Source organism: Lygodium microphyllum, chromosome 5, assembly GCF_053477565.2.
Source record: "Lygodium microphyllum isolate KBCC chromosome 5, Lygodium_microphyllum_v1.1.10, whole genome shotgun sequence".
NCBI classification, from domain to species: Eukaryota; Viridiplantae; Streptophyta; class Polypodiopsida; order Schizaeales; family Lygodiaceae; genus Lygodium; species Lygodium microphyllum.
In genome coordinates, this window is record NC_141139.1 from 123,757,079 (window position 1) to 123,829,167 (window position 72,089).

At 42.2% G+C, this 72,089-nt stretch overlaps 1 protein-coding gene across 6 annotated transcripts; it reads left to right on the plus strand.

The window, feature by feature from the left end:
- Positions 1-1,483: 1,483 nt before the first annotated feature.
- NOL (NYC1-like protein) lies at positions 1,484-55,508 on the plus strand. Of its 6 annotated transcripts, none has more exons than XM_087678350.1 (14): positions 1,487-1,861; positions 14,104-14,172; positions 14,355-14,443; positions 15,205-15,249; positions 15,472-15,558; positions 24,370-24,437; positions 24,639-24,687; positions 24,782-24,867; positions 28,998-29,055; positions 29,163-29,225; positions 53,446-53,496; positions 54,738-54,779; positions 54,870-54,980; positions 55,099-55,508. In XM_087678350.1, exons 1-14 carry the CDS (start codon positions 1,594-1,596, stop codon positions 55,144-55,146), a joined length of 1,134 nt encoding a protein of 377 aa, XP_087534476.1. In that variant the 5' UTR covers positions 1,487-1,593; the 3' UTR covers positions 55,147-55,508. The 6 variants fall into 6 exon arrangements, 5 of the variants coding, with proteins under 5 accessions (XP_087534476.1, XP_087534479.1, XP_087534478.1 ...); XM_087678352.1 differs by having other exon boundaries at positions 1,490-1,861; positions 29,175-29,225; XR_015690933.1 differs by lacking the exon at positions 55,099-55,508 and having other exon boundaries at positions 1,484-1,861; positions 28,991-29,055; positions 29,175-29,225; positions 54,870-54,965.
- The last annotated feature ends 16,581 nt before the right edge of the window (positions 55,509-72,089 follow it).

Consider the following 72,089-nt stretch of genomic DNA (forward strand, 5'->3'; position numbering starts at 1 on the left):
ATTCAAAGATTATACATTACGTATATAAGTTAAAGAAGACATTGCATGGGTTGAAGCAAGCACCTAGAACTTAATGTGATAGGATTAGCATGTTTTTATATAGCACAAGGTATGGTTGATAAGTCTTTTTATGCTAGACATTTTTGTGATGGTATAGTGATTATGGTTATATATGTTGATGATCTTATCATACTAGGTACTCTTGAGAAAGAGATTATAGAAGTAAAGCATGGCTTATATAAGGATTTTAACATATAGATATTAGATTATTGAGATACTTATTGGGTATTGGAGTGATAGACACACGACACACCATATGGAATTTGGTTGGTGTAGAGGCAATACACTTTAGAGATGTTGGAAAAGTATGGAATGACTACATATAAGCCACTTGATACACCTTTGAATCAAAATGTGAAGATGAATAGTGTGTTGAAAACATCACTATGTTTAGAAAGATGGTTAGCAATTTGATTTGTGTGACCATAACAAGGTCAAGCTTTAGTTGTGCAATTTGTGTAATTAACCAATTTGTGCAAACGACATGCAAATCACGCTTGGATGCAATAAGAAGAGTGTTGAGATATGTAAAGAAGATAATGAGTTATGGCTTGTAAAGGAATCAAGGCTATCTTGTTTGGATATATAGATGTAGATTGAGCAAAAAATATTATGGATAGAAGATTTACTAGTAGGTATGCTTTTTCATTTGGTTCATCAATGACGAGTTAGATTAGAGTAGCAAGAAACAACCTACATCAGCATTATTAAGGACGAAAGCAAAGTATAGTGGAGTAGCATTGGTAGATTATGGGTAAACATGGCTGAGACTACTTCCATGTGACATAGGAATCGAGATAGATGGTGGAGTTATCATGTATAGTGATAACATTAGTAGCATTATGCTTGCAAAGAATCTAGTCTATCATGCAAGAGTAAAACATATTGAAGTGTACTACCACTTTATCAGAGAGGAAGTGTTGGGTGGAGAGAGAGACTTGGTAGATATCAAAACAAATGATCAAGTAGTTAACATCTTTACCAACGCATTAGGTCAAGATTAGTCTAAGTATTTTAGGAGTGCACTTGGAGTATTATATTTACAAGCTTATTCTAAGCTTGAGGGGGAGTATTGAGAAATATCTCATATGCTATAGTTATCACGTAAAACTTACATTTAATATCCAAGAATTTGTGTCATAGCTTCAAGAACTTTAAAAAATGACATCATTATGTGAGTGCAAATCACGATGTATGTTCAAAATTTTGTGGGAAAAGGGAAGCAACTATGTGAAAAATGTAAAACTCTAGAAGTTACCGTTGTAAAATAGGTTCACAAGGTTCTCAATGCTATTGACAATGCTATTCCTAAAAAATTCAAAGTGTACTAGTTATTTGAAATGCAAGGTGATTATTCTTTTTGTAAAGATGTAGGTTGGGATTACCTTGAAAACTCAAACCAAACGAGTTACGATTCCATTGCAACGATCCCATTCGCAACAACAGATAATTTAGATTTAGAAGATTTAGAAATAGATATAGATAACAGGTTGTAAGGACGGCTACGCGAGAGAGAGAGAGAGACCGAGAGAGATGGGAAGCATTGCATGGGAGCGGAGGTTACTGTCGAATGTAAGCCTGACCGAGTCCTCTCTTGCTCATGCACGGGTGAGCCAGCCGCTTTCGCGTAGGACCCAACTCTCGTTTAGCTCCTCCTCCTCCTGCCGCTCCTGCAGGCAAGACTTGCCCCTTGTCGCTTCGCTGAGAGCCCAGCTCCAGACAACCCCATCCCTTGCATCCTCCCCTACTTCCCAGGCCAAAGCCCCTCCTTTCAATGTCCTCATCACTGGCTCATCCAAAGGTTAGTTCCAGTACCAGCTCACTTTAAATATCTAATCTGACTGTGGCACATGATAATGCTTGACGCGCAAATTCGTTTATGAGAGGCTTCACATTCTAGGTGCATGGAGAAGTTCTTTGTGATAAATATCAAAGTGGTTGAGAGAGAGAGAGAGAGAGAGAGAGAGAGAGAGAGAGAGAGAGAGAGAGCTCCACTAGAAGCGAATATGACCCATGTGGGTCATAAGACCAAGATGATGAGTACAACTAACCCATGTCTCATCACGGGTAAACAGAAAAATATTATAGAACAAAAATTAATGCCACTAATGTGTACAAGAGCTCTTGGTTCTCCTGCAATCCTACAAGACACATCATATAGAGGGCTTTGACAGAGTTGGCTGATGTTAACCTCTCGGGGAATGCACGGCTTTCTGCTGGTATGATCCTCAGATAGGTGGCTGCTCCATGGATGGATATCATCTGCACCATCCTGATTGTGCTCACTTTGTGATTCCTTTCTCTTGTCATTGTAGCCCTTTGTAAAACAAAGAAACAATAAGTACATCATATATTTGTATAGCCGTTTGGTTCCATCTGTTACTCTCTACGTATCTTTGAGGTTGCAATCTACCTAGTGTTTGGTGGTTATGAACACAGTCCATTCAAGGTTTCGGACTTAGATAATTATGTAGGATGTATGTTGACACTTTCTTGTGATGGAGTCCTGTTGAAACTGATCCCTTAGGGGTGGCAGGTCTGTTGCACCGAATGAAGTTGCTTCTTGATACTGCTTGTGGTTGGATTTGCAGTCTTTACATTATGCCAAACCAGGGGTTTTTATTGGGAAATTTAATGCATGTGAATTCTCAGCCCAAACAAATATTCCACATTCATTTATGGCTGGACTAGAGAGATAAGTGTGAGATGCCTTTACTAATGTACCATGAATGCATTATTTACAGTCTTGGTGGCATCGAGATGATCAGGGCTTTATTTTTCAGTCTCAGCAGCATCAGGGCACTTGGGCTAGTCCATATATTATGTACATATCCTAGCATGGTTTGTTCTTATCATAAGTGCTTCAGTAAATGTGCTAAGGCAATGGGTCCTTCCTGATCACCACCCTTTGATGTTGAGTTATTGCATCACCCAACAGATGTTTACAGAACTAACTACATAAGCCACCCCTTCAATGCAATGTGCCTTTTCTTCATAATGATGTTCTTCAGCAGTATATGCAGCAAAATTATGATACATATTTGTAATGTTGCTTTTGATTGGGGAGTTCAAGTTAATGGGGTCTCTAAGCAAAGTGTATAGGAACTTACTCATCAATATGGGATTTATAATGTGCCTTTTTAGATACCAATTGCGATTTTTGCTATCGTTGTTTCTTGGAGTGCGTAACGCGAGTCAATTGGGGTGTGCATTGCTTGAGTTAGATATTCCAATTAGCTTGTTTGACCAAACACATAGTTGCCATTGAAGATATCTAGCATGTTCTCAATGTAAACCATTTGCTAAATTTGAAGCTCTTATAATCACAGCCATCAGCATCATGAGTTTTATGCTTTGCTGTAGCAAAAGTATGCTTGGGAAGGTATGGAGTTTCCCATGATGCAATGGTTTTAGTTTGAAGGAGATTGGGTTGTGTATGGATCTCTCCCTAGGGGTCTCCTTGTTCCTATGGAAGTGTTATTACATGATGCCATGATGGCTTGACAATGTTTGTTTGATTTGGTGTGCAATTAGGTCTCGAGTGATTGGGTTTCTAGGTTGGACTTTGATATTAATTGGGGAGAGATGGAGGCCTTTCTAGTGCACCTTCCAAAGTATACAAGTCTTGGTTGGGAAGGTATCTCCAATGCGTTTTTCACCAAATATATAGATGAATTGAAGGCCCAAGAAGTACAGATTGGCTGTACGTCGGATGATTGTGAAATTTTGATTATTTGTCTTTTGCCTAAGTTTCCATCCCCTATTGATTTTGTGAGATAGAGATATGCAATGAAAGCAAAATAGATCGACAATTGTACATACAATGAATGGGGCAAAAAGACTAGAATTGATAAACTCAATAATAGAGAAATCGGGAAATGGAATCCATACACCAAATCTTGAGAGTGTCTACAAACCTCAAGAGTTAGAACAACCAATAGAGTGCTCCAAGTCTCCCTCTCTCCAATAGAATGCAATGTGCAATCAGATGATACCATGGAGGAGATGGAGCACATGTGTAGGCAAAGATGAGGTGCATAGGTGCAACAGTTTGGTCTAAAGTGGAAATGCCATAAATACCAGTTGGTTAGGGACTATAACATTTTGCTCATAACCTAATGCAAAACATAAATGAAAGCATACGACAAAGCATAAACTCAGCAGAACACAATTAGTGCAAGGGTAGTAACTCAAAGACAATGAATACAATGGAAATCTGAATGAATGACTAAATATTGAATATCTGAATGAATGACTAAATAATGCTCATGCAGCAAACAAACCGTGTAGGAATGAAAACTGTACCCCGAACTCTCATGTCTTGAGGACCGATGCAGAGGTGCTAAGCGAGAGTGTGTTGTACTTTTGATGGATCTCGAAATGGAGCAAGGCAGCCTTCGGATGTTGAACAACAGCCAACGCAGTAGTGAGTGGTGTCGGATCAGTGTTAGGGATATGCAAATGAGAGAGAAAACAATGAATGTAGATGTTGATAGTGTGGACTGCCAGGCAATAGCAAAAGCTGGTCAAACGCAGTACCAATGATGGCATGGATTGAAGGGCGACAAATGCATCAGAGGAGTCCACATCTTGCTTCGTCTTCTTCTCCTCCTTCTTCTTGGAGGCTGCTAACTCTTTGCAATCCTTCCGCAAATGATCTTTCTTTTCACAATGGTAACACTGGGTCTTTGACTTCTTCTTCTTCAAAACCATCTCTGAAGCTGCAAGAGCCTTACTAGAACTGAATGAAAGTCTCCCTTAAAACCGCAATGATGCCTCATGCTCAAGTAGCATCAAAGTCATATGTGTAAAATTGACAGGAGTTGATAATGTTTGCACCCTCAATGCATTCGCCACTCCATCAAACATTGGAGGGAGTTTGAAGAGTACGAGTCCAATAAGATGAGCCTCTGGAAGGGCAAACTGCATTTGCTAAAGTTGGTCCTTGATTTGGGTCACACAAAGTAGAAAAGGCTGGATAGTATCTTTGGTCTCGAACAGGATTTGTTGGAGCTGTTCATAAAGCGTAATTGCCCTCATGGTGGAAGGTGTTGCGTACATTAGCTGCAACTTCGTCCATATTTCTGAAGATGTCTTGCAAGAGGTAACCACCGGTAGGACTTCTTTGGAAATACCCCAAAGCAAGGCTGAGTAAGCATGGGCATCATTCGAATCCCATGTAAGCACCACTTCCTCATGGTTGTCTTCATCAAAATTAGCTAGAATAGGAGAAGATTGTTGAGGACGTTCAATAGCTCCGCAAACCACATACCATAACTGCTTTTATATAAACCAAGCCTTCATCATAGCACTCCATGTAAGATAATCAGGTCCATGTAACTTATCATCAGTGGACTTGCGCAGAGGAGCCATGTGGAGAGGATTTAGAAGAGAAATAGAGAAAAGAAGGGATTTTAGTGAGGAAACATAGCCAAACCACAAGTGCAGACTACAGGAAATGAGAGTTCACATGCAGGTATTCACCAAAATTTGACCTAAACAAGAAGAAATCTGCTGCGAAGAGTAAAAGAATTAGTCAAAAACTGCTTGAAACAACAAAAACGGCGCGATAATGCAATCATCCAACTAGGAGGAGATGTAGAAACACCAATTGCAAGCTGGAACTGACAGGCAGGTAGGAGAGGGGTTGACGTAGGCGGTACATATGTTGACGTTAACAAAAACACAAGAAAAATAGGTTGCTTGGTTGGAGCAGCAGTCGCTTGATCAATATTGGTCAAAACAGTACTGAAATGAGCAAAGAAAACACAGCAAGAGGACAAAACGTGAAATTTGATAACATGTCAGAAGTGGAGTAGCAATGGAAGTGCGAACATATGCTGTAATAAACTGCTGAAACATAAGACAAAAGAGAAAGGAAAAGAAAGAACATTGAAGAACACAATACAGATGAGAACTTAGATGTATGCTCGGGAAACGAAATCCATATATCCAATAGGAGATAGTCGCATAGAATAGTGAGTCATTGGGTGCGTGGGCATTGGCACTGGCTCCTCTCTCCATGGAGTCTCCACACGTGATGGCAAATGAGTGACTGAGTAAGGAGGAGGAGCTTGAATATATAGGACAAAAATATGTCCTCTATATGATTAGGTCAGCCAATGTTTAATGCTGGTCGGCCAGCAATAAATGCTAAATATGACCAAAATGAAGACCATAAAAAATGCCTAAAATATCCTAAGTAATGTGACCGGGCTCTGCATGCACAGACTCACACATGAGTTGACATATTTGCTAGCAGTGTAAACTCCGAACCAAATATTAGTTTTGGTATTGGTGTTTTGAGTAGGTTCTCAAACAAACTACGAGAAAGTCATTGAAAAGCTGGAACGTGGGTGCTCAAATACTTGAAAGGAACTCTTGACTATGTTATCACATACAGTTTTGGAACTGCTTCTGTAGGGAACCGTGACTTAGATTGAATAGGTGACAATGATGCTAGGAGATCAGTTTCCGGACTTTGTTTCTCTTTAGGTTTAGGAGTTGATAATGTGTGCGCCCTCAATGCATTCGCCACTCCATTAAACACTGGAGGGAGTTTGAAGAGTATGAGTCCAACAAGATGAGCCTCTGGAAGGGCAAACTGCATTTGCCAAAGTTGGTCCTTGATTTGGGTCACACAAAGTAGAAAAGGCTGGATGGTATCTTTGGTCTCGAACGGGATTTGTTGGAGCTGTCCATAAAGAGTAACTGCCCTCATGGTGGAAGGTGTCGCGTACATTAGTTGCAACTTTGTCCATACTTTTGAAGATGTCTTGTAGGAGGTAACCGCCGGTAGGACTTCTTTGGAAATACACCAAAGCAAGGCCGAGTAAGCATGTGAATCGCCCGAATCCCATGTAAGCACCACTTTCTCATGGTTGTCTTCATCAAAATTAGCTAGAACAGGAGAAGGCTGATGAGGACATTCAATAGCTCCGCAAACCACGTACCATAACTGCTTTTGTATAAACCAAGCCTTCATCATAGCACTCCATGTAAGATAATCAGGTCCATGTAACTTATCATCAGTGGGCCTGCATAGGGGAGCCATATGGAGAGGATTTAGAAGAGAAATAGAGAAAAGAAGGGATTTTAGTGAGGAAACACAGCCAAACCACAAGTGCAGACTACAGAAAATGAGAGTTCACATGCAGTATTCACCAAAATTTGACCAAAACAAGAAGAAATCTGTTGCGAAAAGTAAAAGAATTAGTCAAAAATTGCTTGAAACAACAAAAACGGTGTGATAATGCAATCATCCAACCAGGAGGAGATGTAGAAACACCAATCGTAGGTTGGGACTGACATGCAGGTAGGAGCGGGGTTGACGCAGGTGATACATATGTTGACGTTAACAAAAACACAAGAAAACAAGGTCGCTTGGTTGGAGCAGCAGCCGCTTGATCAATATTGGTCAAAACAGTCCTGAAACGAGTAAAGAAAACACAGCAAGAGGACAGAACGTGAAATTTGATAACATGTCAGAAGTGGAGCAGCAATGGAAGCGCGAACATATGCTGTAATAAACTGCTGAAACACAAGACAAAAGAGAAAGGAAAAGAAAGAACATTGAAGAACACAATACAGATGAGAACTTAGATGTATGCTCGGGAAACGAAATCCATATATCCAATAGGAGACAGTCGCATAGAATAGTGAGTCATTGGGTGTGTGGGCATTGGCACTGGCTCCTCTCTCCATGGAGTCTCCACACATGATGGAAAATGAGTGACTGATTAAAGAGGAGGAGCTTGAATATATAGGACAAAAATATGTCCTCAATATGATTAGGTTGGCCAACGTTTAGTGCTGGTCAGCCAGTAATAAATGCTAAATATGACCAAAATGACCATAAAAAATGCCTAAAATATCCTGTGACTAGGCTCTGCATGTACAGACTCACACATGAGTTGACATATTTGCTAGCAGTGTAAACTCCGAACCAAATATTAGTTTTGCTATTGGTGTTTTGAGTAGGTTCTTAAACAAACTACGAGAAAGTCATTGAAAAGCTGGAACGTGGGTGCTCAAATACTTGAAAGGAACTCTTGACTATATTATCACATATAGTTCCGGAAGTGCTTCTCTAGGGAACCGTGACTCAGATTGAATAGGTGACAATGATGCTAGGAGATTAGTTTCTGGACTTTGTTTCTCTTTAGGTTTAGGAGTTGATAATGTGTGCGCCCTCAATGCATTTGCCACTCCATCAAACACTGGAGGGATTTTGGAGAGTACACTCACTCCCTCACACTCTCACACACTCTTTCTCAAGCACAAGCTCAAGCAAGCAACAACAAGAATAAAAAGAAGAAGAAGAGCCACTTTTGGCCACACACAAGAATGAGCTTCTCATTCACTTTTCAACTTTATATACAAAGCCCTAAATCCCTTTTGGACGGTCATCCCCTTATCCCTTTTTTTACATGGCCGGTCATGGCCTAGGCCCTTTTTCCCATTGTCCTCCTATCTTCCTAGCTTCTTTCCTACCGTCCATCTACTTTTACAATTTACACAGTGAGAGCCCAGTGCTCTTAAAATAAATCATGGTGCACCTTGCACTCTTTTACAAAAGTATTGACTTGCGCTTTTTCTTGTGTGCCTTTCTCCTTGATTTAGGACTTTCTAGCACTTGTGTTTCCATATTTTTCTTGGCGCACCTTCGTCTTCCGTTTCACTTTGCCTTGGCCTTGTCTTCCGCTTTAGATTTTCTAGGTTTTTCACATTGTTCATCTGAGGGTTAATAGAGGGGCTCGAAAAATAATGCTCAGATGAGGGATGTCGGCCCTAGCCCACTAGTTAATGTCCATCATGCAACCTGGTCACTGCTGGGAGAAAAGTGCCAGTCCACCTTTTTCCATCCATTGGGAGATGTGGTCTGCCACTTGGCTCTTCACCTCCTCCTCTATCTGCGATGTTGTCTAGTCTCCTGTGTGAGAGGTCTGGAGGAAGAATGCATAGTTTGGTCCATTTGCTGGTGGTGCTAGTAGGTGGACCTTGCTGCTCCTAGACTTGCCTACTATGAAGATTCCCACCTCCAGGGGTAGTGGAAACTCTCCGCGCTCAGCAACTCTCAAGTAAGACCACGGCCCACTACGAAAAAACTCGTGGTAGCAGCTGTGCGTGTCTTGGGAAAGTGTGTTGGGCAGCATGAACAGATGAACTAGTGGCTGTGTGGGGAGGAGAAGAGGGGCAAGACTGCCGGCGAGTGGAGGATGACGATGTGTGGAGCTCCTCATCTCCTGTGTGGGGCGGGGGGGGGGGGGTGGTGGGTGGGCCACGTGTGCTGGGTGGGGATCAAGGGGGTTGGACGACGAGGGTGATGGTGGGGAGAGGGAGGATCTAGGGATGGTAGGGTGGTTGGATGCACTCGGCGGGTGTTGGGGGGGGGGAACTGTGGACTAGGGTTAGGGGGGGAATTGTGGGGAAGGGGGTGGGCCCTCGGGTGAGGCGGCCTGTGTCGCCTCCGTGGGGGTTGGATGTGTGGGCATGTGGTCCTGCCGGGTGGGGTGGGGAGAGGGGGGGGGCCACGTGGTGCTTTGCTGAGGGGTTGACACTCGCCCTCGTGTACCTTGCTGCCATGGTTGTGTCTGAGGGGCTGGTTGCGGCCCCCCCCTGTCGTGTCCCTCTTTGTCGTCTTTGGACCCGCGTAAAGCCATTTGCGCCTACTTGTGGGCCTGTTGGTAAAGCCGCCTTAGCTCCGAAGTGCGTGTACTCTGCTGCCATATGCCCAAAGTCATGGCAACGTAGGCACTGCCTTGGCTGCCCAGTCACAATGACCTGTTGCCTGAAGGAGTGTCCGCCTACCTCAATCTCTAGAAACTGTGGTATATTCTTTGTCTCTTTCATTGCCACCTGTACCTTTGGGACTCCTATGGTTGTCATTGCGTCCGTGAAAGAGGCGGGAAGGACTGTGCCGAAGAGCCGTCCGAAGTCTTCCACGAGCCGACGATACTCTATCGCCAGCCCGGGGAATAGTAGGGTGACCGGGTGTCTGAGGAAATTGCTGTGAAGCGCGAATGCCTCCACTGTGAAGCCACTATACCAAGGGACCATATGCATGACCCCCCTTGTAGGGACATAGGGTGAGCTAGCCAATAGCTTACTCGCTGCGTCCGTTGAGGTAAGTCGAACCATGAAGATCCCTTGATCCATTAGAACTGCCTCCGCTATCTGCGCTGTGCCAATGCGCAGCGTGGAGCGAAGCCAATCCCGAAGCTGGGCCCTGGATGGGGAATGTCCTACTACTTGACCAAAGATCGTTGTTTCTTTAAGCTCCAGCTCTGTGGCGTGGACGGCTAAGAGCTATACCTCAGATAGGACGATGCACATGGTGCTTGACTGGGGAGAACTCGTAGAATGCACCAGCGTCTGACTAGAGGTTTCCATTGCGTGTTCTTGTTAAGGACCTACCGATCTCGCTGCTATGCTATCGGGCGGGGGGGAGGGGGGAGGTTGCTGCAAAGGGAGGGAGCAACTGGGGGGGGGGGGTGGGGAGGGGGGGACAAACTCTTGTGCCGGTGGGGGGGGGGGGGTGTGCTGGACACTGCTAGAGATCGGCATTGAAAAGACACAGCGTGATTGTCAGGCGGGGGGAGGGGGGGTCAGGGCCAGGCAGAGATGTTGTTGGGGAAGGGGGGAGGGGTGTCGGTAGCTAGTATTCAGCCAGCAAGGCAGTGGCGAAGGAGATGGAGGTGGCGTTGGACAAGGGAGCCGGATTGGACGAGGGACACGGAGATGGTGCTGGACGAAGGAGCTGTTGAAGTGATAGGTGGAGGGGGGGGGTTTGGAAACGCAGTGTCACTGGGGGGGGGGGGGGCATTGGGGCGGCCATGGACAGTTGGCGGGGGGGAACAAGTGATGGCGGGGGCGTATTGCAGCACCTGAAATAGTTCATTCTTTGCCATTATTTAAGTTTTTTTAAATCCAGCACCATGCTCATTGAAGAAGAGAGAAACATAAATCAAAGCAACAGAGTTACAACTCTTTAGTTCACTCCTACTTATGCGACCAAAGTAAGTAGTTTGAACCATAAAGTCGGTTCTCTTTTGGTAAAGAAGGGAGTATGGGTACTTGTTTAGAGGGTGCCATTGATGGCATATGGAGGCTAGCAGTAGGTGCCTTTTGTGAAACATGGAGAGAATGGGGAGGAGAGGGTTCCTAAATAAATGGGCTAGATGACCTATTGCTTCATAATCCGCGCAATAATCTCGCCGCCATTCAAAGGATTGCTAAGAAGGCTCCTCATTTGTATCATCAAAGCCACGAGATTGGTTGTAAGACATCTGTAAAATCTTGCAAGACACCCATAAGAAATTTGCGTTTTGGTAGTAGATAGTCCCGAAACAAGAGGAAACAGCTACAAGATCACAAGGGAGTTGATGTAGAGGATCTGCTTGGGGGAGAAATATTGTCAGGTGCACAAAAAAGCTATAAATGAATGAATGATTTGCCAACCAAGCGGGGGAGGTTATAAATAGCCAAATACTCCCAAATCTGGCTGACTTGAAATTTGGGGTCAAAATATGGTTGACTAGCATCTAATGCCAGTAAAATGCCAAAAAATCTTAGAAAAAGTCCAGGAACAAGTAGACAATGTCTGGCAAGTGAGAGAGACTGACTGTAGAAATTGCTCGAGAAATGCACACAAAATCCGGAGTGGAGAAGAAAAGGCACTGATAATAAACTAAGTGCTCTAGAATGAGTTACCTCCTCTGTTAAAACAATTGATAGACAGATCAGAGCTCCTAAAGTCCTCATTTGACTTAGACTAAGGTTCACAAGCAGGAGTTGACAAGACATGACAATTATGATTACGAACATTTTTGTCATGTAGAAAAAAATGGCTCTTGTTATAAGAAAGGGGACATGCGATGATGTATGATACATTGATTTAATTGCATTGAATAATATAATGAGTCATGGTGAATGATTTGGAGAAATGTAGAATTCATAAAGTCTAGGATATGTAGAGACATGCGATGATTTGTGCCGCTTAATTTGACACATAGGAAAGGTTCTATTGTGGTTGCATGATGGTCAAACAAAACGTTTGTCAAATGTATTACATGTATTACACGTGCCATCTGTTACAAAGAATTTAGTGTCTGTTGGTCAGACTTTAATAATAAGTGTAGGTTGATTACAAAAGAAAGTAGAGTTAGCCGAATGTTTACTTTGGATGCTAGAATCCCTGTTATAAATGCAAATATGTATACTAAAAGCAAAGATGTAATTGTAAACATTGAAATATGGCATAAATGTATTGGACATGCAAGTGTTCAAAGGCTAAAATTAATATAGTCCAAAGTGTTAGTTAACATTTTCTTGTATTTAGAATTGCTATAAGGTTTGTGAAGCACGTTAATTTGGGAAGTAGGCGAGACAACCTTTTTCACATGATAGAAATATAAGTAGTAATATACTTGATATTGTGTATACAGATATTTAGGGGCCTACATAGAATATATTCCTTGGTGGTAGCAAGTATTTTGTTACATTTGTGTATGATTGTTTTAGAAAGGTATGGGTGTATTGTTTGAGAAATTCAGAACTTTCAAGGTTGCTGTTGAAATAGAAGTAGGCTTGTTTGAGATGGAGGAGGGTGATGCCTATCTAATGAGTTTAGTGAGTTTCTGAGGTCTGATGGTATAAAGCAATAGTTTACATGTGGGTATAACTCACAACACAATGGAGTTGTAGAAGGGAAAAATAGGCATATTGTAGAAGTTACATGGTCGTTGGTGGCTGAAAAGAACAAAATAATGAATGAAAAGGATGATATATACACATGAAGGATGCTCAAGGAGTAGAGACTGTTCAATAGTCTTGTCTCTTGTGGGAGCGGACCAAGGGAGAGATTTGCCCTTGGAGGACAGATCCCCAAGTGCAGCAAATCACCAATGGAGTGAAAATCTGATGTAGAGAGCTGAGGACAGCATGATAGCAGGCTGGATCCTGAAATGCAGCAGTCTCTAGGGTTGGTACAACCAAACACAACAACGTAGAGCCAGCTGACAATCTCTGATGGAGTTTGGAGCAGTTGGCAGCCAAAAAGTAGCCATTTGGAGGAGAATAAAGAGCTGGCAACTGTTTCAAAAATGATGATGTTGATGCTGCACAGCAGCCTGGAACCAAATTATAGCCTCCGAGAAAGGGGAGATGACTCATGACAACATTTGTCTATGGAGGAGAGAGCTGGCAGCAAACATGAAAGATGGTACGAGACCTCCAAGGGCAAGCCGGCACTGCCTAGAGCTGGTGACAGCAGTAGTCATACCTCTGGCAGCTGGGCAGCACCTGCGGGAGCTGGGTGTCACCTGGAGGATGGAAACAGGGGCAGCAGTGAGGGCAGCAGCAACTGACCGGTGACAACAGAGGAGAGTGGTGAAGATGCTGATGATGAAGAGAATGGAGTGCTTGCACAGTCTGAAAATAAGGGATAAGAATGAATGCCCTCAATATGTCCTTACATAAGGGATTTTTTGGCATTTGTCCTATTGCTAGACTAAAATGCATTTTCAACAAAATGTATGCTACTGGGCCCATTTTTGTAGAGCCTACTTTGGATCTAATGCATGATAATTTTGTATCAATGCAGTCTTTTAATTTTGGTTACTTAATACCCCTTACCTCACAACACAATATTAATGAGTTTGGGAATCTCCCAATTCCCATTTCTTGAATACTAAAAAGGTGGTACACGGATAACATTCCCATAAGTTTCTCAAAACCATATGATGTGACCTATTATTAAACTATTGAGCTATAGAGTGCTTGAATTGGAGTTATAGTGTTCAAGTTAATGCAAATCCAAAGATTTGATCACATGTCCCAAACTTATGGGAAATTCCCATATTCCCCAATATAGTGTTTCACTTAGTTCCAAATTTTTGAAGCCAAAATTTAGAGGTGAGTTGAACATCTACAAAGCTGAGTTAAATTTTGTATGATTACTTGTTCTTTGCAGTAATTGTGGAGAGGAAATCTCAATAGCCAATGGCATACTTGTAACTTTTGATATTACTGACACTTGTGTAGGAATTGGATACGCACTTGCTAAGAAATTTTTGTGTGAAGGTGATAAAGTCTTGATATGCTCACGCTCAGGTATGGTCTTTATATCCTCTGTTGCTTTGGTGTTTCCCTTGAGATAATTTCTTGTTCTTTATCTTTTGCAACAATGTTTGAAAACTTTCGGTGCTCTTTATTATGCACTGTTTTGTGAGGTCCTTTTCAAACACTCAGCATTTAGATTTTAGACAAGTTGCAGCTATAATTTTTTCTTCTAGGACGCCCCTTTTTTGGCCCACAAATTCTCTCAGTGAGTAAAAAGAAAGGTCAAGCAATGCTGGGCTGCTGCCTAAGGTGCATCTTTAAGGTAATTTAGTGAGGCTCTCTCTTTTCTTTGTCGACATCTTATTATGTTGACCAAGTGGTTTCCTGATCTCATTGGCTAGGAATAAGACCACATGCAAAGTTGGGCAAGCTTGAAAGTTCAATCATGTGTTTGGCTTGACATTTTTTGAGAGCATAATAAAATAAGTTTATCAAACTCAACTTTTTATAGGGACTTAAATCTACATTATCTGGAATGCCAGATTGTGGCTTCCTGAAATGATATGGGCTTTATAAGCAGAAGGTATAACCTCCCCAAGTGACAAGGTGCATTGCATAAAACATTGACAACTGGTAGAGTGGACTCCCTTTTCCAGTGACTGAGTTTTCAGGGATCTATGGGTCCAGAAATACAAGTTCTTTTTCACGATGTTCAAAACAAAGAGGATATCATGCAGAATGACCATGAGAAGAATGCTCTGAAGAGAGAGTTCATTCTTTAGTGTGCACAACCAATTAAATGGGACATAGGAAGTATCGGGTAAGCTGAAATTGAAATTTGAGTTGTACTTTAGCTTACATTTGTAATCTCAAAAAAGATTCGTTTTGTTTAGAATGTTTTCTAGACTTTTTGATGAGAGGCTTTTAGAGTCTCACTTTTTGATAATAAATCATCTTAATCTATGTGTCTAACCTTTCATTCATCCATTTGTTGTTTGTTGATCTCTACAGTTCAGGTGGGTTAATTCAGGCACTGCATGGCTGTTTGACATTTAGCTTACTTTGCCAAGTTTCTGTGTACAGGTGAAAATGTTGAGAAAATTGTGGGAGATCTCACAATGGAGTTTGGTGAGCAACGTGCTTTTGTATGTCTTGAGTTCTTTACTGCGAATTCAAACACACACTTAAAACAAGAACTTGGCTCAGTTTGTCTATAGAAATCAAACTTAATCACTTTAATTTTTGGGGCTTTTCTTGCTACAGGTTTGGTACAATAAGCAGGTAGTGAAGCGTAGAGAAATGCTATTGCCATTAAGGTGATTGACCATAAAGATGTTGATGTTATTTCAGGGAACCACTGTGGATGTTAGAATTGGAGAAAGTGTACAAGAGCTGGTGGCTTTTGCCAAATCTAAGCTTGGATATGTAGATATTTGGGTAAGTGTAACTATTCAGCACATGCTTTTGAGGAATGTATGCCCTCTTTGACATGATTGGAGATCTTGTTTCTAGAAAGTCAGATAATGCGTACCTCTTAAGTTGTTTTGGACAAGTGAGAGTTTTGTTAGGACTTATTCTTTTGTTTAGAGGTTTGGAAACTGCATCTATGATAGACAAGTTCTAAAACGAACTTCTCCTTAATATCTTATACATTAAAAGGATTGGGAAGATTATGATGGGTGGCTCTACCCAGAGCCCATTTGGTGATTCTTCCTGCATGTATGAGAGACTTATCCCACAGAGCTGTCAGCTAGTTGTGAAGTTCTCCCGTTTCCTTTGTACAATTTTCCTCTTCTGTCCCTATTGTTTGTACGCAGTTAACCTATAACTGTATGTTTTATTCATGAAAAGAAAGAGAAGTACAAGAGGGTCTTAGCAAGGATGGGTTGTCATTGTCTTCTGTTATTTTGGGTAGGCGTTTAATCTGGTAAAGCAAGAACATTTTGCATCTTAGTGAAATCTTTAATAAATTGTTCCAAATTTCCAGCCCTTCTTCTGAGCTGATTTTGCATCATCATTGGGGGTCCTATTTTTGGGCATATGAATGTGCTCATACCCTCACTTCTGCCAGTGGATTGGCTAAAAACTATTGGCAGTGCACCTAGATGTAATGAAACACCACTGCCCAGATCACATAAGGTTCTGTGTGCACCGTTGACCAGGTCCCCACAACAAAACCTTTTGCTCCACTGTGCACTCACTGCTGCTACATCTCCATGGTGTACCTTCTTGCCAATCTGATTGCTTGGCACATTTGGACTAGCTGTCTAAGCTGCCATATCTCAAGGACATCACTGATCAGTGCAATCCATGACTGTCGATAGTGGTCCAAATCCATCTCTAAAGAGACAATGAAAGTGGCCCCCAATCTCATACTATGCTGGGCAATAGAAAATGTAGTGCTCTTCTATCTTTGGCTCTAGCTCATGTATCTGACATGCGTTACTCTAGGGGTATGGATCTATATCTGCCAGTCTCAATCTCCAACCAAGAGCTGAGCAACTGGCCAATAGCACATCTAATCCCACGGAAAAAATCCCATGGAAAAGGTAGGCATCCATGTATCTCAAACAGACAATAAAGCCATCATCTGTGATATGGTGAAGATGCTCTCAGTAGAAAGCCAACTTCATCCCCAACTCCTATACTGGTGTCAACTATACCCTCCCGGTTTCCAGTCAGGTGAGGTGCACTTTGATGATGTTGCCAATCTCTGAGTGGCTGAGAGTAAGAGATGGTGCATCAAGAGAATACTAAAAGAGGGGTAGTCTATCCATGCTAAAGCCATGTAGTTCAAACTAGGGTGATATCTGCACACACTATTTTTTTTGCAAGTAAAGTGTGGCTGATTATATTACTAAAAAAAACTGATTACAACGGAGTGCTCATGCTCAACAAACTAGCTGGAGCTGATGCAAAGTCACAAATACATCATGTATACAAGCTTCTCAAGGTGGTTTGGGGGGGATGGGGGCAAGAAGCCATGGAGGGGGGGTGTATTGCCATCTGGGGTTGCTGCATCATGAAGAATAGGTCCTGGCTGCCTGTGCACAAGAAGTGAAAACAGAGCTCCGGATGACGAGCTCGAGACTCGCCGTACACTTGTGGTCCCACCGGCCGTGGAGGGAGTGGATGATGGAAGTCCAGAGCTCTGCCAAAGTTGCCTATACTGAAAGGATCTCCTTGCCAAAAACCTGATAGTGTGCCTTCCAGATGTGCCATCTAGTAAGACTCCCTACGATCTCTCATACCTCAGAGTGGTCTACTATGGGCTCCAATACCTGGCGACTGGGTAAAGCCTCCAAGCCGACCACTGTGCAAGACCCAATCTCAATAATGAAAATCGTTTCCTGCATCCCGGCCTCAGCCTTGGATGATTGCCTACCAGCAGAAAGCTCCCCACGAGATACATCCAAGGCTGGGTGCCAGACGGCGGAAAATGCGGCATGCTCCTCTCCACACGAGCTGTGCCACCTTGCACGACCGAAGGCAATGCTTTGGAGTTTCCAAAAGTTGTTATGGGCAACATTTACACCCTCCATCCTGCTGTATCTGGGCTAGCCAACTTCCCACCGCTAGACCTCCACGTGCCAAAAGCCATAGGAAATACGATACCCTCCTTTGCCTCCAGCTATCCCATAGGCGGCGCCAGAAAGTCCAACGGAAGGCATTTGTGATGCTGTGCTCTGCTCAATATCTGCTACACGAAGGTGCCTAGTCCTGTCCTCCTGCATCAGTACATGTCTGTTAATCCTGGATGTGTACTCCAAGAACCTTAGTGGCTTCTTGGCGACTATAGTGGCTGGCCATAGCCACTTTCCGGGGTCCCACTCCAGCTCATCAAAGTGGCCTGCTCTCCCATATCTAGAGGCGCCACTCCCAGAAATCATCCCATAACACGTAAGGGTCCAGACGCTAGGTCTTTCCCTGAAGACCAACCACAGGAATCCTCCAAGGAAGGACAATGATCTCCTCATCCTACTGCCCTCTATCAAGGATGAAACACCCCCCCTCCTGCATGGTGAAGAAAATCCCATAGGGGGTGCCACCCACTCTACCTCTCACCTATAGGGGGATACGTGCCGGTGAAAATATAGCGGCCCATACCTTGCCATGCTCTACTGGCTCTCAGATTTGGGGGTCAAGCCTTTCCTGAGGTATCGCTACACCAATCTCCCTTCTCCTCAGTTTTGCTCCTCTTTGACAACTTGATGCCATTGCAACACCTCCTGGTCCACCATCCTGTATACCTCCGCTACGTCTTGATAGTGTGAGCAAGGCCGGCCTCCCAGCCAGCCCATTGGATGTGGGGGTGCTCGCCAATCTCTATCCTGTCCTTATCTCTAACTTGGGGGTTCCTGACCACCGATTGGTGGTTTATCTCCTCCTGGCATCTTGGGGGGCTTTGAATCATGGCCCTACAGAGGCCTTACCACATATGAAGTAGATTGCGGAGGAGGAAGGAGGATCTGGGCCGCCGTGAAGATCCATCTCAAGGATGGCCTCCAATCACCACCAAGCCTAGGTCTGCACTCCTGGAAACCCTTCTACAGCAGGACCTTCCAGGTCTGCCCTCTTGGCGTGAGCCCGCGGACTACTAGCTTGCCCAAAAGGGCCAGGCTTTGGAACTCTAGGTCTATGATCCCAAGCCCTCCCTCAGACCGATGGCGGATGATGGGCACCCATGCCACCTTGGCCCGAGAATCCTTGGAACCGTCGGAACTGGCCCAGAGAAAATTCTGCACTAGGCGGCAAAGTTGGACTACACAAGACGAGGAAAAGCACCAACACGAGACGATGTACCAAGCCGTCGCTAGGAGGACCTCGTTGACCACCAGGGCTCGGCGTGCTAAGGAAAGGCGGATAGTACTCTAGTAGGTTAGCTTCTGCCTGATAGAGTCGAGAAGTGGAAGAAATTGCTGGGCAGGAGTGATGTCGAGTTCCACCTAGTACCCTAGGCATCGGACAGTCTACCCTCTGCTCACCCATTTGAATCCAAAGTGAACGCCCCACTCCGTGCTAGAGTCCAGGTCTGTACGAAAACCAACGGACTTTCGCTAGTTGATTTTCGCTCTCGCTGCAGTGCAAAACACCTCAAGAGCTAGTCTCACTCTCTCTAGCATTAGCTCATTGTCCTCTATATAAAGTGCGGTATCATTTGCATACTCTGAATCTAATAGCTCCGACTCCTCCCTCACCGGAAGTTGAAGGCCACGTAGCCCACTCACATGTGACCGGAGGAAGTAGGACATCGCCTCTGCAAAGAGTAGAAACAGATACGGGGCCAGAGGACAGCCCTGTCAGACCAATCTCTCTAGCCGAAACTCCTCCCCCTCCTGCCACCTATGAGAAACCTGCTGGTAGTTGATCTGTAAAGTGCAGAGACCTCACGGATCCTTGCCTGGGGGAAGCCCAACCTCAACATGGTGCCCTCTAAGAAGTCCTAGTCAACCCTATCATAGGCTTTCTCGAAGTCTAAGAGAAGTACAACCAATCCTTGACCACTGTGCTGGGCCCACTCAGTCGCCTCAAAGAAGGTGAAGACATTGTCGAGGATGCTCCTATCCTAGACAAAACCTGTTTGTGTGTCATGAATGATGTCTGGAAGCACAGGGGGGAGTCGCCTACTGATCATCTTGGCCAGTGCCTTATAGGCCACTGACACAACAGGGTGATCGGTCTCCATTGGGATAGCTCCAACCGGTCTTCTCCTTTGGGGAGGAGACTGATAAGATGTGCTGATAGACTCCCTGGCATCCATCCTGAGCTGAAAATCTCCTGAAAGGCCAACGATAGGGGGTCCTTCACCACCTCCAAGTAGGTAGTGAAGAAGGCCTTAGAAAGACTGTCCCGAGCATTTCTACCCGTACTGTGCATGGAAAGCCTCCTCTAGTTCCTTGTCTGTCAAGGGGTCTAGGAAGAAGCATCCCATCTCCCCTATGCTGAGGGATGGGATGTGGTCCTAGACCTGTTGTCTAGAGCGTTGTCCTTTGGCTGAGAATGCCTCCTACTGGAAAATGTGTCTGTAGTACTCAGTGGCAACCTCCATCACCTCATTTGGGCTAGAGCGAATCCTCCCATACTGATCCTAGAGGCTGTGAATCTGATCTCCTAAGGTGCAAGGTTGATGCACCTGGAAAAACTCCTCGCACATTGTGTCCCCCTTCTGCATCCAAAAAGCTGCTGAGGTACGGAAGAAAATTGCCGGCCAACTGCCCTACCCAGTGTTTGCGAGAGCACCCCCACTCTCCCACATAGAACCTGTCCAACTGCTCAAGCAAATCTCTGCCTAGCCGCCTGTATCCCTAAGAGAAGTCCAACGACCTCTCCCTCCTATGGAAATTTGGGTCCCTCCAAGCATGGCATGCTCCTACTGCGAGGAGAAAGACCTCCCATGCCTCTTGCTTCTCCCCTACCATACCCTGATACTTTGTGCCTCTGCCTTGCTGGTCTTCTAAGGTCTCTAGGTTGTTGAAGTCTCCTCCAACGATCTAGGAGTCCACCTTTGGGAGTCGTGCTGCGATTTCCACCCAGAACTTGTTGTATGCCCTAACCTCAGTAGGGGCATAAACATTGAGGACTCCAAGGCAAGAGTCCCCAATATCCAATTTGATCCATAGAACCCTTCCTGCCATAATTGTCCCATGATCACGTACATAGGCAGTGAGGCTTGGGCCAATGGAGGTGCATACGCCTCCACTCTTGCCATGGGCACTGATGGCGTACTCCCAATAAGTGTGGGAACTACTTGGGAGTACCTTTCCTACCCGATGGGCCTAGGTGGGGGTGAGCTTGTACTCCTGCTGAAGTAAGATGTCGATCCGTTCGGCAAGGGTAGGCTGCAACTCTTGCCGAACGATCAACTTCTTGGAACCACGTGCCCCATTGTAGTGGAGGCTATTCACATTCCAGGATGCAAGATGTAGACTCATAGGGAAGCCTGTGACTGATTGAATAGGCATTTGTTTGGTGTGGAAATTGTTGATGGAGAAGAAGAGCTATGGGGCATGAGAATACGCTTTGCCGCAAGCCTAGACAGTGAACTCCATTTCCCCATGGTGGCCCTCGGGTGGCGGACCATGGGGGTGATAGATGCTCCAGGTGTTACCACCAGGGCATCTATTAGCTAGGCTGAGAGTCGTGACTGTGTATACTGATAGAAACGGGCAGCGTGTGCCAGGGGTCACTCCATCACATCCATCAGTGCTCTCCACTGTGGAGGGGCTCGAAAGATAATGCTCAAATGTGGGACCTCGGCACTAGCCCACCAGTTAATGTCCATCATGCAACCTGGCCAATGCTGGGAAAATAGTGCTAGTCCTTCTTTTGCCATCCACTGCGAGATGTGGTCTGTCACTTGACTCTTCACCTCCTCCTCTATCTACGTCATCGTCCAGTCTCTTGAGTGAGAGGTCTCAAGGAAGAAAGCATAGTTTGGTCCATTCGGTGGTGCTAGTAAATGAACCTTGCCGCTCATTGACTTGCATACAACAAAGATCCCCATCTCTAGAGGTAGTGGAAACTCTCCGCACTCTGCAACTCTCAAGTAGAACCATGGACCACTACGAAAGAATTCCTGTGGTAGTAGCTACGTCCGTCTTGAGAAAGTGTGACGGGCGGTAGGGACAAATGAGTTGGTGGTTGTGTGGGGAGGGGGGGGGACTAGGTTGCTGGTGAGTGGAGGATGTAGGTGTATGGGATTCATCACCTTTTGTGGGAAGGGGAGGGAGGGGCAGCCGGGGGGGGGTCACCTGTATTGGGTGAGGATTAGGGGGATTGATCGGCAGGGGAGATGGTGGGGAGGAGGAAGATCGAGGGATGGTGGAGTGGTCAGTGATACAAGGCGGGTGTGGGGGGGGGGGGGGGTTTGGTGGCCCTGGAAGGGGGGGGCACTGTGAGCTAGGGCTGGGGGGGGGGACCATGGGAGGGGGGGTGTGGGATCTCGAATGTAGTAGCTTGTGATGCCTCCATGGGTGGTGGATGTGGAGGACTGTGGTCCTGTTGGGTGGGACGGGGGGGGGGGGGGTTTGTGGGGTGGTTTGCTAGGGGGCCATTGCTCGCCCTCCTGCTCCCTATTGCCGTGGCTGTGTCTGAGGGGCTGACTGCGACCCCCCTTGCCGTCTCCCTCTCTGTGGTCTCTGGATCTGTGTAAAACTGTCAGTGTCCACCTACGGGCCTGTCGATGGAGTCACCTTGGCTTCAAAGTGCATGCAATCTGCTCCCCGATGCCCAAAGTCATGGCAATGCAGGCACTGCCGTGGTTGCCCAGTCACAATAACTTGCTGCCTGAAGGAGTATCCTCCTGCCTCAATCTCTAGGAACTTTGGTATATTCTTTGTATCTTTTCCAGCCACCCGTACCTTTGGGACTCCTGCGGCTGTCACTGCATTCACGAAGGAGGCAGGAAGAACTGTGCCAAAGAGCTGTTCAAAGTCCTCCACTAATTGGCGATACTCTACCACCAATCTGGGGAAAAGTAAGGTGATCGGATGTCTAAGAAACCTGTTATGGAGCACAAATGCCTTCACTGTGAAGCCACTGTTACTAGGGAACCATGTAAATGACCCCCTTCGTGGAGGCATAGGGTGAGCTATCCACTAGCTCACGAGCTACGTCGGCAAAGGTGAGTCGGACCATGAAGATCCCTTGACCCATGAGAACTGCCTCTGCGATATGCGTTGTGCCAATGCACAGCATGGAGTGAAGCCACTGTACTAGGGAACCATGTAAATGCCCCCTTCGTGGAGGCATAGGGTGAGCTATCCACTAGCTCACGAGCTACATCCGCAAAAATGAGTTGGACCATGAAGATCCCTTGACCCATGAGAATTGCCTGTGCGATCTGCATTGTGCCAATGCACAGTGTGGAGTGAAGCCAATCCCGAAGCTAGGCCCTAGATGGGGAGTGTCCTATGACCTGACCAAAGATTGCTGTTTCTTTCAGCTCGAGCTCTATGGCATGGACGGCTAAGAGCTGTTCCTCAGAAAGGATGATGTGCAAGGTGTTTGACTGGGGGGCACTTGCAGAATGCACCAACGTTTGACCAGAGGTTTCCATTGCGCGTCCCTTTTGAGGACCTACCAATCACATTATTGTGCTACCGGAGGGGGGGGGGGGGAAGTTGTTGCAGAGGGAGGGAGCAACTGGAGGATGGGGAGATGCTGTTTTCTGATGGTGGGGGAGGTGCTGAATGCCATGGATGGCCGGATCATGACGGGCACTTGTGTGGCTGGTGGGTCTGCCGGACAAGGTTGGGGCCGTAGGGCGGGGGCAGCGCTGTGGGGGGGGGATTAGGGTGGGGGAGATCTGGCGCAGGGGCTTGCTTGGGGAAGGGGCTGGGGGCAGCAGGGCGGGGGTGGGTAAGGCGAGGGAGCTAGGCGGGGGAACAGCGCCCCACGGGGAGGGGAGCTAGGCAGGGCAGGCGTGCCACGGGGGGGGGGGGAGGGGGGCGCTGGCGGGGGGACCGCACACCACGGGGGAGGGCTGGCACGATGGCGACGGGCTGGAGCAGGTGGGGCTGGCACGAGGGAGCAGTCAGGGCTGGGCAGCAGCGCGACATGACGAGCAGGAACATCATATCTGCACACACTGACATGAAGTATCTCCCTTTTTGGCATGTTGTTGAGAGGACTTAAGAGCCAGTCGTGCATGAATGAGACTGATCAGGTGAGGGCTTCTACTAAAATCTATGTAGCCCCTAACTCAACTCTGATGACCTCATGTGGGACTGAGGTCTCAAGAAAGGCTGTTTTCAACTCTGATGACCTCATGTGGGACTGAGGCCTCAAGAAAGGCCGTTTTCAGCACCCCTGAAGTCATGCGAGGTCCATAGATCATGAATGATTGTGACAAATAGAATCCTCCTTAAGACCATTAACGCATCCACAAGGTACCCTTGTGTAAATAACATGCAACATGCATCAAGAACTTGGAGATGAGAAACATTCCTAGATTTTGATGCTGGAATGTAAAGACTTTTCCAATGCATGAATTCTCTCCAGTAGTATGAACTGAATGTGAATGCAAAGATTTTGCTGCAATACTATACTTCCTAGTTCCAAGGCTCAAACATAGTACCCGAATAATCAGACACATGGGAAGCTTGAGATATATGTTCTATTTGGACCTCATACATAAAGTATCCACTAAAATGAAACAGTGTTTACTCCTATGAATAATGATAAAAAATATGCACCCTTTGAGAAAGTGTTTCGCTCCTAAGATTAACTAATTGTTTCACACTGTAGATTAACAATGCTGGCTCAAATGCTTACAGTTATGGGCCACTCGTAGAGGCCACCGATGAGGTTATAATGTAAGTTCTATGTTTTTGAGTTCAACAGTCCTGGATAAGTTCTATGTTTTTGATTTCAGCAGTCTTGGATATTCATATTGTTATCATTTAATGTGACTCAAATTCAGCAGTCTTGGACATTCACATTGTTATCATTTAATGTAACTCAAATTTTTAGGCCGCCAGTGTGCTGAATTCGGTTTGTGTGTTGCCATTATCCAGGGAAATAGTTGAGACAAACACTATAGGGGTGATGATATGCTGTAGGGAGGTACATTCACAACTCTCTCTTTCAGCATTTTAGGTCATTTGATTTTGTTTTTCCTGTATAGAAGTATGGGCATCTCTAAAATTTATGTTTTCAGGCCATTAAAATGATGATGAACCAAGAGCGAGGTGGTCATATTTTCAACATGGATGGCGCTGGTGCTGATGGGAGACCTACTCCAAGGTGTGATTGAATGAAATATTGAACTGAATTCTCCCTTGATACTTACACTGCATGCACGCATGTGTGGCACCTGCAACCTGAAGATCAGCATCCTGCTAATCTGCCTGTTTCATGCTGTTGGCTGGATCCTGCTGCTGGTTGTGCAGGCCCTTTTAGGAGCTGTTAGGCTGCACCTTATCCACTTCACCTATTTTGGGACTGCAAACAACGAAATCAGTGATCCTGAAAGAATCACTGGCATGGAGCTAAAAAGTATCACTGGCATGCATCACTGATTTTCTTTTTTCCGGAGAAGAATGATGTTGCTCAGTGGATTAAATCTTTGGGGGGTGTAAATTCTATTGAAAGAATATATTTTGCTTTAGGTGGTCTCTATGAGGTACATCTTACTAAAGGAATACATAAACTGAGATTGTTAGAGCTTTTTCCTCTTCGTTTTTGAAAACAAAAGGTTCATGGCTTGCCTTAGTCACTGGAAAAGGATTGTCAAAGCTTGCTTATACATGGATATGTGGTATGGGTTGAGATAGTCAATTTCTGTGACTACATGAGAGCTGGATTACCAGGATTGGCAGCCTCTTTGGGGAAAGTCATCTGTCCTCCTAGATGCACAGGCAATTGAAACAAATTTTATACCTTGTCGGATATAGATAAACCAACACCCCCCTGCATTGCAGTGTCAGTGAATACATCCTTAGGAGGACATGAGTATGCATGTCATTGCATACTTTTGTTCTTAGAATGCAATCTGTAATATAAGAGTGTGGTAGATGGTATATGGATTGCCAAGGGCAATACTCTTTCTGTGCCAAAACAGAATATCAAAGGCTTAATGAGCCTTCTCAAGTCAGCAGACCCTTGCATAGAGCTGTAAAAACTCTCACTCAGCAAAATCTTCAAAGACAGCTTAAAAATGGTAGGTTAGAGCACACGATAAACCTTTTCTTGATAAGGGCTATTCCTCCAAAGGCTCTTCTAAAGAAACTTCATGCTGAGGGGCAAAGGCAACCTGTATGCAATTTTTGAGCATTGTTTCTTTACTAGTGGATTGAATTGGAGTTATTGATTTGGAAAAGACTTTACTAATATTGAGTTGGATGATGCTTTGAAATCTTGGGGCAATAGGAAATCCCTGAGAGGGGATGATTTGACTATAGATTGCCTTTTGGCATGATTTAAAAGATATACTGCTGTCCATGATAAATTATGCTTGGAATAGTCAGTATCTACCTGGACAGTGAAAACATGGACTTGTTCATTCGACCCCAAAGAGATGCTTGTGTGGGAATTTTAACAATTGGTGTTCTTTAGCACTTCTACTAGTGTTATATAAGCACATTGCCAAAATGATAGTAAAATAGTTTGGCTTTGCTCCTAGAAGGCACAAATGATAACATAGCCCATTTTCTTATTGGGATTGAATATGCTAAGCATACACAACATGATGTATTGATAATGCAAATTGATGTAGCAAAAGCTTTTGATATTGTTCATTGGTCATTGGGATTGTATATCTCGAGCAATGAATTGTATTCGTTTCACTCAAAAAATGGTTAAAGTTATTTGGGTAAGTTTGTGAGACAAGGTTGCTCACTAAGTGCTTTATTGTATGCCATAATCCATTGCTACACATCCTTTGCAACTCTATATATAGGCTCATTGAAACTGGTATGATACATGACTTGTAGCTCCAAGGCAACAGCCAATTTGTGGGCCAGGCATATGCAGATGACTCTTCTTTTATGCATAGAAGTGACCAGGAGATGTCCAAGTGCTTATGAACGCACTGTCTTTGGTTTGGCTGCAGGGGTGCACATTAATTTTACCAAATTGAAACCTCAAAAACATGTGATCAGCATTCATTAATTTAGTTGGGGAAAATTTTAAAGTCTACCGAATTATCAAACGGGTTATCCCATTGGTTTGACTCATAGTTGCAGTAGTACTACCTATGAAAGGGCTCATACTGTACCATACTATAGGTACCGTACCTTATGTATTAGTACCATGATGTACCATCTTAATGATTATGTCTTTAACCGCATGTTGGGATGAGTTAAGTGCTGCTTATACTAATACGATTCCCTTGTGGGATTATGTTGTTTGAGATTTAAAGAACTTTTCTACCTTTATTACGTACTTTTATCATATTGTACCTTGAAAAATCTTCAGGTACCATTTAGTACCATATTTTATCAGTGTATCATATTGTACTTTTCGTAGCAAATAACCTTGGTTTGATTGTTACTCTGAAACAACAAATGCAATGGTCTCACAGAGAGTGCATCCACTTGGCCTCTTGATTCAGAGTCTGAATTGTTCAATCAATTGCTCTAGCTTACGTCTAGTTCTATTTGCTGCTTTTTCCCTGTATGCAACAGTATAGTGATAACTTTATGTTTGTAGCCATGGAGATAGTGGAGTATTCAAACAGATCATAACGCATTGAGAGTGTGGAAAATTGATTTTTTGTGCATGGCCAGAATGAGTGGAGAGCCGAATATGTTGAAGATATACTATCATGTCTTGGCACAGAAGGCTATATTGTTATTGATTCTATTATAATACTGGCTTCTTTGACAATCAGTATGACAACTAAGTCATATATCATTGGGAACTAATTCTTGGTCATTTTCATGGGAAAATCCATTGTTGTCCATATTCAACTAGATTGATTCAAGATTGGAAGGAAGTGTTGACTTATAGGGAATGGCCTGGTAGAATTTCCCTTCAAGGAAATTCCATCCATGAAGAGAGTATGTATTGAAGTGCTATTTTTGATGAGTCATTGGGTGTTCAAGAACCGGTCAAAGCCTACAGTTGCATGAATTGGGTATTATATATAATGAAGATGTGGCTGACTTACAGGAGCAAGATTCAGGTACTTTCTTTTCCAAACTCATGTCGTGCTCATGGTTTTAACATGTATCTTTGGCTGATTTGGAGAAAATTCAAGAATTTGCTGCATTTTCAGCTGGTCCCTAATCTCGATGCATATCAGAGACTTCAAGATTGGAAACTTAATCTTGATGCATACCAGAGATTTCAAGATTGTAAACTTAATAATAATACCTTGGATTGCCATGGCTTGTCTCTCCAGCAAATGACCCCGATTAAGGTTTATCAATAGATTTGACAAACATGGGAATCACTTTTGGCACTTGGACAAATAGCTGAGATGATGGAAAGAAAACTTCAGCAAGACTTGGGAGAACAAGTTACCTTTGATACAGAGGATCTTTTCCTAGAGATGCATGGTTGGAGTTTTTCCAGTAGGCCAAAAACTAGCAGAATGTCCTACTTTTTTGTCCCACTGTTTGTGGTGTTCATATACATTGGAGACTGTGCTGCATGTCCTTTGATATTGTCTAAGCCTATCCAAAAATTTGTGAGACTTGGGAGATATTCAAGAATTTCTTGTGAGCTATCCAAGTCTATCCAAAAAATTTCGAGATATTGGCCCTAAGGCCCACTGCTTTTGGATAGAATTTCTTGCAGTGTCTACTGTTCATGCACATTGGAGACTGTCCTGCATCTCCTTTTGTTGTCCTAATATTCAAGTTTCTTTACTTGAGCACTTTGGACAATCTAGACTCAACGCACTGTACATACATGGCCATCTGCTTGTTTCCACCATATAGTTCTCTTGTCGATCGTTGCAACAATCAGTATATGATAGTTGATAGTTGGGTGACATTGATGAGTCTATTATGGTTGTTTACCACAGTTTTAAATTTTTCTTGAATAGACTTCCCAATGGAGTCTATTCTTTTTGTACATTAATGATATAATGAACAGTGCTTTCATTGAAAAACAAACAAACACTTTGGAGCCAAAAAAAGAGTGTCAAGCTAAAAAGATGTGTGTTGTTTTCATGAGTGTATTCAAAACTTTTATGCCGGACTCTTTTATATTGTTCAGCCACCTTGTATATTGATTGTTAATACTAAATCCACAGAAGAAGTGTGAGCTTGCATCTTGCAATCATGTGGTCTTTGGTAGTGTTGCCATGTACTTTTAACTTGGCTATTATTGGTCACTGAGATCATCTATTTACTACATGCTTTCTGCACACTGGCTATAATCTCTGTGCTTAAATTTTAAGTATTTTTAAACTCCTCAGCTCACAGGTTTGCGGCCTATGGAGCAACAAAACGGAGCCTAGCCCAACTCACCAAATCTTTGCAAGTATGTTACTTCATTCAAAGGAAGTGTTATCAACATAAATTGTTTGGATTCTAGCACCTATTCTTGGTATTTAAAACTTACTCATTGCTCAAATGGTTTCTTTGGAGTCTGAACTGCAGGCCGAGTTGAAAATGCAAGGAGTAAAGAATGTTGTTATTCACATGCTTTCAGTAAGTTCTTTGTTTCAGTTGTTTGACTTCCATTTTAAGTGTCCTCCCAAGTTCAGAACATCTTCCAAACATAGATAGTCCTTTCTGTATCTTAGCTTTTCTAGTGGCATGCTACAGTACTTATGTTCATGTCTTGTATTGATGCTTATCAACATGCTAACCTCTAGGGTTAGAAGCTGGCGCATTCTGCGAGTGCCCCCCAGTCAAACACCTTGCGCATCATCCTCTCTGAGGAACAACTTTTAGCCGTCCGTGCCACAGAGCTGGAGTTGAAAGAAACAACGATCTTTTGTCAGGTTGTTGGACACTCCCCATCGAGGGCCCAGCTGCAGGATTGGCTCCACTCCACGCTACGCATTGGCATAGCCTAGATCGTGGAGGCAGTCCTCATGGGCCAAGGGATCTTCATGGTTCGACTCACCTCTGCAGACGCAGCTCGTGAGTTAGTGGAGAGCTCACCCTATGGCTCCACGAAGGGGGTCATTTACATGGTTCCCTGGTATAGCAACTTCACAGCGGAGACATTTGTGCTCCATAACAGATTTCTCAGACATCCAGTCACCTTACTTTTCCCCGGACTAGCGGTAGAGTATCGTCAGTTAGTGGAGGACTTTGGATGGCTCTTCGGCACAGTTCTTCCTGCCTCCTTTGTGGATGCAGTGACAACAGTAGGAGTCCCAAAGATACGAGTGGCCGTGAAAGACACAAAGAGTATACCCAAGTTCCGAGAGATTGAGGCAGGAGGTCACTCCTTTAGAAACAGGTCATTGTGATTGGGCAACCAGGGTAGTGTCTGTACTGCCACCACGACTTTGGGCATCAAGCAGCAGATTGCACACGTTTTGGAGCCAAGGCAGCTCCGCCGACAAGCCCGCAGGTGGACGCTTATGGCTTCGCACGGGTTTGGAGATGACAGAGAGGGAGACAGCAGGGGGGACCGCGGCCAGCTCCTCAGACACAACCTCGTCAGCAGGGAGCAGGAGGGCGAGGGACGCTCCCCTGACAAAGCACTCCGTAGCCCACCCCACCCGGTAGGGTTGTAGTCCCCCACTTCCACCACCCATGCCAGAGACTACTTCACCCGAGATCGCACAGCCCCCCTCCTCCCCACCTCCCATGGATCCCCTACTAACCTTGGCCCACAGTCCCCCTCTTCCAAGGTCACTAGCCCTCCCTCACACTTGCCACGTGCCTTTGACCACCCCACCATCCCTCTATCCTCTTTCTCCCCACCACCTCCCTTGCCGAGCATCTCCCTTGATCCGCACCCAGTACAGGTAATCCCCCCTAGATACCCCCCCCAAATAGGAGGATGAGCCACACACGCCTACATCCTTCTCGCACCAGCAGTTCTACTCAGGATTAGCTCCACTCCACGCTGTGCATTGGCATAGCCCAAATCATGGAGGCAGTCCTCATGGGCCAAGGGATCTTCATGGTTCGACTCACCTCTGCAGACGTAGCTTGTGAGTTAGTGGAGAGCTCACCCTATGGCTCCACGAAGGGGGTTATTTACATGGTTCCCTGGTATAGCAACTTCACAGTGGAGACAGTTGTGCTCCATAACAGATTTCTCAGACATCCAGTCACCTTACTTTTCCCCGGACTGGCGGTAGAGTATTGCCAGTTAGTGGAGGAATTTGGATGGCTCTTTAGCACAGTTCTTCTTGCCTCCTTCGTGGATGCAGTGACAGCAGTAGGAGTCCCCAAGATACGAGTGGCCGTGAAAGACACAAAGAGTATACCCAAGTTCCGAGAGATTGAGGCAGGAGGTCACTCCTTTAGACAAGAGGTCATTGGGATTGGGTAACCAGGGTAGTGTCTGCACTGCCACCACGACTTTGGGCATCAAGCAGCAGATTGCACATGTTTTGGAGCCAAGGCAGCTAAGCCGACAAGCTCGCAGGTGGACACGCTTATGGCTTCGCACGGGTTTGGAGATGACAGAGAGGGAGATAGCAGGGGGACCGCGGCCAGCTCCTTAGACACAACCTCGTCAGCAGGGAGCAGGAGGGTGAGCGACTACCTCACCACCCATGCCAGAGACTACCTCACCTGAGATTGCACAGCCCCCATACCCCACCTCCCCCCCACCTCCCATGGATCCCCTACTAACCTTGGCCCACAGTTTCCCTCTTCCAAGGTCACCAGCCCTCCCTCACACTTGCCACGCGCCTCCGACCACCCCACCATTCCTCTATCCTCTTTCCCCCCACCACCTCCCTTGCGAGCATCTCCCCTGATCCGCACCCAGTACAGTTAATTCCCCCTAGATCCCCCCCCCCCCCCCCCCCCCAACACACACACACACACACACACACACACATACACACACACACACACAACCACCAGCTCATCCGCCCCTGCTGCCTGTTACACCTTCCCAAGACATGTGCAACTGTTACCATAGGAGTTCTTCCGCAGTGGCACGTGGTCTTACCTGAGAGTTGCGGCATGGAGAGTTCCCACTACCTCTAGAGATGGGAATCTTCGTGGTGCATACGTCCAGGATGGGCAAGGTCCATTTACTAGCACCATCGGATGGACCAAACTATGCCTTTTTCCTTTAGTCCTCACTCAGGGGATTGGACGATGACACAAATAGAGGAGGAGATGAAGAGTCGGGTGGCGGACCACATCTCCCAGTGGATGGGAGAAGGACTAGCAGTGTTTGCACAGCAGTGGGCCAGGTCGCATGATGGACATTAACTGGTGGGCTGGTGCTGAGGTCCCACACTTGAGCATTATCTTTCGAGCCCCTCCACAGTGGAGAGCTTCGATGGATGTGATCGAGTGGCCCCTGGCACAAGCGGCCCGTTTCTAGCAGTGTACAGAGTCACGACTCTCAGCATGGCTGATAGATGTATTGGTAGTACCACCTGGAGTATCTATCACCCCCATGGTTCGCCTGAGGGCCACCATGGGGGACTGGAGTTCGCCGCCCAGGCCTACGGCAAAGGGTACTTGTATGCCCCATAGTTCTTCATCCTCATCAACAGCTTCCACACTGAACAGATGCTTGTTCGGTCAATCACAGGTTTTCCCATGAGCTTTGATTGTTCGGCAGGAGTTGCAGTCGGCCCTTGCGGGACGGATAGATATCTTGCTTCTGCAAGAGCATAAGCCTTACCGCTTGCATACGGGATCATGGGGCGATTGTGGCAGGGAGGGTTCTATGGGTCAGGTTGGATATTGGGGACTCCTGCATTGGAGTCCTCAATGTCTATGCTCCCACTGAGGTCAGGGCATGCAAGAGGTTTTGGATGGAGATTGCAGCAGGACTCCTAGAGGTGGACTCTTGGATTGTTGGATGAGACTTCAACAACTTGGAGGCCTTAGAGGACCAGTAAGGTAGAGACAGAAACCATCAAGGCATGGCTGGGGAGGAGCAGGAGGCATGGGAGGTCTTCCTACTAGCAGTAGGAGCTTGCGATGCTTGGAGATTCCCAGCTTTCCATAGGAGGGAAAGGTCGTTGGACTTCTTGTGGGGATACAGGCGGCTAGGCAGAGTCTTGCTATAGACGGTTGGATAGGTTCTATGTGGGAGAGTGGGGATGCTCTCGCGGAGGCCAGATAGGGTAGTTGGCCGGCACGACTCTGTCCCGATCACTACCTGGTCCTCCTGACACTTGATCCCCCAGCATCTTCCCTAGGTACATGATCCTGTCAGATCTTTGACTTGATCTATGTTGGGATATAAAGGCCCGGTAACCTCCGTGTATATAGTACATGCACACTGTACATGTGAACGCACCCTTTACGTGCCCTAAGTATAAATACATTTTATTCTTTGTGTACCAACACATTGTTGGTACACTCTTATGGTCTCAGACTTTCACTTTGCTCACACTCTCTCCAGCCGTCACACTCTCATGCTCACTCCTGCTCGATCTCAAACTCTCTCAGTTGTGTCCTTCCAGTTTCAACAACTGGTATCAGAGCTGACGGTTTTGTGCTCGCTTCCCAACGCTTTTCCAGCCAGACGTTAGCAAGCGAATAGTGACCAGGACAGTCTGGGCGCCAGTCAACAGATGTCAGTAGGCGGACGGTGACCAAGACAGTTTAGCAGCTAGCAGTAGGTCAACGGGGACCAGGCGACTGGCGACGTGGGCCGTAGGCGCACGCCAGGATCATCATGGAGGCGGTTGTGTGTCGACGGGATCTAGCTGGCGTGGATTAGGTGCCTGCTACTGCGCGTAGTGAAGACGTGCAGGCGACGACTGGGAACGGGGCAACTTGCGACGTGCAGGCGACCTCGCGTGACGGTTCGCGACGTGGACAGGCGAGCGACGTGACGCGACGGGGGTCAACGGATCCCCCCCCATTAGTTCCTTCGTTTTTTTCAAAAACAAATCAAATTTTTTCTCTAATCCCCTCATTACCACTTGCCTTGGTGGGTATTCACACACCAGAGGCACAGTTTCAAAATCTGTGCAAACCGGGCCACAAAATTTGGGGCTTTTCCCAGATTTGGCATCATTCATGCGTGTCAGTGACTTTTGAGTCAGAAATTGCAGACATCGCGAGCGGTGACCTCAATTAAATTTTGGATTTTGCAAATTTTGTCGAAATTTTGCCTTTTTGGGTAAAATTTCCTGACATTGGATCCTAGAAATTTGGGGCTTTTCATGTATCGGCAAAGCTTTACTCAGCTGGTCAGATTGACTGACATTCATGCATTTTTGGACTTGAAATTTTGGGGATTTGTGCAGAATTTGGTAAATTTCTGCATCTTTTTCCCGTGTAGTGGCTGGTTAATGTACAAACAGCAGAGATTTATTTCTGGTTGATGGAAAACAGCAGGTATTTTGCTGGTTCAGCTTGTGCTTCCGCAGATTAGTGCATTTACTCTTGTGTTCGTGATAAAATGGCTGCAACTTCTTCCAGTTCAGACATCAAGAGTTTGATGGAGATCAAACGGTTTGATGGTCATGGCTTTGACCTTTGGAAAGACCGTATGTAGGGCATTTTGTTCGTGAAGGATTGTGAGGATGCTTTGCAGGAAGATAAGCCCGCACTAATGTTTGATGCAGATTGGGCCAGAGTGAATAAAAAGGCTGTGGCTTACATAAAGATGGGTGTCACTGATGACATTCTGACAGACATTAAGGGCTTAGACACAGGTTATGCAATATGGGAGAAGCTGAAGGCTACTTATGAGATCACCACACTTGGTAATCAGGTGCATTTAATGCGCAAGTTGGTGAATATGCGATTGGATGAGTCAAAGTCTGCGGCTGAGCACTTGAGTGCATTTACAAGGATTCTAAATCAGCTCAAAGATGCAAACTTGGACTTTGATGATGAGTTGAGGGCGATCTTTTTGATCATGACACTGGCGGACTCGTGGGAAACCTTGGTGGTTTCACTCAGCAATAACCCCAATCTCTCATATGATGGGGTGAGGGGTTCTATCTTGAATGAAGAAATCAGACGTATTTTTGGTGGAGAAGACAACAACTCAACTTATAATGTAAGAGGCAGGGCTGAAAAGAAAAATGCATATGCAGGGTAGAGAAACAGGAGTAAGAGCAAAGGAAAGGATAAGAGTGACATTACTTGCTATCATTGTGGTCGGAAGGGCCACAAGAAACCTGATTGCAGGTACTACAAGAAGGAACAAGAGAGAAAGAAGAATGCAGGAGATAAAAAGAAGAAAGAAGAAAAGACAGATGCATTGGAGACATCCAAAGGCAAAGAAAAGGCCAATGTGGCCTCTAGTGTGGTCATAGAGGAGCTTTCAGATACAGAGGCTGATGTATTATGTGCAGTTGATTATGATGCCCTTGAATGTCACATGCAAGATATGCAGATTACCAAGGTTGATGTGATTGTTGCACTCTTGTTTGTCGATGATGGTGTCACTCAGACTTGGATTGCAGACTCTGGTGCCAGTTTGGAAAGCAAATAAAAAATTCTTTTTACTCTGGTGTCTCTCGTAAGTCCAATGTCTTGGACTTAGTGTATTCTGATATATGTAGTATGCCCGTGAAATCATTGGGTGGTGCTGCATATTTTATCTCCTTTATTGATGACAGTTCCAAGAAGATTTGGGTGTACTTGTTGGAAAAGAAAAGTGACGTGTTTGCTGTTTTTAAAACTTTTCATGCATTTGTGACCACTCAGACAGGTAGAAAGCTGAAATGCTTGCGAACTGATAATGGGGGTGAGTTCACATCGACTGAATTCAAGTCCTTTTGTGACTTGCATGGTATTAAGAGGGAGCTTACAGCCCCTTACAGCCCTTCTTCAAATGGGGTGGCTGAAAGATATAACAGGACTTTATGTGAAAGAGTGCGGTGCATGTTGTCCACTGCTAATCTCCCTTATGCATTTTGGGGAGAGGCACTCAAAACCGCGGTTCACATTTTGCAACCGCTCTCCAAACAGGTCCTTAAATAATGGCATCCTTGAGGAGGTTTGGTCTAGTAAATCGGCCTCATATGACCATTTACGTATTTTTGGCTGTGATGCCTTTGTGTATGTTAGGAATGAACTGAGGAATAAACTTGACCCAAAATCTACCAAAGGCATCTTCATGGGCTATGGTGATGAGGGTGAATTTGGCTATAGAGTGCGGCTACCTCAGTCCAAGAAAATTATTCGCAGCTGTAATGTTGTGTTTAATGAGGCAAAATTGCTGAAAGGCACTCTAGCCTCTAATGAAGATCTGAAAAAGGTGAAATTTCAGAGTTTGCAGCCACCCATAACTTCAGAAAATGAGCCTCAAGGTGCTGTACCACAGGCTGAAACTGATGATCAGCCGGTTATGATGATGGACAGCAAATAGAAGCACAAGGAGGTCATGGACAGCAAGATAGGCTTGCTGATTATGAAAATGCAGGCGCTGGAAATGAAAATGAAGGTGCTGTACAGCATGAACAGCATGTTGAAAATGGTTTACAGCAGCAAATGAATGCTAAAAATAATATACCTCTTGATGTAGACCCAATTCCTGACAATATTGATCATTGGGTACGCAGGTCTACATGCATAAGAAGGCAACCACATAGGTTTGACCCCTCCTTGCATTATGTGATGCTTACAGATGAGGGTGAGCCTCTTACATACAAAGAGGCGAAGTCATGTGAGTTCAGCAGTAAGTGGGAGCTAGCTATGTAGGAAGAGATTAAATCTCTATATGCAAATGATACTTGGGATCTTGTGTCATTACCAAAGGGAAGAAAGCCACTTCCAAACGAATGGGTATACAAAGTCAAGACAGTTGATGGGAAACCCAAGTATGAGGCAAGGCTAGTTGCCAAAGGTTATGCACAAAAGGAAGGGATTGACTTCCAAGAGGTCTTCTCACCTGTTGTGAAGATGACCACTTTATGTGTGCTTTTTGCTCTTACTACTGTTTTGGATTTAGAGCTGTATCAAATGGATGTAATAACAGCTTTCTTGCATGGTGACATTGATGAGGAAATCTACATGAAACAGCCCGAGGGCTTTGTAGTTCTTGAAAAAGAACAGATGGTGTGTAAGCTAAAACGCAGCCTGTATGGGCTGAAGCAAGCACCATGGCAGTGGTACAAAAAGTTTGATACTTTTATGCTATCTCATGAGTTTACACGCAGCCATGTAGATCATTGCTTGTACATGAAAAATGATATAGATGGCAGCCCCATAATACTTGTTTTGTATGTGGATGATATGTTACTAGCTGGGAAAAGAAAGACTAGCTTGGATGCTCTCAAAAATCAGCTGAAATCAGCTTTCTCCATGAAAGATTTGGGGAATGTAGAGCATATTTTGGGCATGAGGATTCGTAGAGATAGAATGCAGAAATTGCTGTTTTTATCTCAAGAAAAGTACATTGGAAAGGTACTGGACAGATTTAACATGGCTGAAGCTAAGCCTTTGGGGGTACCCTTACCGCCTTATCTCAAGCTTAGCAAAGCCAATAGCCCGAAAGATGACGTGGAAGCAAATGCTATGTGTATCAGCTTGTGGCTCTCTTATGTATGCTATGGTTGACATTGCTCATGCAGTGGGAGTTGTTAGCAGGTTTATGTCAAATCCTGGCAAAGCACAATGGGAGGCTGTCAAGTGTATTCTTCGATACCTTAAGGGTACACAAAGAAAAAGTATTTGCTATGGGCAGGGTGCACTTAGTTTGCAGGGTTATTGTGATGCGGACATGGCAGGTGACTTGGACACTCGTAGGTCCACCAATGGGTATGTCTTTACAGTTGCTGGCGGGGCTGTTTCTTGGTGTTCTAGGTTGCAAAACATTGTTGCACTGAGTACCACTGAAGCTGAATACATATTAGCTACTAAAGCTTCTAAGGAAGCTATATGGTTGAGCAGACTTGCAGATGATCTCGGCATGTCTATGGGTATTGTAGTTTTGGGATGTGATAGCCAGAGTGCTGTGTATCTGGCTAAGAATGCCATGTATCATTCATGCACAAAGCATATAGATGTGTGATATCACTTCATCAAACAGATTCTGGAAGATGGTCAAATCACATTGACCAAGATTAAAACACAAGATAACCCTGCAGATGTTCTCACTAAAAGTTTAAGCAGAGCTCAACACGAGCATTGCATTCGACTAGTGGGAGTTGGTTAGCTAGAGGTTCATATCGGACCTTTAAGTGGGAGGTTGTTGGGATATAAAGCCCGGTAACCTCCGTGCATATAGTACACGCGCACTGTACATGTGAATGCACGTAAAGTAAAGGCTCGGTAACCTCTGTGTATATAGTACACGCACACTATACACGTGAACGCACCCTTTACGTGCCCTAAGTATAAATACATTTTATTCTTTGTGTACCCACACATTGTCGGTACACTCTTATCGTCTCAGACTTTCACTCTGCTCACACTCTCTCCAGCCGTCACACTCACGCTCACTCTTGCCCGATCTCAAACTCTCAGTTGTGTCCTTCCAGTTTCAATAGATCTATAGGAGAGAGGAGGTGAAGAGACAGATTGAGCAGATTTGGACTAGAGAGTGGAGCAGGAGAGACCGGATCGCAAAGGAGGTTGTAGAGGTCCTAGCCTCGTCGAGTAGTATCTGTCAGGAGGCAGCCCTATATACTAGGTAGCAGTGCTAGGAGGAGGAGAGAGCACTCCGGCGGGACCTAGCAGCTACACAAAGATTATTACAGGAGACACCAGGGGATCCCATCCTCCACACACCAGACAGGCGCTCGGAGTTCTCATTCCGCACCTCAGCAGCGTTTTGGGCGTGGAAGGGGGACACGATGTGCAGGGAGTTTTTTTAGGCACACTAGCTCTGCACCTCAAGAGAGCAAATACGCAGCCTTCGGGATCAGTATGGGAGGATTCGCTTTAGCCTAGACAAGGTGATGGAGATTGCCACCGACTATTATAGACGCCTTTTCTAGTAGGAGATAGCCTCAGCCAAAGGACAGCATTGCAAACAACAGGTCTGGGATCACATCTTGTCTCTTGTCATAGAGGAGATGGAACACTCCCTCCTAGCCCCCTTCATAGAGAAGGAACTAGAGGCTTTCCACACACAAGACGAGCAGAAATGCCCGAGAGAGGGGGACCCCCTACTGATGGCCTTCCAGGAGATTTTCACTTCAGGACAGATGCTAGGGAGTCTTTTGGCAATCCTTATCAGCCTTCTTCCCAAATGGGGAGACCAGCAGGAGCTTTCCCATTGGAGACCGATCACCTTATTGTCAGTGGCCTATAAGGCACTGGCAAAGATGATTGGTAGGCAACTACGTCTCAATCATCTAGACATCATTCATGACACACAGACAGGCTTTGTCCAGGATAGGAGCATCCTAGATAATGTATTCACCTTCTTTAAGGTGACAGAGTGGGCTCAACACAGTGGGCAGAGACTGGCCATACTACTCTTGGATTTCGAGAAAGCTTATGACAAGGTGGCTTGGGATTTCCTAGAGGGCACCATGGTGAGGTTGGGTTTCCCCCAGGTTTGGATTCGTGGGGTCTCCGCACTTTACAAATCAGCCACTAGTAGGGTTCTCATAGGCTGTAGGCGAGGGGAGGAGTTTCGGCTGGAGAGATCGGTCCGGTAGGGCTGCCCCCTGGCCCCGTACCTGTTCCTACTCTTTGCAGAGGCAATATCTCACTTTCTCAGGTCACGCGTGAGTGGATTACGCAGCCGCTGACTTCCAGTGAGAGAGGAGACTGAGTTGCTAGACTCAGAGTATGTAGATGATACAACATTCTACATAGAGGACGATGAGTTGATGCTGGAGAGAGTGAGGCTTTCTCTTGAGGTGTTTTGTTCTGCAGGAGGAGCGAAAATCAACTGGCAAAATTCGGTTGGTTTCCTCACAGATCCGGACTCTAGTACAGAGTGGGTCGTCCACTTGGGATTTAGATGGGTGAGTAGAGGGCAAACTGTCCATTACCAAGGGTTCTAGGTGAGACTCGACATTACTTCCGCCCAGCAGTTTCTTTCAGTCCTCAATTCCATTCAAAGGAAGCTGACCTACTAGAGCACGGCTCGCCTCTCACTAGTGGGCCGAGCTGTGGTGGTTAACCAGGTCCTCCTAGCAAGGGCTTGGTACATCGCCTCATGTTGGTATTTCTCCTCATCCTGCATAGTGCAATTTAGCCGCCTAGCGCGGAACTTCCTTTGGTCCGGGTCAGACAGCTCTAGGGATACCAGGGCCAAGGTGGCGTGGGCCACCATCATATGGCATCAGTCAGAGGGATGGCTTGGGATCATAGACCTAGAGTATCAGAGTATGGCTCTCTTGGGCAAGCTAGTTGTCCGCAGCCTCACACCAGGAGGGCAGACTTGGAAGGTCCTATTGCAGGAGGGTCTTCAAGATTGTAGACTAAGGCTTGGCAGTGAGTGGAGGCCGTCCTTGAGATAGATCTTCACGTCAGCCCTGATCAACCCCCCCCAATCACCTTTCCTACGCAGCTTGCCCCGCATATGGCAAGGCCTCCGTAAGGCCCATATCCAAAGCCCCCCAAGCTGTCAGGAGGAGATAGACTATCAGCTGGTGGACTGGAACCCCTAGGTCAGAGATCCAGAGAAGGCATAGATTGGCGAGCGCCCCCACACCCAGTGGGTTGGTTGGGAGATCGGCCCAGCTTGTACCATCAGGACATGGCAGGAGGTGTACAGGATGGTGGACAAGGAGGTGCTGCAGCGAGTATCAGTCTGCTAGAGAGGAGTGGAGTTGAGGAGAAGGGAGATAGACACAACAATACCTCAAGAGTGGCTTGTTTCCCTGATACGAGAGCCGATAGATCCAAGCGAGGTATCGGCCACTAGGTTTTCACCAACAGGCATCCCCCTACAGGTGGCAGGCAGAGTGGGCGGCGCTCCACCTTGGACCTTTTTCACTGTACAGGAGGGGGGGCGTTTGGCTCTTGACAGAGGGCAATAGGATGTGGGGATATCTGTCCATTCATGGAGGATCTGGGTGATTGACCTGTAGGGGAAGACATGGCGGCTGTGGACCCTTTTATCTTTTGGACGGAGCTCAGGGAGTGGCACCTCTGGATCTGGGAGGGCAAGCCATTTGATGAGCTGGAGTGGGATCTGGGAGAGTGGCTATGGACGGCCACTGCGGTCACCAAGAAGCCACCGAGGTTCCTGGAGTATACTGCTAGGATTGGCAGACACGTACTGATGCACGAGGATATGGATTGGGAGCCGTAACATAGTAGGCACTGGGCAGAGCACATCATCATGGAGCCTTTTCGACGGACCTTTTGGCGCTGCCTATGGGATAGTTGGAGGCCAAGGAGGGTATCGTATTTCTTATGGTTGGTGGCACATGGAGGCTTGGTAGTGGGAAGTTGGCTTGCCTAGATGCAAGAAGGACGTTGTAAGTGTTGCATACAACAGCCTGTGGAAACCCCATAGCACTGCCTTTGGTCGTGTGAGGCAGCGCAGCTCGTTGGAGAGGGGCATGCCGCATCCTTTGCCGTACAGCACCTAGCCTTGGATATATCTCATGGAGAGCTTTTTGCTGGCAAGCAGTTAGCCAAAGCCGTCACCTTCTGTATGAGGCCGGGATGCAGACACGGTATTCATTATCGAGGCAAGGTCATGCGCAGTGGTCGGTTTGGAGGCTCTACCCATTCGCAAGGTATTGGAGCCCCAACAGACCGCTCTGAGGTATGGGAAATCATAGGGAGTCTTATTGGTGGGCATATCTGGAAGGCACGGTGTCAGGAGGCTTTCGGCAGAGAGAGACTTTCAATATAGGCGACCTTAGCAGAGCTCTGGACCTCCATCATCTACTCCCTCCATGGCTGATGGCATCAGGTGCAGGGCGAGTCCAGGGCTCATCAGGAGCTCCGATGTCATTTCATGTGCACTTGGGGCAGCTAGGACCTGCTTTTCGTGATGCAAGCAAGCAGCCCCAGATGGCGATACACCCTCCCCCTCCATGGCTTCTTGCCCCCATCCGCCCCAGACCGCCTTGAGAGGCATGTATACATGATGATGTATTTGTGACTTTTATCAGCTCTAGATAGTCTGTTTGTAAACGCCTCGAACGACGTAGTATGCTTCACAATTATGATATTCGCTTGTTTTCGAGATTTAACATAAAAGAGAATGAACACTTAAAGCTGAAAATGAAAATTACTTACAAAATTACAGCCATGAAAATGTAAAAGTAATGGAGACAAGATTGAGGGTTGAAGATGGGCAACCCCCCCCAAAGGAATGTATTTTTGCTCAACCCAAGTCCCTTAGGGAAGAGCTCAGTTACAATCAATCTGAGAGCGAGGAGAAGTAATTCTCTCACAAGATCATGCAAAGATGTACAAACACATATGCATTATCTATTATGCAATGATAAGAACTGATTTCTTTACAGTATGAGAGAAGAAAGAGGGGAAATCAGCCTTTCTCCATCCTTGAACAGTAGTACATGGATAAGGCTTCTTGTTGCTAAAATGGAATAAAGAGCTTGAGAAGAAGGTGCTGTAATGAATTTACAGGCTTGCTGTCCTGTAAAACAGCAGTGATAGAAGAGGGAATATGGAGGAATTTGATAATGGAGAAGTGGGGGGTGATGATGGGGATGGATGGGGCCAGTTTCTGGCTATCTATGGGTGCTGTACATGAGTTTATAGCAAAGAAAAATGATGCTGTAATGAATTTACAGGCTTGCTGTCCTGTAAAACAGCAGTGATAGAAGAGGGAATATGGAGGAATTTGATAATGGAGAAGTGGGGGGTGATGATGGGGATGGATGGGGCCAGTTTCTGGCTATCTATGGGTGCTGTACATGAGTTTATAGCAAAGAAAAATGATGCTGAATGAAGAAAAACGAGCTCTTATTTATAGGAGAGGGAAGAGCTAGTGCAAAAGGGGAGAGTGGAGTAGCACAAGACAAGTGTCCAGCCACATGTCATGAGATGTGGCAAGTGGTGGGACACTTGGAAACTTGTGTGACAAGTGTCTTGACACTTGTCTCTTCTCTATGGCCTTCCTTTTTGGGCTGAATACTGTCAAGAATAGAAACAACCAAATTTAGTAAGCACAGTTAGAGTACAGAACTTACTATTTTTAGAATGACATCCCTATTTTTTAGAACTAGCATTTTTAGGCTAATTCGAGGCTCCTAAAATTTAGAGACCTCCTAAAATTTAGGGATCTCTTAAAATTTAGGGACCCCTCCAATATGGGTATCATATGAAATCTTTTTCCGTGTACATCGCAAAAACGGTATCAGAATCTTCATGTGACTTTCCTATGCAAAGAAATGTGCATTTCAAGCTTTCAGCCCACACATGCATATTGTACAAGCATTTCATGATCATGCCATCTTGTTGATTGTAACTGTCTGTTCTAGTGGATCTAGCCCACACTTCAAGGCATCAATCTTTTCTGTGTGCGAGTCTAACCCTGATATGCGTGAGTTCTGGTCACAGGCGGCCAATCAGGCCATATAGGTGGAAGTGTGAACTATCTTTTCTCTAACCCAATCATTATATAGACAAATTAATGAAAAAGGATACAAATTTTGTTTCTATAGAGTTGTGACAGCCCTCTGGTCTTTATTCAGCTGTCCTCAGCTGAAAAGCTTCTTGATAAGGCTGAAGAATGTTTGGGTAATCCTTCATGAATTTTTCATCTACCCACTGTGCATCTGTTGTGGGTAAATTCTTGAATTTTAGTAAGAATTTTCGTGTCACAAGGCCACTTCTCGTGGTTCGATCCTTGTGAAACAAAATCTGTTCAGGTTCCAAGAGTTGCTCTGTTTCGTAAACTTCTGGGGGATCTTCAGTAATGGGTTCCTTTGGTTTTGGTTCTTTGTAAGGTTTTAGCAAACTTACATGAAAATCATTGTGTATTTTCCAATGAGTAGGAAGCTCAAGTCGATAAGAAATTTCATTTATTTTCTCAATCACTTTGAAGGGTCCAAAGTATCTACTGGAGAGCTTTGGAAAAGATGAATTTTGACCTTGTTTGAGCCTACTTTTATCAAACTTTAGCAAGACATATTGACCTTTTTCAAAAGCCAAAGGTCTTCTTCATTTATCTGCTTGCTTCTTTTATCGCTCTTGGGCAACTTTGATAGTGGCTCGAACTTGATCCATTGCGGTTTTTAAATCTGAAGCAAACTCATCAGCAGCAAAAATCTTATCTTTAGTACGAATAAGTGGAGGAGAAATCACTTTACCCTGTACTATTTCATTTGGAGGTTCTTGTGGATGAGTGCACTGTATTGTTGTAAGAAAACTCCAATAATGGAAGATATTTCTCCCATTGTGACTTATGTTCACTAACATAAGCTTTCAACATATCCAAAAGAGTGAGATTCATCACCTCTGTTTGGCCGTCAATTTGAGGATGAAAAGCTGAGGAGAACTTTAAAGTGGTTCCCAAATTCTCAAATAAAGCACGCCAAAAGTTACTTGTGAATTTGGAGTCTCTATGTGAAATGATCTCAGAAGGCATACCATGTAATCGGAAGATATGTTGAATGAAAAGTCTTGCAGCTTGTGCGGATTTCAATGTTTTATGACATGGAATAAAATGTGATTGTTTGCTGAATCTATCAATTATGACCCAAATCATATCATGATCTTGAGGTGTTCTTGGAATACTTGAGATGAAATCCATTGTGATAGATTCCCATGGATCTTTGGGCACTGGAAGAGGTCGCAACAATCCTGGAATCTTCTGTCTATCATACTTGGATTTTTGGCATACCAGACAAGCCTTAATGAAGTTATGTGTATCTCTTCGTAATGTTGGCCAATAAAAGTAGCGCTCAATTGCGCTTAGAGTGGCTGCCCTCCCTCTATGCCCTGCATAAGGGGGTTCATGACTTTCTTTAAGCACCTTTTGTCGAACAGGAAGAGTGACACAAAGGCGATTGTTCATGAGAAGGTAACCGTCTTTGATGGAATAATCTGGATGAGAACCTCCTTGCTGTAAATTTGACCAAATTTCTGCAAAATCAGTATCTTCATCATGAAGATTTTCATCATCTTGTTGATTGTAACTGTCTGTTCTGGTGGATCTAGCCCACACTTCAAGGCATCAATCTTTTCTGTGTGCAAGTCTAACCCTGATATGCGTGAGTTCTGGTCACAGGCGCCCAATCGGGCCATATAGGTGGAAGTGTGAACTATCTTTTCTCTAACCCACCGCGTGGGTCCACCATAACCTGTGACCACTCATCAGTGGCCAGCTCCAATGCACTTTTCTTTATATCTAATTAGTGCAAAGGAAATAAATTTAATAAATCATTATATAGACAAATTAATGAGAAAGGATACAAATTCTGTTTCTATAGAGTTGTGACACTGTTGAGCATGAGCACACCGTTGTAATCAGTTTTTTTGAGTAATATAATCAGCCACATTTTACTTGGGGGAAAAAAAAAAAACTCCAACAGATAACCTTGATGCTTAAACTCTTGTGCCTCATCCACGCTTCTTATCACATTGTGTGCTGCCTTGTAATGGACCCTGCAGTTTGCTATCTTTAGTGTTCTTCACTACCAGTTTGGGTATGCTTTGTATGGTGTGTTCACATTGTTGTTCTTTCTCCAATGCACTTGTAAAACTTCCTTTGGCTTATCATATTCTTACAGAGGTTCAAGATCATTTGGACTAAAACACATGTCACCAAAATAATCATAGATATCGTAGATCTTGAAGTTATTAACTCATAACATTTTGGTTGCTGGACAGTAGGAAATCTTGACAATCAGATCTGTGGCATACTGTAAATGCCCCGAACAACGTAGTATGCTTAACAGTTATGATATTCGCTTGTTTTCGAGATTTAACATAAAAGAGAATGAATACTTAAAGCTGAAAATGAAAATTACTTACAAAATTACAGCCATGAAAATGTAAAAGTAATGGAGACAAGATTGAGGGTTGAAGATGGGCAACCCCCCCTCGAAGGAATGTATTTCTGCTCAACCCAAGTCCCTTAGGGAAGAGCTCAGTTACAATCAATCTGAGAGCGAGGAGAAGTAATTCTCACTCTCACAAGATCATGCAAAGATGTACAAACACATATGCATTATCTATTATGCAATGATAAGAACTGATTTCTTTATAGTATGAGAGAAGAAAGCCTTTCTCCATCGTTGAACAGTAGTACATGGATAAGGCTTGCTTCTTGTTGCTAAAATGGAAGAAAGAGCTTGAGAAAAAGGTGCTGTAATGAATTTTTAGGCTTGCTGTCCTGTAAAACAGCAGTGATAGAAGAGGGAATATGGAGGAATTTGATAATGGAGATGTGGGGGATGATGATGGGGATGGATGGGGCCAGTTTCTGGCTATCTGTGGGTGCTGTACATGAGTTTATAGCAAAGAAAAATGATGCTGAGTGAAGAAAAACGAGCTCTTATTTATAGGAGAGGGAAGAGCTAGTACAAAAGGGAAAAGTGGAGTAGCACAAGACAAGTGTCCAGCCACATGTCATGAGATGTGACAAGTGGTGGGACACTTGGAAACTTGTGTGACAAGTGTCTTGACACTTGTCTCTTCTCTATGGCCTTCCTTTTTGGGCTGAATATCGTCAAGAATAGAAACAACCAAATTTAGTAAGCACAGTCAGAGTACAGAACTTACTATTTTTAGAATGACATCCCTATTTTTTAGGACTAGCATTTTTAGGCTAATTCGAGGCTCCTAAAATTTAGGGATCTCTTAAAATTTAGGGACCCCCCCAATATGGGTATCATATGAAAGCTTTTTCCGTGTATATCGCAAAAACGGTATCAGAATCTTCATGTGACTTTCCTATGCAAAGAAATGCGCATTTCAAGCTTTCAGCCCACATATGCACATTATACAAACATTTCATGATCATGCCATCTTGTTGATTGTAACTGTCTGTTTTGGTGGATCTAGCTCACATTTCAAGGCATCAATCTTTTCTGTGTGCGAGTCTAACCCTGATATGCGTGAGTTTTGGTCACAGGCGCCCAATCGGGCCATATAGGTGGAAGTGTGAACTATCTTTTCTCTAACCCACCGCGTGGGTCCATTATAACCTGTGACCACTCATCAGTGGCCAGCTCAAATGCACTTTTCTTTATATCTAATTAGTGCAAAGGAAATAAATTTAATAAATCATTATATAGACAAATTAATGAAAAAGGATACAAATTCTGTTTCTATAGAGTTGTGACAGCCCTCTAGCTTTTATTCAGCTGTCCTCAGCTAAAAAGCTTCGTGATATGGCTGAAGAATGTTTGGGTAATCCTTCATGAATTTTTCATCTACCCACTGTGCATCTGTTGTGGGTAGATTCTTGAATTTTAGTAAGAATTTTCGTGTCACAAGGCCACTTCTCGTGGTTCGATCCTTGTGAAACAAAATCTGTTCAGGTTCCAAGAGTTGCTCTGTTTCTTCAACTTTTGGGGGATCTTCAGTAATGGGTTCCTTTGGTTCTGGTCCTATGTAAGGTTTTAGCAAACTTACATGAAAAGCATTGTGTATTTTCCAATGAGCAGGAAGCTCAAGTCGATAAGAAACTTCATTTATTTTCTCAATCACTTTGAAGGGTCCAAAGTATCTACTGGAGAGTTTTGAAAAAGATGAATTTTGATCGGAATCTTGTTTGAGCCTGATTTTATTAAACTTTAGCAAGACATATTGACATTTTTCAGAAGCCAAAGATCCTCTTCGTTTATTTGCTTGCTTCTTTTGTCGCTCTTGGGCAACTTTGATAGTGGCTCGAACTTGATCCATTGCAGTTTTTAAATCTGAAGCAAACTCATCAGCAGCAAAAATCTTATCTTTAGTACGAATAATTGGAGGAGGAATCACTTTACCCTGTACTATTTCATTTGGAGCTTTCCCTGTGGATGAGTGCACTGTATTGTTGTAAGCAAACTCCAATAATGGAAGATATTTCTCCCATTGTGACTTATGCTCACTAACATAAGCTTTCAACATATCCAAAAGAGTGAGATTCATCACCTCTGTTTGGCCGTCAGTTTGAGGATGAAAAGCTGAGGAGAACTTTAAAGTGGTTCCCAAATTCTCAAATAAAGCACGCCAAAAGTTACTTGTGAATTTGGAGTCTCTATGTGAAATGATCTCAGAAGGCATACCATGTAATCGGAAGATATGTTGAATGAAAAGTCTTGCAGCTTGTGTGGATTTCAATGTTTTATGACATGGAATAAAATGTGATTGTTTGCTGAATCTATCAATTATGACCCAAATCATATCATGACCTTGAGGTGTTCTTGGAATACTTGAGATGAAATCCATTGTGATAGATTCCCATGGATCTTTGGGCACTGGAAGAGGTTGCAACAATCCTAGAATCTTCTGCCTATCATACTTGGATTTTTGGCATACCAGACAAGCCTCAATGAAGTTATGTGTATCTCTTCGTAATGTTGGCCAATAAAAGTAGCGCTCAATTGCACTTAGAGTGGCTGCCCTCCCTCTATGCCCTGCATAAGGGGGTTCATGACTTTCTTTAAGCACCTTTTGTCGAATAGGAAGAGTGACACAAAGGCGATTGTTCATGAGAAGGTAACCGTCTTTGATGGAATAATTTGGATGAGAACCTCCTTGTTGTAAATTTGACCAAATTGCTGCAAAATCAGTATCTTCATCATAAGTATTCTTCATCGTTTGAAAATCTTCATGATGAGCCACTGTAATAGTTGTAATGCGAGGCACTCTAGAAAGTGCATCAGCAACTACATTTTGTTTCCCTGGAGTGTACATAATTTGAAAATGAAACATAGACAAGAAATTTTCCCATCTTGCATGTTTCTCCTGCAAATGCTTTTGAGTCTTGAAATACTTCAAGCTTTGATGATCAGTTTTAATAAGGAATTCATTGCCTAAAAGATAATGTTTCCATATCTTCAAAGCATGAACCACTGCTAAGGGCTCCTTTTCATAAATGTAATACATTTTCTCCACATCATTTAGACGGCGGCTTTCAAAGGCTACGGCATGGCCTTCTTGATTTAGCACTGCACCAATACAATCACCGCAAGCATCTGCTTCCACCACAAATGGTTTTACCAGATCTGGAATGATAAGAACAGGTCCAGAAGTAAGAGCTGTTTTCAGCCTTGTGAAGGCTGCCTTCTCTTTTTCCTTCCATTGGAAAGAGGTCTTCTTCTTTGTAAGATCATGAAGTGGAGAAGCCGTATGTGCAAAATGCTTGATGAAGCGGCGGTAATAAGAGCATAAGCCAAGAAACGATCGCACCTCATGTACATCATGAAGATGAGGCCATTCTTGGATTATCTTGATCTTTTTAGGATCCATCTGAATCCCTTCAGAAGAGATGACATGCCCAAGGTAATTTATTTTATGCATGAAAAATTCACTCTTTTTACCATTTACCAAGAGTTGATTTTGTTGAAGTAATTGTAGAACAATTTCCAAGTGTTGATGATGCTCCTCTTCATTCTTGCTAAAGACAAGAATATCATCAAAGAAAGTACCGACATATTGTCGATGCTCTTTAAAGATGCGCTCCATCATTCGATTAAAGGTGGCTGGTGCATTGGTTAATCCGAAAGGAACCACCAAGAATTCATAAAGACCGTATGAAGTGCGGAAAGAAGTTTTGTGTACATCTTGTGGTATTACCCTAATTTGATGATAACCACTCTTTAGATCAATGCGGCTGAAAACCTTTGAGTCTCCTAGACGATCCAAAATGTCGTCAATTCTGGGAATAGGAAACCGATTCTTCACAGTGATTTTGTTGAGGGCTCGATAATCAATGCACATCCTGAATGTGCCATCTTTCTTTTGAACAAGAAGAACCGGTGAACAAAATGGTGAGCTACTTGGCCTAATTAGCCCACGGTTGAGTAGGTCTTTGACTTGCTTTCTGATTTCTGCTTGTTGAGGACCGCTCGCACGGTATGGTGCTGTATTAGGAGGAGAACTGCCCGGGATAATATCAATATGATGGTCTTCTGGCCTTTCTAGGGGAAGCTGATAAGGAAGATCTTCCGAAAAACAATCTTTATACTTTTTCAAGAGCTGAAGTCGCTCTTGGTTTTCAGCATCCATATTATCTTTTACATCAGTGACATAAAGCAAACACACTGAACACAATCCTTAATTGCTCTAGAGACTTGCATATGGCTTACCATAGGTATGGTGTCTCCAGAAACTCCAGCTTGGATCTCGTACTTCTTGCCTTTGTTGGTGAGTTCTACCTTCTTTTTCTGAGAGAAGATGGTTGAATCTACTCTATGATTCCAGGGCATGCCAAGAATCACATCGCAACCATCAAGGTCTCCGATACAAAAGGTATCTTTGTCACTGTAGTCTTGAATTTGAGACTTGAGCTTGCCAATGTAGGGTGTCACAGTCTTCACTGTGTCACCTTCATCGGTATTTAAAGCTTGGCGAACTTCTGCCGGAGTGTCCATCTCTTCATTCTTTAATCCAAGCTCTTTAGCTAATTGCAAGGAAATGACATTTTCATTCGCCCCAAGATCTATCAAGAATAGTGCTTGCTTACCTTGCAACTGTCTCCAAGCTTTTAATAATTTGCGCATCTCTGGAGTGTGAGTTGTGTTTGCAACTATATCACTGATAGCATTGATTTTCACTGGCGACTTAGGCTTGTTGTCAGAAACCTTGCTTTGTTCTTTGTTTGGACATTGCTTCACTATGTGGCCTGTTTGTCCACATTTAAAGCACTTCCCTTCTTTCATGAAGCGTTGCTTTTCTTCTTTCGAAAGTTGCTTTGCTTGTGGGTATAGATTGGAGCGAAATTGAGGAGTATTAGGAGGTGCATAGGGCTTCATCTTCTTTTGATTTGATGGCTGCTTTTGCCGTTGTTTTTGTCCTTCATTTGGGGCTGAATACTCCTCATCATCAGCTACTCTCTTCTTATCATTCTTTTGGAATGATTTGTTGCCATTGTGCTTCATTTCCCATGTCTCAGCATGGTCAATGAGTTCCCTGAGACTAGAACAATGATAATGATTAAGAGCAGTACGAAGTTTAAAATGCAAACCTCCTTGAAACTTTCTAAGCTTTTCCGAATTGCTGATCTTCTTGAAATGTTGGACCTTCAAAAGTAGCTCCCAAAATCTCTTGGTATAGTCACCAAGTGACTCATTTTTCCTTTGCCAAAGTCGATCCCATTCCATTTTTACATCTCTTTTGAAATGAACAGGAAGAAATTGGCTTTGTATCATGCGAACAAAGGACCGCCATGATTTTGGGGCAGCATGATCATATTCCAACCCCATCCACCAAGTATGGGCTAAGTCGGTTAAATGTAAAGCTGCAAACTTAATCTTTTCTTTTTCTTTATACTTGTCATGACCATACAAAATTTGAAATTGACGAAGAAGAAGATCAGGATTTCGAGAACCATCATACATACTGAACTTGATCTTCTTTTCAAGTTGAGATAGTGACTTAATCTTCTTCTTCTTCTTATGCCTTCGTCCATGCTCGAATCTTGAGGTTGAAGATGATGAAGTGCTTGATGGAGATGAAGATGGAGACGAGGGTGAAGAATGTCGACGCCTTTGACGATGATGAGGTCTTCCACGAGAAGGGTGTGACTCTTCGCCACTAGAAGAGGGTCCATCAGAGTAGGCGCCAGATGACTTTGAAGAAGAGGATGAGCTTCGACGCAATCTCTTTCTTTGTCTTGAAGTAGAATGGGACTGCCTCTTTGGACTTCTTGATCGGCTCCTTTCATTGGTATGGCTTTGTCTCCTTGAAGCATATGGGCTTCTTTCCTTGAATTCTTTGGGATTCTCAACTTTTTCTAGTTTGAGAAGTTGCTCACGAATTTGCTGATTCTCCTCTCTAAGACTTTGAATGGCTTGAAGGATAGCACTCGACTGATCCATTGAGACTCTAAAAATATGCTCAAGCACACAATGCAAGGGCTAAAAACAAACAAACTTATAATTGTAAGCACTACCAGTGTTGGGGTGAGGACCGAGCCAAAGCTCTGATACCACTGTAAACGCCTCAAACAATGTAGTATGCTTAACAATTATGATATTCGCTTGTTTTTGAGATTTAACATAAAAGAGAATGAACACTTAAAGCTGAAAATGAAAATTACTTACAAAATTACAGCCATGAAAATGTAAAAGTAATGGAGACAAGATTGAGGGTTGAAGATGGGCAACCCTTCCCGAAGGAATGTATTTCTGCTCAACCCAAGTCCCTTAGGGAAGAGCTAAGTTACAATCAACCTGAGAGTGAGGAGAAGTAATTCTCACTCTCACAAGACCATGCAAAGATGTACAAACACATATGCATTATCTATTATGCAATGATAAGAACTGATTTCTTTACAGTATGAGAGAAGAAAGAGGGGAAATCAGTCTTTCTCCATCGTTGAACAGTAGTACATGGATAAGGCTTGCTTCTTGTTGCTAAAATGGAAGAAAGAGCTTGAGAAGAACGTGCTGTAATGAATTTACAAGCTTTCTGTCCTGTAAAACAACAGTGATAGAAGAGGGAATATGGAGGAATTTGATAATGGAGAAGTGGGGGATGATGATGGGGATGGATGGGGCCAGTTTCTGGCTATCTGTGGGTGCTGTACATGAGTTTACAGCAAAGAAAAATGATGCTGAATGAAGAAAAACGAGCTCTTATTTATAGGAGAGGGAAGAGCTAGTATAAAAGGGAAAAGTGGAGTAGCACAAGACAAGTGTCCAGCCACATGTCATGAGATGTGACAAGTGGTGGGACACTTGGAAACTTGTGTGACAAGTGTCTTGACACTTGTCTCTTCTCTATGGCCGAAAAGAGTCAAGAATAGAAACAACCAAATTTAGTAAGCACAGTCAGAGTACAGAACTTACTATTTTTAGAATGACATCCCTATTTTTTAGGACTAGCATTTTTAGGCTAATTCGAGGCTCCTAAAATTTAGGGATCTCTTAAAATTTAGGGTCCCCCCCAATATGGGTGTCATATGAAAGCTTTTTCCGTGTACATCGCAAAAACAGTATCAGAATCTTCATGTGACTTTCCTATGCAAAGAAATGCGCATTTCAAGCTTTCAGCCCACACCTGCATATTATACAAGCATTTCATGATCATGCCATCTTGTTGATTGTAACTGTCTGTTCTGGTGGATCTAGCCCACACTTCAAGGCATCAATCTTTTCTGTGTGCGAGTCTAACCCTGATATGCGTGAGTTCTGGTCACAGGTGCCCAATCGGGCCATATAGGTGGAAGTGTGAACTATCTTTTCTCTAACCCACCGTGTGGGTCCACCATAACCTGTGACCACTCATCAGTGGCCAGCTCCAATGCACTTTTCTTTATATCTAATTAGTGCAAAGGAAATAAATTTAATAAATCATTATGTAGACAAATTAATGAAAAAGGATACAAATTCTGTTTGTATAGAGTTGTGACACATATTGACGGTGATGAACGTTTCTTACCTTTGATGCATTCAGCACTTGCGTTCACATGCCACTTCTTTACATGGTTAATTCATATCTAAAGTCTAATCTCATCATTATCTGATTCATGAAATTCCATTTTTCATTGTGTTAACTGCTTCTTGCCAGGCCAATTTGCATGATGAGTATGTGGTGCCGTGTATTGCATACTCTATAGCATGAAAAAAATGGCTATATTATGCTATCTTGGAACAAATCCATATTTTTAATCATGTGAACCCCCATATTAGCAAAAAGGTTGTGTATGGCATGCACAAGAGTAGTTGGTCTCCACGCATGCATGCACGGCAGGAGGGAGGACTTTAATAAAATCAGAATCTTTTGTTTCTGACATAATTGAACATGGGTGCAGCCTGGAATGGTTACAACGGACTTGCTGATGTCAGGGAGTAATACACCACAGGTAAATAGAGTGTATCTATGTAACTGATCTGTTAATGTCATACTTTATTGTAGGATATGCAACCTCTGATGTGGAAACTGTTATTCTTTTCTTCAAAGAGTTGAAGTGCAATAGCACTATTCACCTTTTTCCTATGCTTATTATTTCTTTCTACTGCTATAATAACTGCAATCAGTTGAAATGTTCTATTGAAACCTGAGAAATGAGTATTTGATTATAGGTATCTATCATTACTGTTGTGTTCATGTAAAGTTCCAAATAAGTAAGTCACACTAATAGGCTCAGCGTAATGCCAAGAACAACTGTCAGTCAGTTCCAGAAAAACCCTGCTTAGGGGCAATTTTGATGCAAATGTACAATTTCAATGTCATGTTTGCAGTTTCCTGCCAAATGGAAATTCAATTTTCAATTTTCTTTCAAATCAACATTTGCATTTGCTGAACCCAATTTTGTTCTCAAAGTGGGCATGTCCCTCTTAGGTGCACTTAATGGATATCTCTTTCATGGCCCGACTGAAAATAAATAAAGATAATTTGGAATTAAAAATAGACTTTCTGCAACGAAACTTAGCAAAGACTCTCCTCAGTTCTGCTGATGACATGCACGAACCGTTTCACTGAGCTTTTATGTGTCCGATTTTTGGAGGCTTTAAGCTGTGAATGCATGTGTCTGTTTGTTCTGAAGAAATCGATTGTGAAAAACATGGAAAACTCCCCATTGTATATCTATTAGTGTGTTTTTGGCACTGCACTATTTTCTAGGATTTTGCTAAGCCTTTTTGGCACAGGATTACATCGATGCTTTTGTCTGTGATTCTGTCCGGAACTGATGAAACTTTGGGTACATTTGTTTATCTTTGGGGTCTATATGTGCGTTTGTTTGCTGGTTGCATAGTAGTATACAAGCAGGCTGAAGGCAACTCAACAAAGCTCAACCACGTCTGCCCTGTGGTCTTTGAATCTGTCTTTGCATTGGTGTCAATGCAGAGGCAGTATCATGTCGCAATGTCTATCTGCAGATTGTCCTTGCATCTTTATGGCAATTCTAGATGCCCAAATGTGCATGCAGATTGTGTGCCTGAGCTTGTTATTGTTTCATACAAGTGCAATGGTAGATGCCCACCTTCTAAGTTGTATGATATGTTTCAGTATTGTTATTTGTGGTTAAAAGTGTCTGATAGTAGAAATGAATCTAAATTGTTATGGATGTTCTAGTAATTAATGCACGTTTCTGAAGTGCAGGCCAAGTTCTTCATCAACATACTTGCAGAACCTGCTGAGACAGTAACCTCTCTGCATTTTGTAGTAGCAGCTCCATTAGATGATATAATTCTGGCCCAAATATAGCCAACTAATATGACAATACATCTTCAGGTTGCAGAATACTTGGTTCCTCGAATTCGCACTATTGCCATTAAGGAAAATGCAAAGCCTACATATCTCCGGTTCCTTACAGGATTCAAAGCTTACTCTCAAATTCTTGCTGTGAGTACATGACTCTATCTGAAAGCCTTGATGTGCATATACACTGTTGTTAGCTACTTTGAGGAAAAGACAGGCAAATGTTTGTTACTAATCCTTCATTGTATTGCTATGGAGGCAGAGGCTGCTTTTCAATGCGAGAAAGAATCGACATGTCCAAGAGGACTGATTCCCGGGTTACTCCTTTATCCTGCACAGCTTATTATCCATGTTGTCATGTTTGAGGGGTGCCCTTGGAAGCCTGTACAGCTATTTTATCATCACCAATCCCATTATATGCTGTCCATTTCACCTGCAAGTTAAGGCTTATTTGTTCTTGTTCTGATGCGGTGAGTATATGTCAGATCAAGCTGACCCTTGTGCAAACCTCCAACTTAGCCTGATAGACCATTTCTACATGTCACATGCAATTTTATACCACCTGAGAAGTGCAGTAAAAGTAGATAGATCTGGTGAAGTACGATAGACCTTGCATGATGATTGTGACAAAATATGTCGGTGTAAATTCATTCAGTTTACATGAGTTCTCGATGATTATATAATGGAAGCATGGATGAGAGAGGTAGGGTTGTATTACCATTCTTTAAAGATGCCTCACATGTGTATAGGACAAAACTTCAAATCTCTAGAACTTGGTTGAAATCCACCTTGGGGTGCTACAGACCCAAATTGCAAGAAAGTTGCCAAAGCTTCAAGAGTTACTACATAGATCATGACCCTAAAGCTGCCTAATGCTTAATAGGCTTTCTAAACTCTGTTGTGATGACTTTTAGACCTTGGTAATATGCCCATTTTCCTTTTTTCTTACCTCCATCTCGGAGATTTCACCTGTTTTTCCCTTGAGCTGTGGTGTTGTGAAACTTCATCCATGATCAATAGTTTGGAAATTAAAAGCATTTTGGTACCTGTAGTGCTTCAGCTTTATCTTTAGAAGATCAAAATTGCTTGATTATTTCCTTTCTTTGGATGTTCCATGGGATCAGATAAGTAAACCCTTACCTTTCTACTAATACTTTTCATGTCTATCTTTAGCCTATATAACCATGGACGTTATTGGCTAGCTTTATCATGTAAGTCTCTTATGCTTGATGCTACTTGTTGGGAAGGCCTTGTATTCACGATTGAGAAAATAGTGGCTGTCATGCCTTGTTTATCTACCTCCTCGCTTTGATGTTATCTTCTTGACTCCATCTTTAATCCTGATAGTCGTTTCCAATCTTCATAGTAGGTAGCACTGATCATACTCTTCTAATGCCTGGAACAAACAACATAGACTAGGAATTAGTTACCACAAGAGATCCATTTGTCCTCATTGGATATCATGTGCTTCTATATTTCATTTTGAAGGGCGAAGCGAATGAAGATTGATAGTGTCTTAAACGTCATACATGAGGTATCCTTTTAAATTAAGGCAAAGCAATCAAAGGTTGATTTAAAAAAAAACAAAAAAAGCATTTTCGTGGTTTAGCTTCAAAATCAACTAGTGAAATAGGTGATGTAGGTTAGTGTCACAGATGGAATATCTGGTGATAGAATAATAGAAGTAAATAGAAACCGAGATGGTCTCTCCATTCACCTTGTGGTTAGCAATATAGATCCTCTTTGTGCTTATAATGAGAGATCCATCGAGTCCACAAAACACAATATTTATCGCGAGCCATGTGAGGTACAAATTCAAATCTAGAGAGAATGCATATTTGTTAGATCTACATGGGTTGATATCACCAGCTCAATTTGAATCACTCCATCATATGAGGTCCCCTTAGAAGATAGATTAGATATCTTGTAGGTCCTAATTTGAATCACTACATCTTAAAGGTCCCCAACAAAATATTCGTTAGTAGGCATGTAAAGCACAAGGCTAGAAATGGTTAAAATGCTTGTGTTATTTGGATGAACAATTTGTTTTATACTAATCTTATTAACACTACCAATATAGTAAAATAAATCATGCATTTTCAAAAAGCTATAGTAGGAAGATGAGATGAATAGATGAAAGATCATGATTCTTGGGAATGATTCTATGTAGTGTAATATTCATACATGGCATCGACCATTGGTTGCATATAACACTATTAAAGTACACGAGATTGAGATCGTTAGGCCAGTATGCTAATGTGAGGTAAAGATGCATTGTGGTAATTGGTAGACCTCAAAGATTTAGGGAAAAATGGAGGACAAAGTTTGTCATATCAAACTCTTGGTATAGGATTTTCCATGTATGCTGCACCTCCTACATACGGTTACATGTAAGGATCAAATTGTTTGCGCGAAGGATTTTCAATGTATGCTCCGCTTCATATGAAGGGCTATTTGTAAGGATCAAATCATTGACAAAGAGGATGATGCACATGCATTGGTCTTCTTGCAATTGATATAGAGATTGGGATAATGATTTGATCTCAGAAGGCCATGTTGAAGAAGCAAGAGTGGTGTTATTCAACTCTTAAAGATGGAAAAGAGTGACTCATCCTTCTTGATTACTTGTTTGGTTTGTACTCATCTTTTGCTATACTGACATTTTTTAAAGGATGTGACAGTCGCAAAAGCATGTCTGGTTGTTCTCGCACCATGTGACCATGTTGCCTCATACCTAGCATATTGCTCCAAATCATAAGCACAAGCTCTTCCCACATCATAATATTTTGAATGTTAGAGGTGAGGAGAGTGGTATAAGATATATTATACCTCTGTGAATGGAAGATATGGTAGAAGGGTTACAACCATATCCAAAGAATTTTCTTCTTTTTAGAAAACTTTTGATCCAACTCCTTTGGGAATGATACCATGTGAATGGAATGGAAGCAACAATGTGAACATGGACAAAGGGAAAGTAATAGAGAGAAGGAACAAATGTTGCTATAGTTAGCTATTGCAAGTTGTAGGAGTGTGTTTGTGAGTATGACAAATTTAGGTATGGAAAGATAATGATTTAGGCAAAGAGTAAAGTGGAGGCCGTGATTAACTAATTGAGGAGATGTAACAAGTGGTTTGTATAAGCCATTGTTTCCAAAATTGGTTGTTTGCATATAATAATGGTTGATCTATTGCCACAAATGGGGGAAAAATGGTTGGATATATCATACTATCTACCCTTTGCCACATTGCAATGTATCTCATAAATGGGATGTAATAAAATTGGTTGGAAATGTATACAATGACTAAGATGCCTCTAATGCATACAAACACAAGATGCATGTTAAAGCTCCCCATCTCTATTGAACTTGGATGGAGCTTAGATTTAGAAGATGACAACATGAATAGATTGTATTTTAACTAGAAAACCTCATTAACTCCTAATGCTTTGGTGGCTTTGTAGGCTCCTTCTATCGAAGTGTAGATAGATTGCATCTTCATACATTTGTTTATTTCACAAACTCTTTCTTTGAGACAATGCTCGCCTTATTGGATATACACTCTAGGATCCTCATTTGGTCTATCCTTGACCTACTTCTACCCACCTCATTTGCAAAGCAACTTTGATTGATGAATATTTCTCAAAGGAGACCATTCAATGTTAATGTGGAAAAATTGGAAGAAATTATATTTTTCATGTGAAATGATTCACCTTAGATTTTGGAAAGAATTGAACATGTACTAATATAAAGTGGTGAGAAGTAGTGACAATATTTTGATTAAGCATTAGTGGTTTTAATAGCCAAACTTACTCCATGGAATGATCATATGCAATTGTATTACATTTTTAGCTTATCTATATCTATGTAGTAGAGTGCAAACAATTTGAGTCTCATTATTCTTAGCAATTTTTAGGAGCTTCTAGTACAGTTGAGACATATAAAAATATAGTTTGCTTCAAAACAGCTAGAGCAACACATCCTTGTTTGGATAGTTACCCTTTATGTGAGGTTGTTTCTTAGAGCTTAGTGTGACTATTTGAAGCATCATTAGCTTGTGATATATTTTACTAAAACTCCTCTACCCATGGTTTACATTTGATTATATTATACAAAAAAAAGATATTGCAATATGATATTAAAAAGTATAATCATTATTTTTAAACATGTTAAATTGTACTTTAAATATGAAGGAAAATAATGCACCACTTGTTCATTGTTGGATTTAGGGATTGCCAGAATACACACACAACTTGTAGGAAAGCAACTTGAGAGTACATAATAAAAAGTTTTTTGAAAGATATCAAAGTACAAGATTTACAAGACTAACTTTACCTCAAATTGAATGGACATATATGGAAGCATAAGGGAGAATCTCTTAGTGAGTGCAAAAATTGTTCTATGTGTACATATATATCACTACCAAGATATTTGGACAGATTCTCCTTGGACGTGATGTAGTGAACAAGAGATGGTACTCATTTACAGGAAAATGCTAAGCTCAATAGATTATGATCAATCCACAAAGGAGAGTAACCCCAAAGCTTTGCGAAAAAGTGTGAACTTCTTACAAGGCAAAGCCTTTATAAAAGACCTACAAAGTTGTCTTAGGTTAGTACATAGATCACGCTTATCTCTCTTGTACAAACTTTCACCTTAGATAATAGCATGGAACACTAGGTTTCTTGCAACTATTAATGTGATTCAATTGTTAGTGAAGGTGATAGTGGTAGATGATTGTCCAACATGAATTAGCCAAAAGGTATTTGAGCAAAACACATATAATCATAGATGTGAAAATTTCATTGTTCTCAACTTCACAACTAGAAATGGCCATAGAGGTTACTCCTTTCTCAACCATAATACGTATAAGTTGCCAAACATGAAACAAAAACCACTTGTAGATACATGAAAGCCATAACAATGAGCCTAGTCTAAATTTGAAGAACTATGTAAATTTGACACTAATGACGTGTTCTTGGATAAAACATCCTGAGGTGTGGAGTATCAATCAAACATGGAAAGATACAATTCGTTGCCTACCAATGCTAAGTGTTTGGGATGTACATAAACTTTCTTATTTGTGATATTGCAAATAAACTTTCTTAATGCTAAGTGTTTGGGATATACATAAACTTTCTTATTTGTGATATTGCAAATTGAATATTATGTCTCATACTACATACATAAATCAAGCATCCAACAACTTGCTGATAGAGAAAAACTTCAAAGGAAACTCTAGTAGCATGAAGGCTTAACGTCAAACTTGTCTCTATAGGAGTAGAAGTAGGCTTTACAACAATGTCTCTTTATACTTTGTTTGACATGCAATATCTCCACATTACCTTACTTGACATATCTCTTTATACGATACATTCAAATTTGACATATCAAAAGCCGAATCCAATTTAGTCTTAAAATTAAAAATGTCTCATTGGGACCAATAAGTAGCAATGTCATTGATATAAACTACAACATGAGAGGCATATGACCCTCATGTCTAATGTAGAGTGCTCTCAATTAGATTGCTGTGAAAACCACATGCAATCAAGTATGTATGTATTTTCTCATACCAAGCTTGAGGTGCTTGCTTTAGACCATACATATTTCCTCATGCAAATTACCATCCAAAAATGCATTAGACAAAATACATGATTATGTACAAGTTGCAATTTGCTAACATCTCTCATAAATGTGTTCTAGGAGAACTTCAAGAATAGGCAATGAAGACATTGTATTAGATTATTGTAAATGTCAAAGTGTCACGCATCTAAATCTAGAATACACATGCAAAAATCATATGGAAAAGGATTATAACTCTATTGCATAGTAAATGCCCACTCTTTATTCTTCACAAAATTTGTCGATTTTGATTGGAGGAGAGGTATTTGTATTCGGAATGCTAATCTTCTTCTTTTTAGCCTCTTTTGTTGCTAGTTTAGGACAATCCTTATTAACATGGTCTTTTACCTTACAATGCTTGCAAAAGCTTTTACTATCATTTTATTCTTACCATTTCCAATCTTTTTTGTTTGAACTCTTTTTCATCAATTTTTGCTTAAATACTAGGAACATGTGGCTTATCTCTACCTTTGTGACTAGCTACAAAACTTTGATATGTAGTATGCATGATGGATCTATTTTGTTGAGATTGTTCTTCTTGCAACAAAACAAATACCAACTTGTCAAATGATAGCATTAGGATAGCCTTTCATCATGAGATGAAGATGGATAGAAAACTCTAATAAGTTAGAAAGACCATTGAGGACAATATCTATAAGTATGTTGTCTAATAAAATCTAATTTATAGTAATTGAGTACTTCTTGATCTTTGATCTTTTCCAAAAAACTATCCATAGAGTCACTTTCATCTATGTGTTCATTCTCTAATTGCTTACACAAGTAGTGCAAGTGTATCCCATGCCTCTTTGGTTGTCTTATACAAGAGAATATATGGGATCATGGAGCATTTACTAGACAATACAATCACATCATGAGCCTCTCCATATTTTCTATCTCAATAAATATGCCTAGAAGTAGGTGGTGGTGCTCTAAGCATTAATTGTAGTGGAACTTGAAGTTGCAATATCCTCAACATCACTTGTTTATGTTGCTCCTGCAACTCCATATCCACAAGAGTATACACATCAATTTGTTGCACAATATTTCAAAACCCTTTTGTAACCAATACATGACACTTCATACAATCCCATAGTGGATAGTTGGTTCCATCCAACTTGTCCTCGATGGTCAACATATGAAGTACATTGTCACCATGCATGGCCATTAGCTGCACTTGAACAAAAGTTGCATGTTTAGATGAAAACCTACACAAAACCAATGTGTGATGTATATAGCACAACACAAAATAAACTCTTAGAAGGCCTTACCTATAGACATGACAATTGGTGAAAAATTGTACGAAAGGACAAATAGCCTACTAGTGCAAATGAACTTCAATAAAAACTAATGATGTTATGCCCTAGAGCTCTCCTGCAACATTATTCGACTTGGAAATGCTTGTCAAATCTTGACCAAATAGGAGATAAAGCAGAGCATGTTGATGACTCTGGCTATGAGATAGAAGCCCACGTGAATACAAACAAATGGGTATGGTGTTGCAACAATGGACATAACACATTTTGGAGAAGAAGTGGAAGATTTACAAGACCAAGTTTGGCTTAAACTGAATGGGCATGTATACAAGGTCAAGGAAAATGAGATTTTAATGACAGAAAAAGGTGCTTTGCCAATCCTAGGTGAGTTTGTACACATCACTTCCAAAATATGGTAACATTGATTTATACTTCTATTGTAAAGTTGATATAATGTTCAATGCCCTTCATAAAAGGACCACGTGCACACCCGCACCCACCCACACACTCTCTCTCATCAATATCCATATAGACGATAGGTAATAACACATTTAAACAAATCCTAAATAAATATAATTCCTATGGTAGAGATCAATGATGAAGTCATGTAGTGCACCAACAGGAGAATCTCTAATACAACTAGCGGACATTACTCTACCATGTATGCAAAGTTGGGAGGTATAGAGACTTGATTGGTTACATGCCAAATTAAAATTTAATGATAAAATAATTTCCAAAAAGTAATGCATTTCATCAATATAAGTATAAATACAGATATAAGTAAACACATAAATTTAGAGTTACCTCACGTGGAGGTTTCAACTCAACTCTTGAAAAAAAACCTTTAATGTGTAATTTTTTTCAGGGTGTCCTAGTGTTGTTGGAAAGAAGAACATACTCTTATGGTTCACTTCTCGTGACGATGGAATCCTTGCAAGTTTGTTACTTCATACACCACACACATGAAGTACATGTAGGTGCATGGTGAATCAACTTCGTAAGGTGCACTTATTCTCATGCATCAATTTTGGTGCACATGTTACCTAGTGAATGGAGGTGTTTAATTGAGGTAGGTATCGTTTTCTAAAACCACCAAATAGCTTCTTTTATCAACCTCCAATTGTATTTAGACACATCAATACACCATTTGAGAGACCATAATTACACCATTTGAACAAGGGTTTTCTCATTCATATGTATTCAAATGATGAGCTTACTAAAAAAGTGGTACCATGTTAGTTTATTCTCATATGTCGGTCTCGATAACCCCCATGTGTGTGGGCTAACATGGTTGTATGACCTCTTGTAACTCGAAAATATCACAAACACAATTCAGGTAGAGCATCACACATCTTGCGCAAAAAATACAAACTTCAAAAAAATTCAATTGTACTGTATTCTCGTACCTTGAAAAACCTTAATACGACACTAAGTTGGCACTTAAGCTTCCAAATTCTCAATCACTTTGTTCGGCACCACAAGACTCCACTCTTACACATGCGACCCCCCACTCTTGTGACGCAAGTTACGAACTTGAATTCTCAAGAGTAGGGCCTTGTTGATTAAGCTCATCAGTCACATACATGTTGAGAAAGATGCGAAGTCGGATCCATGTTTTGCAATCAAACAAGCGACGCTCCACATAAAAAGATGTATGCACTAGAAAATTTGTGGTAAGCCTATCTACATGGATGTCAACCAAGAAAACAACCCATCTCATAACTGGCGGCGTCCTTCACGACCCTCTAACTCACCCAATCACTTTTCCCACTCAACCAGAGGTTCCTACATCAGTGATGAATTTTTCAACTTTGTTCGTGAAAGAAACAATGTGTCTTCAATGAAGGTGCTCTCTCAGGTGCGTGTGCATCTAAGATTTATTGCATATAGCTGCAACACGGCTCATGCCATGGCATGGAAGCATTTGATAAATTCAAGAGACGACCCCCGAGTGCAATGTATCTAACAAGTGCAACATGAAGTGCTTATGAACCCATAATCCTTGTGATGTGCAAGAGTCTCGACAACAAAACTTACCAGTTCCATGATGTTTGGCAACTATTAGCAAACTCTAGCTCCAACTTGTCCAAAATAAATACCAAACTCGACCAAGGCTATCAAGTACCCACACTCAAAAAACAAACAAATCATCACATAGACCTCTAAGCTAACAAAAATAAAACCTAACTATAGTTTTTCTAGGGTTTCACATTTTCATGAAAACGCTTGACACCGCAACACAATCTTTTTCTAGTCTCCTCTGTCAATCCTATAAGATGCCTACCCTGTGTGTGTGTCTCCCCCCCCTTACCCCCTCTATCCCCATAGCAGATTCCTTCCTCCTTTTTTTTTCTATCACTTTGAGCCAATGCAACAATCCGTAGCACAGCTCTTTGTTTCTTGGAATTATTTCTTTAATTCTCAAATAAGATCTTGCTCATATGCATAAGTCTCTCCATCGAGTTTATCTTTGCATCAACTCTCCCTATGGCACAAGGACGACACTTATGGGAGAGGGTTAGAGTTGAATTATTTCCCTAACAACGAGATGTACCCAAGTCTATGCCAATGAGTTTATACTTGGAAGTAAAAAATGAGGCCTTGAAGGACAAACTTTCTAAGGTGCATATATGATTGTCTCAACTAGAGGAGAAGTTGGCTATGGATGTGCCTACAACTAGTAAGAAGATTCAAGATGAAGTCAATGATATGACAACAAAAGTGCAAGAGGAGGTGCAAAAATAAATTAAAAATAGGAAGAAAGAAAATAAATATGGTATGATAGACACTTGTTTTCATGATTAATGAAGTTGCATTGAAAAAGTTGATTGAATCTCATGCATGATTAGGAGGACTTCCGAATGGGTGGTTGAAGTAACACAAGAAGAACTAGAGGATGAAGACCGCCAAGAATATTCAAAGTCATACAAGTCAAAAACCAAACTAAAGCCAATATTACAAGTGAGTGATAGCATGGTGTATCATTTAATCAAGGGAATACCCAAGCAACCTTGGAGTTGGGGATGTACGAGATAAAATTAAAGCACTAAAGCAATAAAAATGTTTCAAGGCAACCAAAGTGTGGATCATAGATGAACTCCCACCATCACAACTTAGAGCATGACCAAGTGAGATCACTAAGATGAATGATGTTAGAAAAGAGGGAAAATAGGTAGCTTATCAAGGTGGCAAAGCCATAATAAAAGATTTTGGAAAACCAAAGTGTTAGGCTACTTTGGGGCCATTAACTTATATAGCAAGTATTGTAGCCTTAGTAGTTTATGCTCATTCATGCTAATGGCACCTGGAAGTGGATTCTATATGAATCTTGGGTTTGTTGTTCTATCCTATGCACCTTTAAGGCATGTTAGAGGATGTTAATATTACTCATTCTCTCTCTTACACACACACACACACATACATACATACATACATACATACATACATACATACATACATACATACATACATACATACATACATACATACATACATACATACATACATACATACATACATACATACATACATACATACATACATACATACATACATACATACATACATACATACATACATACATACATACATACATACATACATACATACATACATACTCTCTCTCTCTAGTTCCTTCAAGCATTCAATATTGTTTGAAGGTCGAATTGCATTGAGATAAGTTTAAAATGTGGGCATGAATAGATCGATGATTGAATAACTTCATGTTTTGATTAAATTTATCTATAAAACGCTTAGATAAGAAAACTCTCTCATAAAACTCATTCATAATTTCAACTCTTGAAATTAATCTTATATATATTTAAAGGGAAAAAGTGTTGAATAACATGATACAACATTTAGCACTTAGAAAGAGATTGTAAAGCACAATACCAATTTAGTAGTGTTGCTATGGCACAATTTCTAAATTCACCTAGACATCAATACCAAATTAGTGAAAATTTTATCCAAAATCACGATGTAAATTAGATAGCTTAGAATCCTTGTAAATTGCAAACTTGCACCTATACATTCCATGAGCATCTTCAATTTCTACACCTATATCTTGCATGAAAATCCTTGACATACAAGCACAATTATACAAAATCAATAGTCTATATTAATTCAACCAAGAGTGCATAGCCCAAATCTCCACTCATGCAAAATTTAATATGCAACCAATTATTGCCATGTTCTATGTGTTTTCCATGACAAGAGAATTAGTCACACGATTGTGGATCCAATCACACAGTAAAGGAGCCAAATAACATGATTGGAAAACTAGTTCTTGCAACTCGTATAACTATTTTTGCTATTTCTTTCCTAGAACAAAAGGAAAAACAATAAAATAAAGGCATAACACAGCTTTGAAAAATCAAATGCAATTGATTAGTCTTAATAAATTGGAGCCACTTACTTGATTAATTTGATGCCATATTATCAAGATGTGATATATACTAGCAAGACATATCATCATAAATGTCAACATTACCATGTCATCATAATATGTCCAGTGTCACATCATCATATCATGTCAACACAACCATGTCATCATGATGGAACATAGTCATGTTTATGACCATTCATGTGATGATGAAGGTATTGAAAGCTTTCTTTTATAAGGCTATGTTGAGGTCGGATATTGATGCCTTTGTTTGTGGTCATCCACCTAATAACAAGTGAAAATACCATCTTTCCTTGATGCAATACGACTCCATAATGTCTTTGTGTATATACCATACTCATAGTGCATTAGGTTATAACCCTAATGTATACTAGTGGTGGGTAAAGAGATGAAAGGTGTACATGATTGTATGGTGAATAGTAAAGAACTAGTTTAATTAGTGATGGATCAAGAGTTTAAGTTTTTGTGGGAGAGAGAACTAATTCGTAAAGATTACTTTGCCAGAAAGAGGATTTTGAGATTATGAGAGAGAGAGAGAGAGAGAGAGAGAGAGAGAGAGAGAGAGAGAGAGAGAGAGAGAGAGAGAGAGAGAGAGAGAGAGAGAGAGAGAGAGAGAGAGAGAGAGAGAGAGAGAGAGAGAGAGAGAGAGAGAGAGAGAGAGAGAGAGAGAGAGAGAGAGAGAGAGAGAGAGAGAGAGAGAGAGAGAGAGAGAGAGAGAGAGAGAGAGAGAGAGGTAGGTTTTTCAAGCGTTGAGAGAAAATGACATCATGTAGATTGAATCATATTTCTATTTTAGGGGGCTAAAATTATAGTCCTTTAGATCCAATGACCTTTAAATCTTGAAAGCAAATCTAATCTTCTGATTCATTGCTTTACTATTTGTGCACTTTTTTTACATCACATTTACATCTACATGACTATGGCAATGGTTGAATGTCTTATTGCGCTTGACTTTGCTATGTGAATTTCACATTGAATCATATTTGTAGCAACTGCTTAAAAGAGTCAGAGAAAAATCTTATGTGATGTCACATCCTAACTTATTTACTATCTTGCTCACAACATACAACCCTACCTAAAGAGCCACCCATTGTACACAACATGAATTCTAACTTTCGTCATAATTATACAACCAAATTGCATTCAACTTGTTAACATATCTTTGGATCCTAGAGACTACATTTGTTGAGAATTGCAGTGAAATAAAGAGGTATTTTGCTACTAAGAAAACCTTGAATTTGATGGGAATTAAGAAACATTTATTGATTTGAACCTTTTTCTTTATTTTGTAAGAGAGAGAGTTTGCTTGCAGGCTAAGGCCAAAGCAACAAAATTTTCTTGAAAGAAGGTAGAAGAAAAATGATAAATTTCATTAGCTAATCATGGCATATGATTTTTTTAAGTATTTTCAAATTACTTCGATCTATTCTATTCAATCATATGGAAAGCTGCATACGACGAAAGCCGTACGTGCAGTTTGGAGGGAGATCTCCTACTAGCCGGAAGATTGACCCTACTATTGGGTGCTAGTGGACCAAATGTCAAAGTGGCAGGAGTCATGTACTAAGTCAGGAGTTAGTATCTTTAGTCATATCTATAGAACTTTGTCAATTATGTAGGATATAACCAAATGTTGTAATCAATGTAATGTGCAATGCAACACAATTATCGAGCAAAATGTTCTTAGGTTTCTCCATGTATAGTCTATCCATTCTGTTCTTTATGCAATGAAATGATGATACTTAAGTATGTATTTCTCTCTCTTGGGTTTGGATATGTTGGATCCCAAGTATATCTATCATTATTTACACTTGGTGATCATGACAAACCTTCCCTCCATTGTGAGTCTACATGTGCACATGTTCTCAAGGTCCACGACACCCCCTACTACCCTTGTGGTTAGGTGGTGTCCGCAGCATGAGCCAAGGCAAGCACACACTCTAGAGGTTCTAGACTTATTGTAACATGCTTGTAAAATAGTCCCTTAATGGCATGATTCAGTAGCCCATCCGAGTTGACACCATCCAAAAACTTGCTCAGGATATCACATAAATTGTTGACATGTGCTCTCTTGAGTCTACTTCGCAAGGGAATCTATGCTCCTTACCTACAAGGATCGACCTAAAACAAGGTTTCCATAGAATATTAAGGTCATCTAATATTTTGTCTAGCATCGATCTTCAAGCAACTACTTGTTAGTTGGAACCAAAGTAGACATGTGTTGCACTTGGTTCTAAGAGGGTAAGAAATAAGTGGGAAAATGATGCTTCAACTCCTCTACCCATGAGGTAAAGTCTCACCTTGGCCGCCTAAAATGATATGAGGTTGAGCTTTAGAATATTTCCTACGATAGTCATTGTCTAGCTCTTTCCTAAAACTTCCTAAGTCTAATGGTTTTTAAAGAAACTCATGGCTCACCAAGATCACCTAACCATAGGATCAATCCACCATCATGCTTCCTACTTAAGATAGGGCTTCTTAATTATTTAATTAGCTTGTAGGATTATTATAACATACAAAATAACCTCTTTAATTAAACCTGCTAGCATAAGATTCATTCATGTAATTTATGCACAAAGACAAAGAGAAGATCAAACAATCTTTAGAAGACATTAACAATAATGTACCTATCTGCACCTTCTCCAAGGTGCAATGCTAATTTAATGTTCCATCCCTTACATTGAAACCCATATCAAGAAACTTGGATACCCATGTTCAAGTCCCATGGACATGATCCATAATCTAGACACCTGGATACCCATGTCCAAGTCCCATGGACACGATCCATAATCCACCCTTTATTTAGAATAGGGTTTTCCAATGTTCATCAAGAAATTAGGCCACATACATTTTCCATTTCTATCCTAGGCCTAGCGTTGGGTGTCCAGAGCCTCCTTGACCCTCATGGTGCCATAGGAGCAAACCATTGTTCCATGATGGCCTTCACACCACTCAACCTTCAACCAATGTATTGAGCACTGCCCATCCAACTCTCTTGTCTTTATTGGAATCTTTTCCACAGTGTTATTATGGAGGTGATCCACCCATGCATCAATCCCCCATATAATAAGCCTCAAAATCAATAAACTCCCCCTTTAGGGGATTCTTTGAGTTCAACAAAAACAATGCAAAATACCTATCTTAAAATTAGGGAATCATTCCATTTTTAATGTAAGAATTTCAATCCAAGCCAAAAATATTTTTGTTATCAATGTATGAGGCTAAGATGGCTAACCTCATGATTTTTTCCTATAGAGAAGATTTAATGAGAGTGTATATAAGAACATTTAGTACCACACAAGTTAGCTATCCCTCTCTTGAAGGATTTTCTAGTCATGGAGTTGTTTATTAGTCTTTACAATAGTACTAACATTAAACCATAAGGATCACTATTACACAAGGCATATCCATCCCATTATCCCTTTTTTAAAGGCATAATGACTTAAGAACTCCTTTGTTATCACGAGTATCAACAATAATAAATAAGGCTGCCATTTTCCAATTTGATGTTTTTCTCAATAAGATTTCTAACAATCTTGCAACAAGCATGACTAATTATTCAACCTAATTTATGATGGATTGCTATGTAAGGCCACTTTATGTATCAATACCCTCCCAATTCCCCTATATGATATTCCAAAGTTAGAGAGTATTTTTCAATCCACAAGCACACAATCCATTTTAAACTTCAAGATGGTTTCAAGGTACCTGGAATGCTAGTGTAGTGTTAGGGATTGTTGATGCCATCTTGGTTGCGTGTCCCAAACCTAGAGGAATCCTCTTAGGTGTCATGTTGAGCTCCTAAGCTTACCTCCTTCACTCTTTGAGAATTTCTTAAGCTAAACCTGTGATGGTCCTAAATAGCTTCATTAATCCTCTTGCACAAGAAAACAAGGTTGATGGAGATGGGGTTTGGTGCAATGGTCTCTTCCTTCCCCTTGTGAGGTGATGATATGAAGGTTTGGACTCATGAGCAGCTTTCCTTTTGGATTGTCAATTTCCCTTATTGGCCTCTCTCTCTCTCTCTCTCTCTCTCTCTCTCTCTCTCTCTCTCTCTGTGCAATTATGTCTAATATAAAGGGCTTGCTCTTGATCCTACAAAAATCTCTTAGGCTCCTAGAGGGATAAGGCTACTATATAGCCTTGGCTTTTGCCCCCCCCCTCCCCCGAGTGCATATCGATTGTCTCTTCTACTCTTGCCACATTAGCCTAAATATAATGATTTTTTTCTTTTAAAATAGTTTTAAGAATTTAAGACTTTGCTTTCACTTGTCCTCATTAGCATGGGTTCACATGTGGAGAGGATGGGGATATTACCCTTATTTACCTCCTGTTGTGATGAGGAGCCAAACAAGGATGGAATTCCTACATCACTATGTCTTCCACAATCATGGTTGCTCTCTCCATCTCAGGGATCTCCATCCATTCCATCGATTGCCCCTCAGACAACACCATTAAAGTTATCCAACCAATACTTCTCCTTGGTAGTCTCAATTATTGTTAATTCTATTCCTCATTTTCGTCATTTGATGGTGCCTAAGCTTTCTTTTCCCAAATTCAAGGGATTTGTGTCACATGATCCGGATGCATTCATTCAGTAGTTCAAGGTGGCCTACGACATCAATTTCCCCAATCAAAATGATCTAGTCCATTAATAAGTAGTGTTTGAATCCCACATGTGGAAGAAGTGGTGGCATAGCTTGTAGAGGAGCTGTACCATTTGCATAGTCTTAAGAAAGGGGATTCCAATGTTCAAAATTATATTGCTTAATTTTGGGTGCTATGGGTAGAACTACTATTGCAGCTAATAAGCTTGTGGGAGAGATGTTACATTCCAAATATCTTTGCGGGATACATCATGATATCAATAGAGCTTTGGCTATGTAAGCTTTGGGGGCGTATGATTTGAACCATTTTGTTTAGCAAGCCTTGTGGGTGGAATTGGTTCTTTCAAAGCATTAAGGAAGGGAAGGGAAAGAAATCTAGCAAGACAAATGATAAAAGTCACAATTTAGAAGATAGTAACTCGAATTCGGATTTGGTCTCCAAGGGAGATAGTAGCAACGATGAGGAGGACTTTGATGAGGAAGGGAAGAAGCCCAAAAAGTCCTAAAAGAAGGAGAACGACTACAAATCCTTAGAGGACACTCGCAAATCTGCAGTAAAAACCCTTTGGTGTACCAAATGTAATAATCTAGGTCACTTGATGGTGGCTTAAATCAATGTTGGTGCATGATTTGCAAGACTTCTACCCATATTATGGAGGTCTATTCACACAATTTGTGTAGTTTGATGGTACACATAGGGGGATGGTAATACACCAGAGGAAATCAACCTACCAATTGGAGTGCTCTAGGACCATTGACATTGTTAGCTCCAACAATATCTTACACTCAACAAGATTATATGTCTTCCAATATGGGTCATGGGGGACAAGGACATGGTCAATATGGTTGAGGTGGTGTTCCCTACCCCCTAGAAGGCAATACTTCTTTTGTATGTAGAAAGGGAACTGGTGGGAAAATTGTCCCAATGCCCAAGCCTATGATGTTCAAAAGAAGAAAGGGCTCGATAAAGTATCTATTCCTTCTATGAGTACAATGGAAATTAAAGAAATTCTAGAGCTAACAATACTGGTCCTTATTGGGTAGAACAGGAGGAAGTATGCCATCAAGTTGTAGCATGGTCCATAGTAGAGCTATCTGTGATGCAAGATCTATAATCTATCCTTGTTTAGAAACGCGATCACTAGAAAGTAGACTTGGAAATCTACAAATGTCTGGAGATTTAATAATCCCACAGTTTGAAAATAGTTTGGTGTTATCATTGGTAGACTATGGGTGTTTTCCATTCACAATTACAATTCCTTTGGGTCATATTCTAAATTTGGTTTCAACATTCAAATATCACTTTTAAAAGTTGATTCAATTGGATTGCCTTGTGCAATCAATGCAGAAGGTAGCAACCATGGATGTAGAAG

Coding starts and splice junctions, on each gene's coding strand:
- NOL (XM_087678350.1), top strand. CDS start 1,594: ATGGGAAGCATTGCATGGGAGCGGAGGTTACTGTCGAATGTAAGCCTG. Junction 24,438..24,638: donor GCCACCGATGAGGTTATAAT/GTAAGTTCTATG, acceptor GCCATTATCCAG/GGAAATAGTTGAGACAAACA. Junction 24,688..24,781: donor TGATGATATGCTGTAGGGAG/GTACATTCACAA, acceptor TTATGTTTTCAG/GCCATTAAAATGATGATGAA.